The sequence below is a fragment of the Pholis gunnellus genome (genome assembly GCF_910591455.1).
Source record: "Pholis gunnellus genome assembly, chromosome: 16".
NCBI lineage: Eukaryota > Metazoa > Chordata > Actinopteri > Perciformes > Pholidae > Pholis > Pholis gunnellus.
Genome location: NC_136543.1, coordinates 10995590 through 11067678, shown reverse-complemented (window position 1 = coordinate 11067678; position 72089 = coordinate 10995590). Strand labels below are relative to the sequence as shown.

Genomic DNA, 72089 nt, shown 5'->3' with positions numbered 1-72089 from the left:
ACCATTTGTCATTCTTTCGTGCAAAAACCTTACACCATATAACACTGCAGACAGATCTGAACAGAAGACAGGGGGACGCACACAGGAGAGTTACGTGAGTACTTTAACAGAGTCGGTGGAACAATAGCGTGGTGTCCAGGATGCTGTTCTCTGCCCTCTGCACCTTCACCGGCAGAAAAGGGAGTGAGGGGCAGTAAGTTGTTTAAGATGTGTGTGGTGGGATGTGAGAGGAGCGCGCATCTGTGCGTGGGCGGGAGAGAAAACTAGGTGGGTTTTGTGAATGATAGCGTCCGTGTACTTCTTTGTATTCGTGGGAGAAGTTCTGCATATTTGCAAGTGTGTTTGTGTCTTGTCTGACTATACCAGAATATATGTTTGTGTGTGTACGTGTGTGGGGTATAAGCAAGTCAGCGGCCTACACTGTGTAGGCTCTGCACCAGCTGTGTGAGCCATGTGGAGGAGGATGTATCAAGGGGTCAGGAGCTGGCAGCTGGCAGTGAGGGAGGGAGGGAGTCCAGCGCTGTGTCTAGAGGCCCCAGACATTAGGAGCTGCTCAGGAGTTGTGTGTCTGTGTGTGTTTATGAAAAGGGAGTTTTGGTGAGAAAAAGAGAAAGCAAGAGAGAACGCAGGCGTGTTTTGCAAGCATCCATGTCTATTAAATCAGATAAGCACATTAACACTTGGACAACAATGGAAACACTCCCACCTCATGTTGATAGTTGTACCCCCAGCGGCAGCTCACACACTCAACATCCACACTCCGTGTGGAGTTTGCGGCTGAGCAGTCATTAGCACCTTCAGCGGGCATCTGGTTTTCCTCTGACATCACTGATGGTTTTGACCTCTGGAGTGGAGGGGTCACACACAAGTCACACATGTTGCTTCAAGGAGCCACACAACATCCCCACAACTTGTCTCACACCAGGATCTGGTAAAAGCTGCTGGGTTTACTTGAATTCACTGGTTACATACTTTATTGGATCATTCAGGTTTATTACAACTGGGTGTTTTATTTGTGTCTATTCTATCCGTCATGATAACCATTTACTCACCAAAGTAACAGCTGAGATCTGGGAACATTGCTGTAACATCTGATGTGAGCAGACAGACGGGTTTTACACGAGCCAATAGATAGCAGTCAGATAATCAAAACCATTGAATTTGGAGGTAAAACCTCACAAAAACGCACACAAAACGGCTATAGTAATATTCCACAGGAAATCTGTACTGTATGCATAACTAGGAGGTAGGAACCATGAAGTAGGTTCTTAAACGCTGATGAAGGGTTTTGAGTTAAGTAATAATTTGGGGTCAAATGAAATTAGACTATAATAATACGTTTTTCTTTCTTTTCTCTTTCAAATACGTTTGGCTGCTGTTGCAAAAAAAGAAACTTGTGTTTTTTGTCCCATCATCGTTAAGTACCACGTTATTTATTACCAACTAAAGGCAAAGCTACAAGAGCAAAGTTTTATAAACTGGAATTATCCTTAAATAATGACTTTGGCGTTGTCATGTTTTCCTCACAAGGGAGTTGCGCTCACAGGATAGCCTGTTTCATTTACAAAACTTGATTACACCAATAGAAGAGGTGTTCCTACCGTCCCTCTTGAAGTTACGAAATCTGTAATTAGCCGACAGTGATTGCCAAAATACTGTTATGAGACATCATTATCCACATTAACTGTAACCCCTAAATGTTATCCAATAGTCTGTGTTTTTCTAAACCTCCCAAACCAAAGGCCATTCCAATCAAACCACCTCTAATCATTACTGTCAGTGACTCCTCCCTGAGGTGGATGTAATGTGTCTTGCTCCCTGATAGAGCTTCTGTGTGTTGGCAGGTCTAGAAATATGCTGCAACATCTGTGAAGCTACTTGTGGTCCTAACGTTTCAATCCGCTCCCAGCTAAAGCAAACAAGGGGAAACATATTGGGAAGGAATTAAGGGCAGATTTGAGACAGGCTGTATTGTTAAGCCTTCACCACTGACATGTCTGTTTCAGACAGCCTGACCTGGCAACCGCTTCATGGACCTGGCAACCCCAGCCAAGATGTGTACTGATTTGCAAGGTCGGGAGGTTTAAAATATACAACTATTAGGAAGTGCACTTTTTATGGACTTTTACATTTGCATATGTGTTTGAGGGTTTCGTTAAAGGAGAAATCAAAATAATGGAGAGAGAAAAGTTTGAAAAACAGAGACGAAATGTAAAAATTAGGGTCCGTTGAGACTTAACCTGCACTTTGCACTAATCTTTGCATCCATCATGTGAACCTCACTCCATCCTTCCCATCCAATCAGATACATCCGGCACAATCTCTTCCAGCCCTCTCACAGATGCACACACATGCAAAAGCCCACAGACCAGCAGACACACGGACACCCGCTCATTTGTTCACTTGCTAGCTGAAAAACTGAACAGATGACGGCTTCTCCTTTCGGCGTGCTGCCGCTCGTGGTGGCAGTAGCCGTGGTTGGCGGCAGCGTGCTCATCATTCCACAAAACCCCAGCCAGATGTCCCCGAGCCTGGGAGGCAGGTGGGCCGGGGCCCCCCTCTGCCGCAGCGCAACGGTGCTGGCAGCTCTTCAAACCTGCTGGGTATAACCTTTAATTCACATGCTTTTCCTGGCACGGCGGGCCGAGGGGCTGCCATCTGCCCGGCCTGTTGTGGTATACAGAGAGAGACGAGGAGAGAGAGAGAGAGAGGAAATGAGAGAGATAGAGAGAGTCGGTGTGCATATGTGTGTGTGTGTTTGTGTCAGATTGAGTGGTCGGGTGGCACAGCGAACCAACGAGTTGCCCAGAGGCCACCTCACAGAATATTGTTCTGGTGGTCCATCAGTTTGGTATAAGGCCCTATTGGCCCATGCATGCACGCACACGCCCACACACACACACACACACACACACACACACTTACAGTATATTCATAAAATCATCTTTACTTAATGCTTGCCTACTATTAAGTTAATGAATCCTCAAGGTAACACAACTCACCAGTATCCAAACTAAAAAAATAGGAATTTTAAATATGCCATTTCAATGATTTAATAGATTATTGCATTAAACATCAACACCTTGTGGAGCAAACAAATTACTGGTCTCTCCATGCAGATGCTTACCAGATGCAGGGATTTCCACTTGAGTCAAACACACCGTAGTTTATTTCACAGTATCCCTTTCATCTGTCAGCTATCAGAAGCTTTGTTGCCTTTCAGTAATCTCCATCATCGAGGGCTACGCTGTTTGGTTCAGAACAGATGTCATTAATAATCCCCAACATAATGAAACGCTGCAGATCCCTAAGTCATGATACAGTCAACAAACATGGCAACACTCACCCTGGAGGTGAGGAGGAAAACGGGGCTGCTGGAGTCGTAAACACGGGGAAAATATGATATTACAATGTTGGGAAGTATTGCCAGACTGAATTAACTGATAAGATCAAGGGAGGAGTGGAAAAACAAATTGAAAGTGCCTTATCGCTTGATGTGGAGTAAATCTCAAGGACTTGTTTTTGCACCATGTTGCCATTTTCATTTTTCTACATCCGACTGGGGCAATGTTTTAAAATTAGATGAAGAGGTTCGTAAAGCAGATGGAACATTTTACAGTTCAAGCTTGGAAATTGCTTTCGAAGAAACCGTGTTAATAAAGGCGTCTATCAAGTGTTTTACAGCACAACAACACAAAAGCATCGACATAATTCTAATTGATATGAGGTAACAAAATATACAGCCAATATACTGTACAGCACCTGTAGCTGTAGAGTACAATTAAACAGTCCTGAAGGTCAATCACTATTGTCTTAACACAGTACAATCAAATATCATTGATCTGAAATTATACAGCAACATCTGAGCACATATTGTCTAACTCGTTAATAATAGAAACATTAACACTAAAAAATATTGCTCCTAGAATATACTATAATTCATTTTCTAATGATGATTTACATGTTATTGTACGCATCATCACACATTTCTAATTCAGCACAGTGGAATATTTGCGTTTGAGTGTGCAAGTCTGGGTCTGATCTTTTACCAGACAGTTTTAAGTCAATCTTGTCCCATCCCTACTTTTTCCACCTTCAGAGGAAATGGAAGATAAAAAAGAAGAGTGTGCGAGAAGAGCAGAGAGCGAGGGAAAACAGAGGGAGTCAGATCCAAGGAATTAAATAAAGAGAGAGAGAGAGTGATAAAGGCAGAGAGAAAGAGAGGGAGCCAGACTGCGAGAGGAGAAGAGAAGATAGATGGTGAGCAATACGCAGCACATGCGTGAGATAAAACGCCAGAAATAGAAAAAAAGGAAGAAGTAGAGAAAATAGAGAGAGAGAGAGAGAGAGAGAGAGAGAGAGAGAGAGAGAGAGAGAGAGAGAGAGAGAGAGAGAGAGAGAGAGAGAGAGAGAGAAAGACAGGGTGCTGCAGAGAGGCAGTCACAGGCCTGCTGTGCTGTGCATGGCGGAGGCTCATCATTCAGCTAATTATGATCAGGCTTTTCCCTGCAGGCACAGCAGCGTTGGAGATGGAAAGTCTTTGTTCTCACACACCCGAATGGAAGCGATGGGGCATGGCGCCATGCAGATGAGATGTGTGTACACACCCGTACACTCATATACAGCCACACACACACATACACACACACAAGCCAATCGTTCGGCCTCATTAACACTACATGCACACACTGTGCTTACTCCCACACGTACATTCTTGTATACAGAACACACACACAATCACCATTCACACCACACTTCTCTCTTAATGCATGTTGCCAGCCGTTTATACAGTCCCCCTCACACAAACACACACACACCTCTACTTCTCGCCCTCACTCCTAATCATGCAGCGACACACACACATGCACATACAAATGAATGCGGACTCGAGAGATTGTACACAAACATGAGATTCAGCTTTTCACCAAGCATGCATCGGAACATTATGAATGTACTATCAATTAAAGTTTGCACCTACTGAGCAAAGTTATCCATCTCTATTACAGAATGCAGACCTCGTTTAGAAAGACCAGTGGGGGTATTTAATTAGAAAAGTGAAGAAAACAAAGAGATTTATATCCAACAAAGACTAAAGTGGTTCTGAAAAGGGTCAATTCTAGCTTCAATGAACGGCCTTTTTGTGCCAAGTTTGAGCAATTAGGACAAATACACAAACACAATATCCCTCAGAAGACTTGTGGGGTCAAATATCAAACCAATAGAATAATATCCATAATGGCCACAATTGCCTGTCAGGACCACGCTGTGTAGTTCATGGCCACTGAGCAGCACTCATTAATTGAAATTTATGGGTATTTCAAACACTTAATTACAAAAAAAAAGGACAAATAATTGCTTAATTAATAAATAAAGCAAAAGAGAAAGCCTGCCAAGAAATTGGCACTGGACTGAATGCATAAGTACTTTCCTTAATTCAAATATTTGACAATAGTTTGAGAGGGCCTAATTAAATCTCAGGAAAAATCTATTCAAACAATATCTGAGAACAGATAATTGGTACGCTACAAAAAATAAATCATATTTAAACCATGTAAACGTGGCACACATGAGATCAGAAAGTTAATGTTGTCATCAATACTTATTATGTGACATAAAAGAAAAAAATCTTTGAGAAAGTAATAAAACACTTATATACAGAAAGAGCAGCCGGTGAAAACAAAACATGTCAGATTTTAAGTGGAAAGATTGTGAACTTGCTTTAAAGTCATTACCATGTAATCTCCTTGATGTATTAAAACTGATGGTAGATTATTAGATTATAACAGTTTCAACTGATCCCGTTTCAACAAGAAGACACAGGCAGAAAGAAATAGCTATAAAACATGAGTGAAAATGTGCTTGGATCTTATAAAATAGTTGATAATTTGAGTCTCCATCACCTGGTGAGCAGCTATCCAGGCCTCCAGAGCTGGCCAGCATGTCCCTTATCTCAAAACAACAGTCCAGAGAACGCACTCATATAGAATAATCTAATATTTCCAATGACAAGTAAATTGTTACAGCTTGGGGGGGAAAAAAGGATGTAATATTATACATTGCCACAAGTTGAGTGGGCTGTGTATCTTGTGCCTGTTGCAAGTCTGCAGTGATGGACTGAGTCAGCGCAGCCACTTTGCCTCCATGCTGCTGATGAAGCAATGTGCATCACAAATCATCCGAAGGACAAGGGGGTTGGAATAATATAGGCCAAGAGAGACGGAAATCGCTTGAGGAGGGATGTGATGAACTACATTTTGAACTATGGAGAGCAATAACTAGGTCTACTCTATTCAAAGGTTCTGATAAACAGCACATCACTGAAATTAGCTTACGGGGAGAAGGACACAGCCCTTTACAGAGTGAAATCTCATTGTACTGCAGCTTACAAGAGCAGTATGTCAATTAACCATATCGGCACACGGATGCTGTGGAATGATTTATGATTGGCATAATTTGTTTTGTGGGGAGTGAATGAATGCCACGAAAGGACACAGTTGCAGGCGAGTGCCTCGGAAAGCTGATAAAAGGAAAAGATTCCTCCAACATCACTACAGATTTTCAACAATTTGCCACCTAAAATTAAATTATATATAAATGTGCTGCTTTCGAATCATTGAAAAAGTACGGACATGATCAGATGCTGATGTGGGAGCATGCTTTACACAGAGAGGTATACAGTTGATTGGCTACAGTCGTCCATGTCTCTTGGCGCATACGGTACACGTGTTTGCAACTGGCAAAGAATTACATCAGCGTGTATTGTTGTGCTTTCAGGCAAAGCATTGCTCTTGTCCGTATTCTTTCATGAAGTCTATCACTGCAGCCCCCTGGCAGACACAGAGGATCTCTTGGCATGGCTCTGCACCACTCTCCGTCTCCCCTCTCTTGTTTACAGTACAAACACATCTGCCTTTCACGCATAAGTGGCTCCTCAGAGTTGTGCAACGGTAAACGACATCCCCCTGCTCCCAGATAGAGGGGTGTGTATCGCAGAATAATGTCCCCAAAGCTGAGAGGACTTGGCAAAAACACACAAAGTTGTTTTAATGAGCTGCGTGTCATTGGGCGGGTGCCTATTGTGTGTGTATCCAATAGATACACACACTGTCCCAAAAAGGCTACCAAGAGTCTTAGCTTCCATGACTTCTTGTTTTCTTTTAGCAAGTTTGTACAATTGTACAATATTTTTTTAATAAGCTGTTGTCAGTGTCAACAATAAAATTTCATTTTGATGTTTGTCATCGCTGCAGTATCCGGTCTGATTCAGTACATTATGAAAGTTCTGAAATACAGTGATGGAAACAGAGAAAATTCATCAGTTGGTGATAGAAATGGACTTTTGTTGTCAACAGTAACAGTCACATGAAAGTGAGTGTAAATCATCTGAATGTGTGATATATCGTGTCGCTGTCTGATGAAAGAAATGTGTTTTTTCCAGATGCACTGAAGGATTAAGTGTTTCTTACAGACGGACAGATGTATAGATGCATGTACATACATGGACAGACACATAAATACATACATGGATAGTTGTTCGCAAGAACTTTTACCTCATTCCATAAAAAAAGCAGACATTTATTTTCTGAATCATTACTGATGCACCGTACGCACACAACACTGCTTGTAACCTTTGTGAAACTTCTTGCTTCCCAGACTCTCATTAGAGCTGAATCAATATGCCACAGAATGGGTCACCTCTGAGAGGAATCTGGATGTGGGAAATTATGTGCTATTACCAGGCAAATGCCTTTTGAGTAATTATTACGTGCTGGATGTGGTTACAAGCCATTATATAAATGCCCCATTCATACTGTGCATGCATATTGATGCAGCTATACAGGCTAATTAATTCACTGCATCCCAGGTTGTTGATGGGCAGGTGGTGATGCTTTAGGTTGTGTCCTGCAGGGAAGTGATGCTGTACAAATGCAGTGTTTACGTGCACAGTATATAAGAATATACTGTCTATAATGGATCATGTAGAACTGTAGACTTAGTTAAAGTAATGTCATTAATTAACAGTCACCAACAAACTGTGACCCCAAGCTACGTCCTCACTTTGCGTGTGGGATCAGAGCATTTCTCAAAAGTTTATCATCTATGCTGATGGTAATTGTAGCCAATTGTTCTCATCATACTTGTCCACACATCAGTTGAGCTTCTTACTCAGCTCCACGGGCTTACCAAGCATTGTCCACCAAGTTGTGCACACAAACAAATGTATACATTTAAATGCATTAAAGTATCCTCCCACTGTATCTATCAACTACAACTTCATAAGCACATGAACTCCTTTAGCCCATTGAGGCTTTAACAATGTTGTAAAAAATCAACACTTCCTTTCATCAAGAAACCAAACCGGGGCAATAACATTTCCATGATGCTAACAGTCACAGGTGTAAAGTGAATCGACCATTGTCATTGTGCAGCAGCTGTACTATATGCCACTCAGTCTGTACAGAACAACAGTGAAATCAAAAAGCATCAGTCTGAAATGACATGGCTCCTTCGTTTGCCTGAACACTGGCATGCTGGGAAATTGGGTTTGAGGTTTAGACGGTCAGATCAGTGAAAGTCGTCTCTCCTCCTCCTTCTTAAACTCCCTCCTTCTCCGATAAGAGCCTCAGCGCGTGGCCGAGCTGGCCGGAGGCATGTAGAGAACTGTGGTCAGCCAAACTGTAAGGCGACAACACAACTAACCAGATAGTCAGTGAAGTAGCCGACCTCGGAGCCAAGTAGCCAGTCAGCCAGCCAAATGCAGCCGAGTGCCTCCCCCATGCTGCCAGCTCTGTTTCCTCCCAGTAGCTACAATGTGGGATTGTTTACAGCTCTTTTTATAGTCCAGTGAATAAGCCCTTATTTTCTCCCAATCTACCCCTGCTGGGAGAGCCAGCCCAGACAGTGGGAAGTCGTAATTATATTTGGCAATGTGTGCAGAGCTACACACACGTGTCTGTGTGTGCGCGCACACACACAAACACAGAGAGAGAGCAGTGTTTAAATACCATCACTTGCACATATGCAAAGACACCTGAGAAAGAAGGAGTACTTACAGGTAGCCACACACTGCTGACAGCTTGTCTGTACTTAATGCACATCATACAATCACATACAATTTGACTCTCTTAAAAACAGCGCGCATTAAAATGCACAACACCAGAGGCACACACCCTCACAGGAGAGCCCTACAGCATCGTATGAACTCGCCTCCCATCTCTGCCTGAAACGTATGTTTAACAGGCACTCTGGCCCATTTGGCTGACTCCTTTTTAAGGCAGGAGGGGACAGTGCGAGATCACTGGCTGCATGACGGCTGTATATGTATCGTCTGATTTGTACCGTTGCCTCAACCAAACTTCTTCACATCAAGAAATATCACCAATTACAGTCACCCAGCACCCTGTGCATGTTCCAGTCAAATACACCTATCTTGTACTGCTTTCACGCAGAGATAACAAGCGAAATATTCAGGACAATATATATATAGTGTAGGAAAGTGTTATTAGCTCGGAGTCATTTTTCAAAGCTGTCATTTTTCACGTGATGCCTGAAAAAGGACAAAAGTTGATCTACCCATTGCTTGACGAGACGCAATGTGAAAGTGTCTACAACAGTTAAGTGGCGATGGCGGCATCTGCACATATGCTCCCACAGAATCTGTTACTGTGACTGCAAATTTAACTGATTTGTAAGAAGTAATCTGGGTGTCAAACTCTCAAGCGAGGGTCACAGGGAAATAATGGGAACAGTGGGTGTAATCGTTTTGCCTTTTCCTCCAGCAGCAGTTCCAGGGGTCCTCTTACAGTAAGTGCTCTTTGTGCCGGCGCAACATGTGTGAATACGTTGCAATTCATTCCTTTTTCGCAAATGAAATTCAGCTATTCAGTGTAACAACATTAAATGAGATGAATGGGACAACAATTGCGCCACGGAAAATGTGCAGCGGAGGACAGCATGGCTCCGTTGGGAAAATGTACTGAACTGTAACTGGGTATAAAGGGTTGCATTCATTCTCCTTCTGCATCTCAACTTCCCTCGTTTGCACTTGTATTTTTTTATTTTTTAACAAAGAGGCTTAATGTTAAGCCGTGGTAAATAAAACGTTGGAAGCGACAAAATCCAAAAATATTTTCATATTCAGCTGATGCTTTGACAATACAACAGCTATGGTCGGAGGATGAGTTGGATTATCGCTCTGCAAAGAAACCATTGAAGCGCTCCAGGAATCCCATTTATCTGTGTGGGGTATTCAGATTGTGTTATCATGGAAATGGCTTGCTCTACAAATCGGACTTAACATGACCAAACAAGCATGATTTATTTGTCTTTTACACTCTTAAAATAACGCTTCAAGAAACGGGCACAGAGAAGAAGAAAAAACATTTGTGGCTACTTTTCCAAACACAGTATGCTTTCTGGTTGTAATGCGCGACATACACCAGTACATCAACAGGTCATGGTATGACAAAATAGTACTTGAGGTGGATTATATAGAGCATCTGTGCAGACTGAAAAGCTTAGGTTTCTATGTGGGGAATGTTTACCTCGTTATAAGTCATATATCCTTCATAATTATTAACATAAATGATACTGAGACTCTCACATTTGAAGGCAGATAAACTGGCTAAATCCAGAAACACATCAATGAAAGTCAAGCATGAAAAACACCTACTGTCTGCTCTTTGTTTTCACCACCACTATTGTTGCCAAGATTGCCAGTCAATCAAACAACAAAAGGGTCAAGCTTATTGGTATCCTCTGTGCGTCAAATGATTACTGTCTGACTTCAGTGTGATGTGGATAGATTGAACCCGACATGGTCAGCTTGGGAGCTTTTTATATACTGTATCTCTATCAGGCTGATGCTTATGTGAAGCAATGCACTAAAGACGTACTGTAGAGTAATATCTAGTCTCTGAGTTCAAGACCAAATTCAAGACCGTGTAACATTGTGGTTATTTTCCAAAACAGCATTGAGAGCTCACTTACATGATGCTATACTGTGGTTTTATTTGATTCCAGGGAGCAAAGCAGGGGCCACTTCAGGAGACAACCGCTCTCCGTAAAGATCACACACAGTGCAAGACGATGAGGCACAATCCTCTGACTCCACGACACTGTGACCTTAAGCATTACAATTTGTAATGACTTTATGAATTAGGTTAGAGCAGCATATTTTGTCATTTAAAAAGCAATGTAATTTATAAAAACTGTACTTCAGGTTAAATTATGACAGTGTGTGCTATTCATTTTGCAAAGGCGGTGACACTTCAAAGATGGCAACGATAAAAAAAAGCGTTAAAGCTGCTAATTAGCAGTGCATGCTGATTAAGACGTTCCTCCATATGCACTGATATCAAGATTTGTTTGCAGTTGTGCATATCATTATCATTTATGACAAAAAGACATTAAAGGGAAAGAAAGTCAAGAAGTCAAAAGTAGAAACTAAAACATGACAAAATTTAAAAATGAAAGTCACAATCAATAAAACTGTCGCACGATGAGTTGTGTCGTGTTGTGATAACAGGGAATACCAAGAAGTTTAAAGAAAAAACAAAGAGCACGGAGATTCTCAAAGGTGAGACAGACGAGCAAGCGAGGAGGGACAGGGTGCGTGGGAGACGGGGGGGGGGGGGGGGGGGCGGGGGGGGGCTGGATGATCTCACCCCAGGCTAGTGGGTGAGTCAGGGGGCAAGTATGTAGAAGGATGCTCCCTGAATTACCCTGGTACTGGCTTGTGTTGAGGCCTGGTATCCGTCTGGCTCACCCCCCATTTTACACTATCTATGGTTGAGGGAGGAGAGGTTGGGTCAGGGCTAGGTGTGTGTGTGTGTGTGTGTGTGTGTGTGTGCGTTAGGGGCAGTAAGTGTTATGACTGAGGGGTGTGGGGGTGGGGTCAGCCTGGGAAGGAGAGGGAATATGATGGTAAACAGTGTGTACGTGTAGCAGGGTTAGAGGGACAGAACAGAGGAAGGGAAGATGACCTGAGAAACTCTGACTGAAGCAGCAACAGACCATATACCACAAGCTTCCGATGTAAGTCACAGGATGCGCCGAGTCAGCACCTGGAAATGATTTGAGGGGGCCTCTTCATTCTTTATTTCTCTCTGGTCAAGGTGATGACGAGGACAAGGTATGAGGAAGGCCGTTCTTCATCTACAGCTTATGCGTCGTTAAGGTGATGGGAGTTTGCTGAGGTACACACATCTGTAAACACCGGTCAGTGTTCGCTTGGACAATGATTTAAGACAATGAAAACAAGCTGTAAGCTGGTGCCTGCTAAGCTGCAATGAGCACTTTTGACGTGATGTCATAGGGACAGTAGTTAATATTTGGATAATGTACCAAATGAAGTATTGCTGTATGAGCTTGCCATGATCTCCTTTGTTATTAAGTGTTTTCTGACAATATATTCAATGGGTATTATGTATCTTTACAGAACTAGCTAGAGCTTAAAAGACAATAAACTAAAGATAATATTCCCTTTGTAAATGTCTATATTCTTGTTTTTGTTTGTGCAGTACAGCATGTTGCATTTGTAAATGAAATCTGTATTGAAAATATTTGGATTTGGATTCACCCGAAACCTTTTGTTGTTTTGTTCCGTTTGTTTTTGTCATTGAAATCCTACTGTTTAGATAGTGATGCATTAAAGCCACTGTGCAATAAAAAAAATATCACAAAAGTATGACAACAATAACAACTGTCAAAAAATAATTAAATTCAAGGAGCTGTCAAACCCACACTTTCCTTTTTAATGACATTCGTGTTTGCTCATTGTCATCTGAAATTGTTTTTTATTCTTTGTATTTCGTGGTTTGACAACATCAATAAAAAGAGATATATTCACTGCTTTGCTCAAGGAAGTTTCCTTTCTCATGCCATATTTAAATAATGGAAACCACTGGCTGCTGCAAAAATATGCTTCCAATCTGAAAATTAAGGCAGATGTGATTTGCAGCGGACTGTAACTTTCCACAGATGCTGTCAGATACAAACAATTATTACCACTTTTGGGAAGAACTAATATTTATGTAAAGTACATTATTTGTCCTTAACAGAAACTCACATTGAGATTCAGGAACATTCTTGGTCTTTTTTTATGGGTTTGTTAGGGAAGCTAGCTGCGTTATTCTTGATAGAAAGAAAATTAAAATGAGTGAAGTTTTCGGAAGCTAACCAAACTGAGAGTGAGGGAGTCATGATGTAGTTTGCATATTGTAGTTTTAACAACCATAAAAAGAAACATCCAAACATACAGAATGTGAACGTGATCAGTAATTCTGTGGTGACGTCATGTGGGTCTTCTGCAGCAGAAGATGGACAGTGTGAAGGCAAACACAGGATCTGCACAGCGGACAGCAGAAAGTGTGTCTGTGTAAATAATGAAAAATAAACAGATGTGTATTATCTAATCTCGTCATTAAAAACAGGTCTGGTACAGACATACGCAACCGTGCATATACACAAAACACACTCACATAGTGCCTTCTGATGTGTATTCCATTGAAAGACACAAACCCACTGTGGCGTTAGAGTCGTCCTTCAGAAAGGTAGGAGGTCTATTTAGAAGCCAAATGCAAATATCACAGGAAGTTTGTGTTCTGCTTTGGAGAGTGAACACCTGTGTAAACTGCCATGTCACTCGACACGCCACTGTGTGTGCAGGCAGCCCGGACAGCCGCCTGTCAGGTGACGCAATAATTCAGTATTTACAATCTCTGAAGGATGAAAATGAACTCTTCATGCCATAATCATTGTTGTTGCTCTGCTGAAGCTGGTGTGATGTTTCTCTTTTGCCGTTTAAAGCATCACTACAATGCTTAAAAAAAATCACAAATCAACATAACAAGTTCTTACAATGTGCTAAACACAGAACGATGCTTTCAATGGCTGTTTTCTGTCCCACAGAAAATTCAATTGGACCTAAGTAGAGTAGTGTTTTGAATAATAGTGAGCGTTATTTTGAGATGAAAAGAAGTCAGGAAAATGTGTTACAGGAAAGCATTTCAAAATCAGTTTATCGAGACCAAATGTGTGTTAACACAAAGCCAAAGTTTTGCCTTGTGTCATTTATGCAAATTTGCCCACTAAACCATTTGTGTTTATTAAACTCCAAATAGCCAATGTACAGGCTGTATAACCCAAACCCCAACCAAAGTGATGGACTGACCGATAGTGGTTACAAGTACAACAATGTGTAACTTGTTCCTTTCTCCAACATCTACACAACAAAGATACTGGGGTTAAAACAAAAGATCCATTCACAAACCATAATGATAGTACACAAAAAAAACATAAAATGTATAAACAAGTGTCACGGAAGGACAAAACAGCCACAACACATCCAGCGTATGGTTCCCATGAAAACATCTTTGGAAACTAACCATTGCTCGTTGTCTCACTACCATATCTAGAATGACAGGGGTGCAGAGATGAAGAAAATGAAAGAAGAGGACAGAATGGCCCTCTTTCTTCCTTTAATGCCCCTCTGACTGAATGATATCTGCCCTGACCCCTCGTGACCTCTGGCTTAAGGGGACAAGGAAGAGAGAGAGTGGCCGGTGGTGTGCAAATAGAGAGGACAGTGTGTGCAATTGTGGGACACAGACAGGAAAAGGGAGAAAGACAAGAGCATGTGTGTGTGTGTGTGTGGGTGCCTGTTCTCCTTTTGCCTCCGGGGGGGGGAACGAGACCTGTGGCTCTGACTCTTCTAAATCAAAGAGCAAAGTGTGACACGTGATCTCTGAATGACCCCTCACAACATCCCCGAAAAAGGAAAACCGCAGAGAGTGCTCGCTCAGGTGAAGAATAGAAACATAATAAATGAGCAGGTAGACCTTGACACAATCACAAACCCAAATGAAAGACACAGACACACGACTTGCTACAGTACAGCTCGTGAGCACATGTTCGCCCGAAAACACAGAGACTGCGTTCTGGCTCGTTACCCCTGTGTCATGTGATATCTGCTTCGGGTTTGTTCCACCCACAGAGAGGGAAACAAGTGAACAAGATAGAGAGGTGAACAGAAAGATTGATAGCCACCATCTTCTTGGAACCATGTATCATCTGCCATTGTCACTGTTGCCAAAACACAGTGACTGCTGCTTCAGCCCGTTAAAATGTCACCGCTAATGATGTGGGTTACGCTGCTAATGTAACTAATGTGTTGTTCCTATGGGGCTTGGTATCCTGCCCAGGTCAACTCCGTGCCTGTAAAACGTGAGGATAGGAGAATGGCTAATTGTTCATCAAATGCACTAATCAGATGACTATGTGTAATGCGAAAAATAATCACTTCTAGTCATTTTGACCGAACTCTACAGCTTCCATTGAGCTCTATAGAGTCCTATTGCGTCCCTCAGCTCGTTGTTTTGGTTTTGTGGCCCACGACTTCATTGATTTGGTTCCGTCTCACCACTCTAAACATCCGCGTTTCCAGCAGCAGTTGTCAGTGAATAAGCTCCGATACAGCTTCAGTGCGATATCTGCTCAGCACTAAAGGACAGACAGACACAGTTCGTGACTAGATGGTGACACAGTAGATCACTTAGCAGCTGCATAGCCAGATATTACACTCAGGAGTTGGTGGAGACCAAAACAGAGGCTAACACATTAGCCATAGCAACTTTATAAAAGGTGACGATAAATTAATATCGTGACCACAGCTTGCTCTGATAACTATGTGATTGAACGATGACATTGCTGAACTTTCTATGTTCAAACGAGGTAGTGATTGGAGAGCCTGATGGTTGACAAACAAGCAAGTGAGCCGCTAAGCTACTGGAATGCACCCATCGGTGCTCGCTTACTCTCTGGAACAGTGACTCACAGCGAGAGGAGGGGGAGCTGAGATCGCCTTATTTCAGGGAAAAACCAACAACAAACCAACAGAACTGGAGACAACCTGTTTGTGTTATTCCCTCAGGTAATCCCACGCTCACTAGTGCATGGCCACGCAGACCATTGAGAGAAACACAGCAACTCTGCTCGCCTCTCTTTGTCTTTGTCTCCTACACACTAAAGGGTGGGGGGGGGGTATTGATTAAAACCCGGTGTCAAATATTGTACAAATTTTGCGTGTAATTCTTTCATCATCTGAGACAATTTAAAGACACTCAAACACAATAGATTTAGTAAACCATTGGGTTGCCCATGTTCTTTGCTCATTTAAAATATAGGAGTCTCTCTTGCCTGGAAAGGTACGCTGATCTAAACAGACAAGCCATGGCCGAGTTTGACAACTGCCACCAAAGCCTATTCACTGGAATTTAGCTTAGACATCTGAGATGCATACTGCAGCTTCTGTTGACATGATAAACCACACTTGAAAGGCAAAACAAATGGATGCCCAAAGCAATCACAGAACCCAACAGAAGTACCAGATACTAGCTTAATGCACTAAATGAGTCCTCCATGCGCTCCTTTTCCCATTTAACTGTTGTGTACAAGAGGCCCAATTTTCAGGTGAGCCAGTCTCAAGTGGGTCCAACTTGGATGGTTTACTCAGTGGGTTGAGTCTCCTGGGAACTGAAGGATAGGATGTCAGCTGCTGCTTCCTGCTTTAGCCTGTAACAGGAACTGGCTGTGTTCCAGTGTGTTCCTCTGTGTGTGTGTAGGTGTGTGTGTGTGTGTGTGTGTGGTTAGACAGATGACTGGGCAACAAGCCCAGGTACAGCAGAGCCCAGGTGTTCCTCTATGAAGAACACAATGAGTGTGTGCAAACATGGAGGGACAGACAGGCAAATGGAGAGGGACTGGTATCAGAGAGCACACCTGTTGAGCACCTGCCCTATCCGCTCATGGCACACAATTATGGATGCAGCAGTTGTAAACACACACACACACACACACACACACACACACACACACTCAAAGCCAAAGCCTTGCACTTGCACATTTCCTTCAAATCCCAAATATTGTAACACCATAGAGAAAGATCAGCAATGACTTTGGTGTCAGTCAGCGTTAAGTCCTACTTTTCTATCCGACCTCAAACTACTTTTGAGTCTTCGCAAACTTTCCTGTCACTTTCCCCTCTGCCTTCCTCTCTGCTCTCCCGCTGAGTTTTACGTTCTCTGTGTCATTAGGCAGCGCATCAGGGATTAAGAAGGCGATGGGAGGATGTGATTCGCAGCGGAATCCGCTAAGTCTGGCATTACCACACACCTCACAAAGCACTGGGGAGTTTCTAATCCACCGCACAGCGCAATCCTGATAATGCATTCATATCAGACACACAGGCAACAGAGGTCGGCAGAGAATTAAACACCAAAGTGTGACTTGTCCAGTCCAGAGTTGACATCGTCATGTTTGTTTTTCACATGGAAGTCGGCAGATACCTGCATTTTGGTAATGCGGTAGGGAGATCATTTGCAGACTGACAGCCACATTGTTATACTACACAACAATATTCTACATCACTCTCTGCATTGAGAATAATAAAGTGATTAGATGAGTTACAGATTTTCAAACACGCAACACGTCACAGAGTCAAAAGAGAAATTTAAGCTTATACGTCTTCTGTGATCATGGCTGTGTGACGCTGGATGTACGCACCAAAGTTACTTACGTGATATGAATCTACATGTTTCAGTTTCTAAGTAGAACTGCAGAAGCTGTGAAAGAAAGGCAGCAAGTCAACAAGATGGAGAAGGAAAAAAAAAAAAAGAGGGAAGGTGGGGAGAGAGACAGAGGGAGGAGACATGATGTGTGAGACTAGCAGTAGTACTGTGTGACACGCATCATCAGTCCTGTCTTCTCACTATATCTCCCTAATGGGAGCGCAGCAGTGTGTGTTTCTGTGCACGTGCGCGCGCGTGTGAGTGAGAGAGAACGAGAGAGAAAGCGAGAGAGAGAACGAGAGAGAACGAGAGAGAAAGCGAGAGAGAGAACGAGAGCGGGAGCGATGAGTCTGCCTGTCAGAGTGACTAGTAGAGTTGTGTGTGTGTGTGTGTGTGTGTGCGTGTGTGTGTGTGTGTGATAGAGATAGGGACTAAATGAGCTCCTGGCGGGACTGACCCTCCTCACTCCTCACCGGTCCGTCAGAGACTGAGCGCTCCATTGGAGCATGGCCAAAGGCGCTGTGCTGAATACTGAAAATACACACACACACATAGATGAACAAGAGAAAGGCAGCTGCACAAGCCCCTCTGTATGCTCTCTCTCTCTCTCTCTCTCTCTCTCTCTCTCTCTATCTCTCTCCCACGCACACACACACACACACACAAATGGCACAAAAACAGAAGTAAACGGCATCCTAGAAACTAAACAGAAGATAAGCTGAGGTCACCGTGCATTTGTGTTCACATGACGTCATGGTGCGAACAGGAAATGTGACAAAATGCACAAGTTTGTTTATGCCTAAAGCAAATACCATGAGAGCCAAACCTTGCATGCTCCAAATGTGCAGTGTGGAGTTCACCAGCAGTCATAATTATGATTCATGTCTCGGTAAACATCCATACATGTATGAGAACGTTCCCCCACTGGCTTAAGTGTGGGAAAGTGCAGCGACATTACGTATTGCGTGTGTGTGTGTGGTGTTGCATATGCAAGTTTGGGGCGAAGTGTAATTACTCTTGGTGACACACCTCACATGACTAATGAGTGGGAGTCGGGCGCGTGGCGTCTAGCTCATTTGTCTCAGGACGGCGGGTAAAGCTTCAGCGCGTTCAACTCCTCTGGAACGCGGCTAAGGTCATGCCGAACGCTCACGCGACGCTGCTGCCTGATTAACTTCCCGCGTTTGACTTGCTGTGAGCAGAAGTCAGTGAAACGCCGTCAATTAGTAGAGGTATGTCACATGATGAGTGCCAACGTCACACCCGTGTTCCTTTTGTCATTGGTGTGGATTCGCTCTGCGGTGCAGAGCTCCAATCTACTGCCGGCGTCTCTGTGAGGGAATCCTGCGTCAACATCGTCGCGGTCACACTTGTTGACACACACAAGCAGCCTTGCGCTTATTGCGGAAAGGCCGCGACATGTAGGCCGATGAAGACATTACTACAGTCAATACAATTTAATAACCCATTACTGATAGAGCACTGTTGTTTATAGCTTAGAATTGATGAGATCTAAGAGAAATAATGGCAAGTTCATACCCCATAAACGTAAATCGACGATTGGATTTTTTTTTATTCATTAACTTTTAAGACTCAAAGTAACGACTACACCTTCTTTTAACAGCTAAATATAAACCTTCATGGTTAGAGAAGTATAAAACATTACAGGTAGTTAAGATAATGTCAAGGTGTTGTATAAAGTACGCACTGCCTGTTCGGCTAAGATTGTGTTTAAATGCAACACTTACTTTATACAATTTAATATTTGCAATTACGGTAATAACTTTGCAAAATAAATGGGCCTTAAAAAAAAAAATGTGATATTGCTGTCCGTTCACGCTCATGACACCGTTCCTGTCTGCATTGATTCATTTAATAAAAGTCATACAAACAATCATAGAAACTGAAACTGTCCTTCAATTCTCTTTTATTTCCTTACAAAGAGATACATGATTTAGATTTTTAGAGCAATTTAACAAAAAGATAAATTATAATATATCACACAATATCCTGTAACTGAATCATGTTTTATATACCATACAAACCAATTCAATAACAATACTTTGGTGATCTCATCTTCCAAAGCGCGGGTCTGAATAAATAGATCCTCTCCTTTGTGCGGATGTCCGGGCTCTTGTAGCTGGTGATGGTGACCTTTTAGATAACCGGTGTCACATATGAAGGTCTCTCAGGTCTGCCTATCTATTGTTACACATGTGAGTGACCCACAGCGGTGGAGGAGGGGGGTCTTGCAGTACCAAAGCCAGATAAAAGTCATTGGTTGAGGGTACGAGTGCATGCTTATCATAATGGTTTCTCGTAAAAGTAGTCTTTTACTAGAGGTCGGGAGGTCATGGGAGAAAAGAGACGAAACTGAAAGCTCAAAATCAGTCTCACATTTCATCTAAGCCACAGAACACAGCCAGGCTCTGACACAAGACTTGTTTTTAAAAAGAGAAAAAAAAAAAAGAAAAACATGAAATGAAAGAAGTCACAAGGTCTCTTGTGTATTTGGTATTGGCCTTCTATGCGCTACACTAATATTAAAAGCAGCAGTTGCCTTTTGGAGGACAGTATTAGAAAGGAATGGAAAGTGATAACATAAAAAAAAAAAAGAAATGTACGAAACAAAAGCCACCGACTCTTTCTGAACAAAGAATCCCTCAAATAGCGGAAGAACTTCGACTGAAATTGTAAATGGAAGGTCAGTCCTTGAACCGTGCAGTAGTAGTGCAAGAAGAGTCGGGATAAAGAGGCTTTGACAAACCTTCATATTCATACAGAGACATCACATCCTACATTTGACGAGACGGAAAAATAATCAAGGTGTTCCTTAAGAGAAACACACCGGCGCTCTTCAGTCGTCACTCGTCTCTGCAATTTCCATTCAAATTAAAGAACAGGATGATATTTGCACTGCTAATCCTGTGGATGTGTGTCTCCGTGCCGCAGGTAGAATGTGTTGTTCTGTATTCTGCACACACATTCAATCAGGGCGAGGGCTTTGTGGATTCTAATCTCACACTTTGTGATCTCCAGATATCCAAGAGGAGAGGTTTGTGCACTGGAATGTGAGGCAAGTGTTTGTCTGGATGCGTCGAGAAGTTCAGCGGGAGATTTACATTTTTCTATTAGTGGAGAAAACAGAGGGACGTGACTCCGCAGAATGTGATTAACGGAGGCTCAGTCTCGACTGTAGAGAGGAATTCTTCTTTCTTTCTTTTGGTTTTTTTTTAAAGCGGCTCATTTTTTCTGCTGTATGTAGATTTTGCAGCAGAATGTTATACAACTGCCACAAAGCACGAGGTCACTGACTTTTTCAGGGAAAGAGAATCAAAGCTACTCCCTCAGATCTGGGGTCAGGGAACGAATAGAAGGAACTCACATGTAAAACCGTAGCACAATGATATAGTTTATGCAGAAAATAAAAAGGGAAAGTAGATCTTCAATAGAAACTTTGAGTTATTTGATGGACTGTCCCATTTATCCCGAAGAGGCAGTTCATCGTCACCGAGGCACCAAAAGTGTGTAAAAAAAAAGATGACAGACTGCGTTCCGTCCTCGTGTACGATGTGAGGAGACGAGACGTCGTTTGGCATACGGTCCGCCTCTCCTTAATCCACGTCCACGTCCAGGTCAATCTCGGTACTCAGGTTGAGGTAGAAGAAGGCGTAGACACAGAGGACAAAGAGCAGGATTGCAGCGATGACCAGGAATGCATCCTGAGAAGGAACGAGAGAAGGTTTTAAGATGCGGCGTTCTTCTGTAGAACTATTTATACATCTTTCTGGCTGATCCCTCGTCTGTCTTTATGCACAGGAGCAGCTCTACTTTGTTTGAACGAGTTGGCAGGGTTCTGTAATTATTGTGCTTATCTTTCGGCGTCGTTACGTCTATACTTGCCAAGTCCCCATTGTCTTTCTTTTCATTTAAATAATCTCATCTGAATTTGTCTGACTTTGTGTGTAAGAATACATCGTTGGCTAGCGTTTTTTTGGAAAAAGTTCAAACTAAATGTTTGAACTGTAACTTGTAAATGTGCTTTTGAAGACAAATGTAATTATAGGACTGTTAATCATCACACTTTTATTTTAGCCATTAAAGTGAAAATCGGAAGATGTAAAAATGCTCAAATTCATTTTTAACGCTGCTCCACTTTATTACAGGTAAAATAGGAAAACACTGTATGAACCGGATCATCTGTCTGTTTCAGTGATAAGACGACTGCTAACAAATCCTGACTATTCTGTCATTTGAATTGCTGCATTGAGACCTCAATCTATTATATCAAACATTATATATGACAATATGGGGATTTTAAAGCTATTTCACACTGAAGAGCTTTTTCTTTTGCAAGCTTTGTTTACAGCGGTGGAGCTTATTGCTGACGGAGGGCCAAAACAGACAAACAAACGTTTTCAAATTGACCTGCATTTGTGTGGAAATGGTTTCAGACTCTTTAAAAAGGAAACCAGGTCTCCGCAGGAGGTGTTCTAACACCAACGACACAAACGCTCTCAGCTGCTTTAAGAGATTGCAGAATGTATAATGGCATGAATGTTGTATTATATATTTTCATAAAGACAGAAAGAACACAACATGTTGTTAGTTATGGTGCATTAGAAAGCTACAGTAGCTTTACACACACTACATGTTGGGTTTAGCAGACAGTTTTCCAAAAATCCATCCACAATTAGAGAGACAACTTATTTGGAGATTGTGTAGTTTATTTTAAGGAACGTGTGCTAGCACATCACATGCCTTCAAAAGACCGAATCATTGATTAGTTTCAGGTTTTCTCTTGACGTAAAGAGATCAAGTGGAAACATGTTTTGGAGTAAAACTGGAGCCACATCCAAGATTTTAGAAAAATGCACAGTATCACATTTCAGAAACCAAGTATTGAGTGACTGACCGCAGTATTTTAATCTATTCAATATGCAATCAACCTCCACTGCTCTCCTGCAAGTTAAACTTTCCAAACAAAATGGCCTATTTTTTCCTTTTCTTTTTTAATTTCTATTGGTTAATTGTCAAACAAATTGAAGCCTTCCAGAGGAGTGGCATTCAACTTGAAAATGGGAATTTGGAGCGCTTGTTCATTATGTGGCGCTCGCACGATTACAATCTTCATCAGCTGGAGTTTCATTAGGGCCACTCAGAGTATTGAACAATGCCAGTTATTCTTTATCAAGAGAACTCATTAGCAGCAAACTTTCTAATCAACACTGGAGAGCTTGGAGAGCTTTAAAAAGGTTGAGGAGTACAGTCTGATTGGGGGTTATTCAAAAAGAAATATTTGATTTGAACATGAAAATTAGTATTTACACGCAAACTGGGCCACAACAACAAAGGATGTGTGTTCAAAACACATGATTTTAACCCGACACAAATAATTTGCACAGCTATAATCTTGTTCTTCTATTTCTAGATTATTTAAGAAGCCACCTATCTAAAAAAAAAAACCTTCCTGAACCCCGATAAGCTAAATCAGCCCGTATGCCGTATAGATTAATGAGTGACGGGCTGAGGTGAAACAAGGTTACACTGAAGAAAAACGACAAACACGGAAAGCAGCAAACGAGACGGATGTAAAAGAAAAACAGAAGCAAACAGAAATAATATGAAAGAAAAATTTGAGAAAACATCACTTCAGTTATTACCATACGTAGCACGCGCACACAGAGATGACTGCAGATTCAACCCACTGGCCAAACTGCATGGAGGAATGACAGAATGAAAAACAAGAGCGAGGAGGGGAGAGAAAACAAGTGAGCGATAAGGCTCGGCACAAACGAGCGGTGGTGGGGGGCTAATAATAATTCCTATCCGGCGAGGGGGGGGGGGGGGGGGGGGGGGGGGGGTTGACAATTAAAAGGCGTCACGGCATCCACAGCTATCTGTGTACATGTTGTAGCGCCTAGTCATCAGCGGCATTGGTCTTCATTAGCCTCAGCCCACATTTATCTACATCCCGGCAGCCTCCAAACAGCTTTAAGTCCTCGCTTAATTGGAAAACTTTTAAATTTCATGCACTTTAGTTTCATATATTAACCGCCAGGCTCCCACTGCTTGATTTACTTTTGTATTTCGCCGAGGCCTCGGAGAAAAGAGAACTGTTATCAAATCACCGAGGCTTGATTGTTTTCCGCTTTCTCTTGTGTTCTCTCGCGCAGCTTTGAAAAAAACATAACAAAAGGAGAAGCGTTTGTAATTCCGCCGACAAGTATCGCAAAGAAAACGTCGCGCTTCTGACGCAGGTAAGCATTTCGCTGAATTTGCGGCTGAAACAAAAGGACACACGAAATCACAACCCGGGGTTTTGTTGTTGTTGGTTCCCCCCCCCCCCCACTTTCTCTCTGCTTCAGAATTCAGAGCGAAAGAGAACAGCTGGTTACAGTGACTCGTCTGCGAACACAAGCTGGAGGGGTTTTGGTCAAAACACTTGGGTTGTAGGAAGCACCTGCACTTGATTGAGATCATTGTTTTGGAGGAGAGCGGCCCACTGTGTTGACTCTAGCCTTGTCTCACAAACACATTTATGTGCGCCCACTCGCACAGCCACACATGCTCCGACACAAACACACAGCCTCTCTGCCCACATTCTGATGGAGACCTCTGGATGGGGCATAAGCATCGTTCTTCATCATGTGGCTCTCTCAGCACCGGCGGCAGCTGCAGCGCACTTGGCATGCTGGGAGCTGGGTCCCTGTCACCCTGGCGACAAGCCCCAGCTCAGCAGACATCCCCTCATCTGGTCTGATTTTTATTCTCCTGTTTGTGGGTGGGTGTGTGTGTGTGTGTGTGTGTGTGTGTGTGTGTGTGTGTGTGTGTGTGTGTGTGTGTGTGTGTGTGTCAGTATGTGCCTACGTGCGAAGAGAGAATCAGTGTGTGTGTGTGTGTGTGTGGCTGAATGTTGGTGCATTTGGGCTATGGTTGGTTCGCACGTGTCATCTGTACAGAAGTCATCACTACAAATAACCATCCACTAGGTCATATTTCATGATTTCTATTTGTTGACTTGATGGCTTTAAAAGGTGATTTAAATAGTGAAACAAATAACTATCAGCACAGTCAGAGGTAAAACATGTCTTGTTTTGTGTGACTAACGCTCAAAATATTATAATTACTTGACAAATGTATTTCATTCATCCAATCACATAATTGGCGAATCGTTTCTGCATTCATCTTTTGTAAAAATAAATTAAAAAGCTGTTATCCCACCCGACAATAAAAAGGGACAACAATGCGAAAACATGAGCATAAAATAAAATTTGCCTGCTGATTATCTTAAATTAGACATTTTCTTACACAACCCTTTCTGCGACACAGAAACAGATCCACGGACAAAAGGAGTCTCATCACCGCTATCACAACCCACTGAGTCTTTCCATACATCTTTTCCATAAATGAAATGGCATGGAAGGCCATAAAACCTACAAATTCCGATGTGCTATCTGTCTACGCTCCTAACCAGCTAGAAAAGTGAGAATGAGCCTCATAAACCTAATGGCCAGCACAGATAATACATCCAGTTTGCTTCAGCGAGAGGCTGAAGCAGATGCTACAGTTTGTCAGTTTTCAGCACAGCGTCCCTCACAGTTCGTACTCGTACGTTTCACTCTAGATGCTGCCCAATACTTGATAAGAGTTGCTTCTTCGCGACGACACTAACGGCTTCAGGACTCAAGTTATATTTAGATTTATAGGAATCACAAAAAGACTAAAAGTACACAACAAGAAAAAAGAAAAATAATCCGTATAGTCTTGCATACATTCATAAATGACAGCTGGAAGTCATTATCTGTATCCTCCATCCTCCGCCAATTCCATAAGCAATTTTTTTTCCCAACTTTCTTGGCTCAGCGGCTAAATAAGAGGGAAAATAGTGCAGGAATGAACAGAAGGCTAGTGTGCCAATTAGACGAGGCAGCGGGCTTGTTTCCTGTGCTGCAAGCCATCGTACTGGAGCTACTTCGAAGGCACGCGTACTCTTCCACTGGCAAACTGAGAAGAGACTGCTGACTTGCCAGTTTCTTCATCTCTGCTGTGACGACCCCACACCATCTAGGTTTTGAAGAAGCAGGGCAGGAAACATGTCCCATGCTTGCATTCAGACAGTAACAAGCTACGTAAACACACCTTGACTCAGCGTGTGAACAAGAACACACTCGGCCACAACGAGCGGCTGATTTCCGTGACTTCTGAGGTTGTTTTGCGCAGCCCGTCATCTAATCGCTGTTGTGGGAACAGACGTTCTTCCTCTCTCTCTCGCGCGCTCTCTTAGTCTCTCCATCCGTTTTTGCTGCCAACTTACCCAGACTGCCCTGCTACTAGGACAGCCCCGAGACAGCCTGCCCTGGCAGCTGCCAGATTCTCTGTGCCCACATGTCTGCTGGTCCTTCTGAGATGCCAGCTGCATCCGAGGACCTGCATCTCAACCAGGGACATGGTAAAAGAGGGAGAAGGAGGAAGAGGAGGAAGTAGAGAAGAGAAGAGAAGAGAAACCTAATGCACACAGCAACAAGCCTACACAAATTGCAGCCAAATCCTTGCTGTCAACCAAAGGACAGAGAGAGGGGGGCTGTCATCACAGAGCTGTGTAAAAATCACAACTTTATGTAACGCTAAAAGGACTCGATGGGAAAGCAAGCGTGACCAAATATCCATTACATTTGGGTTGAATTTCAATCGAACTCGGGGCCAAAGGGTCCAAGTCAGTTTAATATCCTCGTCCCAGAGGTATTTTTAATCCGACCTCTGAAAATTCCCCTCGTCTTGAGCATGGAAAACCTGAATTATTCATAAGCAATATCAATATTTCAAGATATGGACTAATCTAATTGGATTAAAGACGTGCTTAATGAGGCCTAGCATGTCTAAGAGATGCATATTTTAAAACCTGACCATTTCACCCAGTGTTTAATCCTCACTGTGATTTGTTCATCTCTGTGTACTACGTGCCAACTGAGGCTTAATGAGGAAGTGAAGCCTTTTGGCTTTTGATGTAAAGTGAAGAGAACCAATTCTCGACGCCACGACGCAAAATAAACATAAAAGAAAAAAAAAAGATAACGTGTCTGAATTATGTTTTCCTGCAACTGATTTTAATTTCGTAACAGCGTTAAATAAATACGTTTAATTCACCGACGACCTGATATCTTGTGATGGTATCTGCAATTTCAAAGATGATTTAAACGCCTGTAAGGTCAGATTCACGAGCTATTCCGCTGGCATGGACTCGCTCTACATGGAGAGACCTTGAAATATTAAAAATGATTATCGGTAAGGCAACTGAACGAGAAAAAGCATAAACGTTTGCCAGAGTGATAAATGTGGAGTCATCCATCTTTGCCTGCACAACAGCTCCTAAGCGCTGCAGCGTGACCAAACAACGGAGGGATGCACTGTTCTATCCGAGCAACACCCTCACCTCACATTACCCACCTCCATCTATCTTATCGCCTTCTCTTTTTCTTCTCTGCTCGTCACCGTTTCTCCTCCTCCACCTTCTTCACCATTAAAAGAATAACGAAACTCTTTGAATTTCAATCCTTCCAGGAATTCATTATGTCTGTTTTTTTTCGAGACAGGATCGAGTATTTTAGACTTTATTCTATGGAGGATGATGGATTCCAACACTTGCACAGATCTTCAAAGGATAAGCAGGGGGGCTCATCACATCATTTCAGGTTGTTGTTGTTGTTACATTCCCTAAAGACCTAACGCAGGTTGTAAGAGAGCTATGAGCCGTGGTTATGAAGTGATCTAGTGAGACAGACTCAGACACACAACAAAGAAGATGGTTGGCAGACAGAAAGATAGGCAGAATCATAGATGGGCCAGGACAGACAAGCAAGCAACAACATTGGAAGACATGTAGTCCTGAGGAGACAGTAAGTCCAGGCCAGTCTCACCTTGAATCCAGAGGAATTCTTCTTCGCTTCAGCTTTCAGCCGTGTGGCCTTTAAGGATGACTTTGTCTTGTTGTAGTCCTGCTTACCTGAAAGACAGAAAACAAGTGTGGCACACAAATCAAATAGCTTTATTGTTTAATTCATTGTGAACAGGCAAGCCCCTTCAGACAGAGCCCCGGCCTGCCGTTTCCCCCTGGTTCCAGTCGTTATGTTGTTGTGTGTTCAGCTAAGCTAACCATCTCCTGCCTGTAGCGGCATATTTAACGGATGAGAGAGCAGTTTTGAGCTCCTCGTCTAACTCAAGAATGTGAATAAGAGCTATTTCCAAAATGCGGACCTGTACTTTGTTTGATACGCTGCAATATAATAAAGCCCAACTAAACTAACTGCAAGTAAAAATAAAAAAATAAGACAAGTGAAGATAAATAAGGCTAAATGTAGCAATTCAATTTACTCACACATTTTGCGATCGGCATGTGCATCCAAAATACAAAGAATCCTTTCTGGCCTCAGCGTTCACCTGCGCTTGCTTGACCTCCCATGGGCTCAACTCTCAAGGGTGAGACTTGTGGGCAAACGGGCCACCTGGCAAAGCATGTGTAATATGTAAGTGTGTGTGTGTGTGTGTGTGTGTGTGTGTGTGTGTGTGTGTGTGTGTGTGTGTGTGTGTGTGTGTGTGTGTGTGTGTGTGTGTGTGTGTGTGTGTGTGTGTGTGTGTGTGTGTGTGTGTGTGTGTGTGTGCTTCACATGATGCAGAGCCGGCTGTCTTGGTCTAATTAGAAACAACACACTGCAGGAAAAGGAACTTTGCTAACAATAGTGGAAAGGCAACAGCATGCTGAACAGTGTGTGTGTGTGTGTGTGGACATCTTTGCGACTAATTAAAGATGTTATTCTAGAAAATGAAAGTCAGGGATAAAATTAGACTTGGGTTAAGGTTAGGTTGAGAGTTAAGGTTAGGCATACGTTATTAGCTGGGGATTAAAAGTGACAATTAGTACAGTAGAGGAATATGTGTGTGTTTGAGACCCGAGCCTCCGGTTCAGCTTCGACGGTTTCTTAGTTGGTGACGTGACATGCAGGAGGCCACTTGGAGTTTTTACTCCCGGCCAATTAAGCCTAATTTACATCGAAAGAGGGAACAAGAGAAGGAGGAAGGAGAGGAAAGAAAGCGTCCATGTCCATCTGGAAAGGTTGTGGGAGAGAGAAAGGAGTGAAAATGAGCTAGTGAGGAAGGAGGGGTACGGAGGCGTGTCATGATTCTGCAAACAAACTGCATACAGAGAGGCTCCTCTTCTAGGGACAGCCATGGAGGAGAGAGATGACTGTTAGCATCAGGGCTGTGCAAAAATATCGATATAGCTAACTATCACGATCATTTTTTAATTGATAGTGTATCGATATGTCCGCGACTACTAATCAAGACTTTACATTTTATTTTATTTTTTAAATCGCTGCCTATTGTAGGGCCAGTGACCTCCCGGCCTGTCACATGATCCGGCCAAAATCAAAACATGGCGTCTCACAAGCAAGCGACCGTATACTGTTGTGGCAAGAACAGTTTAGTAAAAAAAAAAAAAGTGTTCAGTGACACAGTGAGAATACAATATGCACTTTATTTTCATATAATATAGAAGTAGTTTTGATTCTATTTGTCCGCCGAGTTATTAATATGTGATGCACGTATAAGACTCTAGGTGGTACACAGAAAGTTGCATTTTTGACTCTATGTTTAAATTTTTATTTAAAAAAGAAATTCTCTCTCTCTCTGTCTCTCACACAAAGTTATTGCACTTAATTCATATTCCTTTCTCTCGTTCTCCATCCCTCCCGGTCACAGACCCCTGCTCCACCTGCCTGACTCAGTGGAGGGCTAATAGAAATGGGGAGCATGGTGCCAGACGCAGACAGTGAGCTTGTGGGAATTCATTTGGAGGACCACTGGATGTCTCCTCCACTTGTCAGAAACTGGAGAGGGGGAAATTTGATTGGAGGCCACCCTTTGCTCACCATTCACAGAAGTTGAGCAGGGGTTTTAAGACTACAAATGACTGGTTTTTACAATGTAAGGCTACAGGACGCTGCATCAAATCCCAGATCAAGAGGAAAAACAATACAGAAAGTCAGAGGGATCGTAAAATGTGTGTAGAGAAGAAAATGCAACATGCAGGGAATCGCTGAAGTTTAATCGGATTCACTCCTTCAGTATAATTCAACTCTGTGTCGAGAGGTGAAAACAAGTTTCATCCCGATAAATTATATTGACTCTTAACAATACAAGCACAACACAATATTGATTCAATTCAATCCAGGGGCCTGCAATCGATACGGGATGATATCATATACACATTTAATACAATCAGTGATATTGATATCAAATCACTAACCACCAGGCTAGCCAGAAGGAAACTAGCACTAGCTAGCACTAGTCAGTCACAACAGCTCTCCAAGTGTCTTCTATTGTCTCTGTACTGGTGGGTTTACTCCTATTTTGTTCTCAGGATTGTAAAAATGTGCAAATTCCACCAAAGTTTGTGCAAAAGAAATTGCAGATTTACTTCACCCCTCTGACCAAATCAAGTTATAATGTGACTTACCAAACCATTACAAACGTAGACAGAATAAAGCACTGGTCACACCATTTTATATGGCAGTGTGCCTGACTGGGCCTTTATGATTTTGAATATAAACAGCATTTATTTGGTAAACACTATAACATTGCCTCATATCTAGGATGTCTGGGAAATGGTCTTCTTCACAAACAGCAACAGATAATTGATTGTGTCGACCAAGTTACCCGGGGACAATTCCATGATGTCGTGTTGTGCAACCTCTCCTGTATCCAGTTATGAAAAAAAAAAAAAAAAAAAAGTTGTTGCACTTTGATTTAAAACTTTCCTCAGGATGTCTTTTCTGCAGCAAAGTGCCCAAGGATACTCAAACACAGACGAGCTGGGGTTTAAATTTCAAAGGCAGAATTCTTTTCAGCATTTAAACCATTTCCCACAAATGCCTTCTAACACACGCACCTGTGCTGTTTTTTGTTTTCATCCCTGGGTCTTAAATTGTACCACATAGAGAAATGACGTCGATATGCAAAAATTCATCACAGCCCAATACACCCATAAACATCTGGTAAGAATCAATACTTAATTGGAGCAACACCAGAACAGATATAGGAGTGAGTTAATATGGAGACGATATGCCAGAGAATTACAACAGGCTGTGTAGGGTATTGTAATGTTGTTGAATTTAACATGGTGCAAAGCCTTTGTGGTTTGTTTGCATGGGTCTGGAAAACACACACACACACACACACACACACACACACACACACACCTAATGATACTACATTGGGCGAATGAGCGCTCCTATTCGTCGATGCCATTCACCTTGCTGCACCGTCTCTGTAGCCACTTTCTGTCACAAATGATCTACCTCCGCTGTGCTACACGCCGGCCTCCCATCCCTCCCTACTTCTGCCTGTCACACTGAAAAGGCATCACCGTCCGTGTCTCAGAAGAACATTAGCCCTTGTAAGGCGGCCGAGAGTCCCTGCTGAGGGGCTTCACTGAGTGTGCCTTTCATGAAAGTCATCACTGACTTCATGTCAAGAGGACAAGAGAAAAATGACACTGACACGCACACACAGACACACACAGACACACACACACACACACACACATATATACACACACCACTTGGTGTACATCCCCGTTGATGTGTGTTTCATGGTTTTCCCTTGCATGTTTGTCGTTGCATTTACCTGTAAGTGATGTTTGATTATATTCTTATCTGGAGCTATTGTACTGCTTAGCATAACGAGACAGGGAGGGGGTATTAGCTAAAATTAACCACACGAGGGATTGAGCACTCAAAAAAGGTAGGAGGGAGGGAGGGAGGGAGGGGGGAGGGGGGGGGATTTGTGTGTCGCACAAATTGGCCATTTAAGCGAAGCTAGAAGAGGGGTAGACATCTATGTGTGTCACAGTTTGTGTGAATGAAAAGAAACATCAGTAATAAAAGAGGATAAAGTTAGAAACTCTGACCATATCAGTAATAATAACCGATGTAAAGATGTTGCATTAAATGAAATAAAAGACTCCAACAGTATACTGCTCCAAAGTGGCAGACAATGTATATGATGGATTACTTATTGTTGTCGTTCTTCTTTCGAATCTTGATTGTGTGGAATTGTGTCATATTAGGAAATATCTTAAGAAATATTTAGGACATTTAGGTCAGATTTTTGTATATAAAGATCCAAGTATGCACATGCGATTTGAGATTGCATCTTTGTTCAGAGGTAAAATGGTAGCTCTTTACGATACCATTCCTGAAAGTACGAGTAAGTACTATGTAACGAGCTGATCATTAATTCAGTTTTAATCAGTAGTTCCTGAATTGTTACCAATAAAATAATTCTACTCGTCAACAACCAAATCACTAAAAATGTTGGATACATAAACAATATTCAATTGTTTTTGTGAATTGTTTTCATTGATCCACTATATGAAAATGTATCTACGTTAATGGCTGCGGTACTGTGCCACCTGAAAACTCCTGCATCGATGGGTTGTACTCAAGTCAGTCAGATTTCATGTCGCCTTGTTATACAAACTTTATAAAGCAGTTTACTGCATTTAAATTTAAGTCAGACATCAAGTAGTAAAAGATTGCTGCAGCATCATTTGAAATAGAAATATGTGTTACTTTCACCATTAAATAAAGAGCTGACTGACCACAATAACAGTTCTGAGACACTCACTTTAGAATTAACTTTCCCAAGTTGCTGCCTTCTTTTTTTGTATAATCCCAAATAAAATGCAAAAATGAGTTGCTCTTCAAAGTTACATTTAAAGTGTCACGTTATTGAATTACATTCAAAACAGTTTCAAACAATATGTGACAACAGCGTTTATTGGTCTTTGTACAGTCCAGACAGTACTGAGAATGCACTGTTTTTAAAAGCTACTGTGCACAATTGCCACAAACAAGTACGTGAGTGTGTCAACAGAAACGCAAACATACCTGAGTGCGTTTGTTTGTTTCTGTGGGGGACTCGCCATCCTGCATATGCACCACATGCAGAGCGACGGGGTGATTTGGACAGACAGACACTGTCCAGTAGTCCCTGGAAGCCCTGGGTCGATGCCGGCAACATACTGACAGCGTGTCTGACAGTTCCTCGCGCTTTGCTTTTGCGTTTAGGTGGCATGGCGGCCAAATAGTCAGTGACCACATGGTGCGGATCGCTGGCATCTGCCAGGATGCATGCTCATGGAACTGGAGGGCTGATGCCAGACACATGGGAGATATTCATGCCTTGTCCTTCGCATCATGTGCAGCGAGGAGAGCCGAGGCAAAATCTTGCAAGATGCAAGGGCTCAACAATAAGGGTTGCTAGGTTGCCATTAGCGGCCATTATGACAAAGCTTATATTCTTTTGTATAATTAAATGCATATCTTATTTACTCAAAATATATATTTTCAGTTTTAGCAACCGAATGCTGATACCAGGCTGCAAAAGTAGGTGTTGAGCCGTGTGATGTATTGAAGCCTACCTACAAATGTGAGTGAAATATCTCGACTACCTTCCAAGTTTTTACATCAAACCGCAAGAAGTACATGTTCGTAGGTTTGCCCTTCTTTAATTAAAATGTGAAATGACGCCTTCTTAAGTTAATAATTTCCAATTTGCCATGTTTGAAATCTGAGGACAATCTTTCCTACTTTGTTCAGCGGGCAGCAGCGATCATTACTCGAACAGAGTGACCACTTCCATGTAAGAACGCCATAGCTGTACGTCTCCTGAGGGCATCTTGGCACAGTCAATTATTACAGGCTTAATAATGGTATTTAAAAAGAGAGTGTCAACAGTGGCCCCTTGATTGACCATCATGACAAAAGCACTCCAGCAGAGATGATGGTATAGCTCAACGACCAGCCCGGACTACTGCTGGTGTTCGATGAATAAGCCTTTTGTTCCAAAACGAAGGAAAAACGGTAGAAATTGAAAGGCCGGCAGGTAGAGAGAGGACCACAGTGTCCTTGACAACTGGGTTACATATTTTTGAATTGATGAGTCGAGGTAAAAAACAAGATCTTCCGTGCCTGTGGTCGGGGATTTGACGGTGGGAGATGAGCTTATGTTGTCCGTCTCTCATTTGTTGACCCAGCCCCGGTTTTACACAGTAACAGGCGGCTAAAAGATATATATGGGATGAATGATCTTATTCTATTCTTCTGTCCCACTATGGAAACATGTACAACCATCACTTTGCTTTATGAGACCCAAGCCATTATAGAGTAAACCAGACAGAGACATTTCTCAACAAACTATCACATGACTGAGAAAGACAAATATTGCTATTTTTGTCAGAATGACACAAAATAAAGACGTTTTTTTTTAAAAAAAGATACCGATCCGTTACAAAAAGGTACAAGTGACAATACGGTGCAAAGACTAAAACATACACCAACAGATTTCATTTAGCATAAAAAAAAAAAAAAACACCAGGAAACATAAAAGCTGGAATAATCAGAGGATGTGAATCACAAGGGGCCAACAAACGATCATCCACTGGGAGGAAGGGGACAAGAACAATGCCACAGTCGACACAATCTTCAGGAGAGGGGATGTGGATTACACAACATCTTAATTGAATAATTACAGGGAAAAAAAATAAGTAACATTCACGTGGAGGAATGCTTGTGTGATGAAAATCCATCTCCATTCAACCTGTAGGCGTCCGTCCACATCACGGCGAGAAATTGCTCAAAAGCAATAAAAAGACAGCAAATACCACACTACTGATTTACCAGTAACATCACCAATGAAATCCACGCATTGCTGTAAAGTTTTGCATGCAACTCAAGAATAGTAGAGGATTAAGGTGTCTTTATTTCCACTAGTCAAGAAAAACAACTTCAAGGCTCCCGAAACCTTCTGAAGATGCTCATTTGTGTGCAGCATCACAGCAGGGTGTCAGAATCCTCCCGATCAATGTCGACGTTGGAACGAGTGATCAAAGAAAATCGCCAGCGTCTTCAAAATAACATGTCAAATTGGACGCAACAGGCCGCTAGATGTGGCTGTGGAGTGTCTCTTGGGTCAGGACTTTAGTGGACAAGTGAAATATTAAGTCATCTGGGTTCTTCCCCTGTATGTTCACAGCCTCATCCCTGAACCCCCTGTGCCCCTAATCCCCCTGTATGTCCTTTCCTGGTGTTGTTGTGAGGATGACTGTCTTCTGACTGGTGGGACAAATTGTTGTTGTGCTGGTCTAAGTCAAAATATGAATCGCAAGAGGACCACAATTGGAAAGAACCTGCTTCTCAGACTTCCCATAGCCAGAGGTCTCCTGCGTAGAGACACCATTTATGAACTTGGAAATAGTTTTACAATCTTCTGGATCGTGTCACTCTGCTCAGCTTCCTGTATAGTTGTTGATTGTTGCTATCTCTCTCTAGAGGAATATATTCTCCCCTTTGTCTCAGCCATTTTCAGCCCTTCTATAGGTTCCTATGAGATCGATATCAGGGCTCTAGTAAGTCTCACTCCTTGTTCATCTAATAAGACTACTTAGTCCCATTTCATGCCAACAATATACACCACTCCTGGGATTCACTGTGTGTCAGTACTGTGACCGTAGATGCTGCATGCTCGACTCAAAGTGTAATTACTTCCACAGCTTGTATTCTGGTTCTACTCCAGTGAGGCTGGTTAAAGTTTATTTTCCATACAATACAAATTGGAACAGTTTCCAGGACTGTGCAAAGATATTAAGCAGATTTTTTGCATAGCCAACGCTGATAAAGCAGTTTGGGATCGATGTGAAACTACCACACAGTCAACACATCACTGCAACACAGTATCATGTGTGCTGTATTGAGTGTGACGTTAGCTTGTCTCTATGAGAGAACGCGGAGTTGATTGCTGTGTTGTGGTAAAATTGTCCACATCAAGCACTGATTTATGATGTTTGTTGAAACGGAGATACAAAACAAATCTCAACTGTCAAAAAGCATCATGAACTGATTTACAGACCTTATTGTTGTAATTGTCAGTTCATATAATGATTAAACTATTACTCATTTAGTATAAAAAATCCCCAAAAAAAATCAATACGAGCATTTCTTTCAATCCGTTACTAACTAGTGTCAAAATATAGAATCAACGGATGTTTGATTACAGTTGATACATTTGCTGATGATCAACCAACCAATGGACCAGCACCACGATGGATGAAGACTCACCAATCTGTTTTCGGTACTGATCAACTGGTAACCTGGTCCCACTGGCATCCTTCCTCCCCATTCTCCTTCCTCAGCCTGATAGGAAACGAGAAGAATAAAACACCTTCTGAGTGAGACAATCTCACCGCTGGGTCTCACTGTAGCACCTGATCATTTAGCTTAATCAAAAATGGATATAGCTCCGGTCCTGCTACTGTAGCCCAAGATAACTTGTGAAATCTGCAGGAAGGATTCAAGTTAATACAACATCATATACAGAGAAGAGGAGTCAGTTTCGATCAGGCAGATGGTTTATCTTTCACATGCATCTGCTACACATAATTCAATTAATTTCCACCACCTTCCATGTGCGTTACGTTCACAGTACGCGCACTTCCTATCCATCTCATTTAGTCCAACACCATTTCCCTTCACACCATGAGCTCTCTTTGATTACTCTGACAGCTCACAGGGAAGATATAAAGAAAAAAAGTGCTAGGAGTAATACAAATACTATATTTAGCCTCCGCATGTAACCACCGGATTGCAAGAGCGTGACGGAATAAATGTCAAGCAGTATAGATGTACATTTACCGGAAATAACTACGCTTGTACAATACTTTTCTGTGCAAAAGTGCTAAAAACTCAATGTGCGTGTGTTTCATGAATCCATCCCAACACGCTTGTTTCTCAGTGAGCACGGCGCTCTAAATTCCAGACGGGCTCCCTCACAACACACTGCATCAATCAATAGTGTAGCCTTTTGTTTAAAATAGTGGGGGGGAAAAAGCAAGTATGAGTGGAGGGGCAGGCCCGTGCTGTTTTTGATGATACTCAAGTCCCTCTGACCTGCTCTGTGGCTGAAATATTTGAGCATGATTTGAAAGTAAAACTCAATATCTTTCAAGCCCTGCTAGGCTAATGATTATCTTTTTTTTTTTTTAAAGGCATGTTTTAAGAGTGATAGGGAGGGAAATGTGTAAGCAGGTGTGCACAGGGGAGAAAAGAGAGGCAGATACGAAAGGGGGGAGAAAAAAAAAAGTATCTATGTGCATCCATGAGGAACAGGAGTGGCGAAGAGTCTCGAGGTGCAGCAGGGGAATAGAGGGAAAGAGACTGAATTAGCATGTTCAAGGAGCGTGGCTGTGCTGCTTGTGCTGACTGATGCCTTCTCATGGGAGGCTGCTGCCTTGAGAGACCCGAATGTTACCTTACGCTAAAAACGCCGTCTTCAGCTACATTTCAAACACTGGTTACTGCCGGCAGAGAGGGAGTATGTATGCTATTGTTCTCCAGCAAGCGGGAACCAGAGTCAGCAAATTAGGAGGACGTGAGAGGAGGAGGACAAAAGGGAAGAGAGGAAATTATCCGCATGTAGTGTTTACAGTCGGCTCGTGGTTTTCCAAGCTATGTTGTACTGTGCAGCGACATCATAGTAGTGTGTCTGAATTGCCAAAAGCAACACATTTGAAGCCTCCGTCGTCCCCCTGTGGTCGTTCCACTCGGGCATTTCTCCACATGTGTGACTTACTGTATATCTAGCATTTGCAACAGTGACGGGATAAAGAAATGCAAAGAAGGTAGACGGCTGATTATTAGAAAAAACACATATCTAAGCAGAGTGACAGCAGCAGCATTGTTGGCTGATGATAAAATAATACTTTCTCGTTCATATTAGCACCTTGTATGCAGAGAGGAAATGGCTGATAGTACGTTCTAGTCATTAACAGTGGTTATCAGGACCTGAATTTACTGGACACCTAAACTATGTCCAGCACGTAACACTAGTATTTTCTTTAAGACTGTCCTTTAGTGCTAAGTTGTTTCGCTGGTCAGAAAGCCTCTAGGTTTCATATTAGAATGTTTAGGTTTGCTTTCTTTATATTCAGGGTACGCTCATCGATATTAATGGAGGTTAGCAAAACATTTGCAACACATCTGTGTATATTATCTCTAACACCTTTCTAAAACTAACTTGAAGTAGTATTTATCAGCCTATAGGTCAGATGTATTAGTGCATGGACCTGATAAAAGGGGAAACGGAGTCCATGGTCCACAGTCCATGGTGTTTTGGGGCATTGTGGTCTCTGCATCTTTCTATCCGTCAGCATTGTAGAGAATGATCTATTACACCCTGATACAGACTTTAAGGAGAAGAAAGAACAACTGCGCTTCTTTCTTCTCTCTGCGGTCCCGACCATGAAGGAGACATTCTTAAGAGAGGAGGACTCTTTGCAGGACCTTCATACAGTCTGTCAACTTTTGAGCAAAAATTATCGAATTACCGTTCAACTGCACAACACGTAAAGCATTAAAGTGGAAATGTAATTGACACCCCGGCAGCTTTAATTCATTGCACTCACGAAGATACTTACACTGCTGCTGTTTACCGAGAGAACGTGTCGCTTTTGTCGAGGTTTGTCTGCATGACAACACGCCTGGTTGATGTGTGCAGACCCGCGAGACGACGGAATTGACTGTTTTTATTGCACTTTGATCGAAATTTCTCCCGAATGCCACAACACCACGTCTCCCAGTCCGACTTCCTGGTTTACACGTTGACAGCGATGACAGACAACCGGTTCGTCCAATCGGACACGTGCATTCGTCGAGTTGACCAATAGCACGAGGGTGGGGCGGAACGTTTAGACAAAAACACTGGATGAGCACGTGACGCGTTGAAAGTCGGGAGACTCCCTCTCATTCAACGATGCAAAAGATCTTATATTGACATGTTTCCTCTATGGTTAGAGTCCACAACATTATAGCTCTTGACGTTGCAAAACAAAACAGTTTTCATTAGAAATAGCATGTGAATTATGAAACAGTTATACAAATAATTAGAAAACCATGGTAAAGCATAAAAGATCAGTGGTGAAAAGTAAATCTACTGTACAATATTACACACTGTCCAGGACTACTTTACCTACCAAAGAGTACTTCTACATGCATGGGTATTACGTGCAAAGATGCCTGCACCAACATGTTATTATTGTTGATACACAAAGACATACGCTGTATTAATTAAAAAGTCATATTAATTCGACATGTTGGCCACAAGTCATTCTTGCCTTGTCAGTTCACAACAAATGTCATGCTTATTGTTGAAAACAGTAGCATTATGCTGTGACAATTAAAGGAAGCTACAGACGACCTCGTCAAAAACGAGGCACTCTCACTCCACGATGATCATTTCTCTTTCATCAGTCTTTTTACATTGTTCATTTGTTTACTGTGCAGAATTTGATCCCTCCCTATGCTTCCAGCCTCGTTGCTGCCTGGGGCATTTATGTGTTGACTTGCCGCCGCATGTAACTTATTGAAGTTTGAAATGATTTTCTGCTCTCCCATGGGCATGCCTTTTGCATGCAGCACAGCAGTAACTAATAGATGTAATCTGCCTATAATGTGCCTCCATTATGCTGTGCTTTATATTACAGCTAGGGTTGGTAATCTTCTTCAAAAGATTTGTACTTATATCTGTTGAAATTCTCTTTACATCCCAACAGGGTTTTTAGTTGGATCCTTTTTCTAAATTTAGCATACTATTGCCAGCTTCTCAACATAACCAACCCTTTAAGATGTCATTGATAATGAGCACTTTGTCAATGACGATCATTTTATCCGCGTAAATATTGCTCAGGAAACTGTGCTGCGTATTCACATTAAAGGCTTTCATAATGTGACACTGAAATCACACTTAAGGCCTACAACATTTGCATACTATGTACACTATATAAACAAATACATTTTACACATGTGCAAGTCCAAGCTGCTAAGACTGTTAAGTTAGAACTGTTAACAAATAGAAGCCTGGAAATGTAATTTTAACATGGCCATCAAAACCAGCACAAGTGTAGTTAATGCAGAGCTCAAATATTCTCTTGTTATACTAAATGTGTGTGATTAATTTCTCCCGTTGAGTGAAACAAACCATCGTGCTGTGCCTGTCACAATGATAGATATGGAAAGCATTAGCATCAACTGCTAATGTGAATGAAAAATAGGCAGGATGGATTTGCCCGAGGAACAGTTGTAGTGTGTGGACTGTGAACATCACTGTAATGTACAGATAAGACTTGAGAGGAGATGAGAGGGTTCCCCTCAGGGCCTGTTAGTGTGAAAGTTTTCACCAGTGACTAAGTACCCCTTGTTAGATTACAGAGAATTTCAGCTGTACAAATGGCTGCTGTTTTAAGTGACCACACCACAGAGACAGCATTAAATAGAGTTAAGCACTGGCAGGTTCCCTAACATGATCATCTAGTTTTGGGAGATCTTTTTTGGGTGTGTGCCTATCTTTATGCGTTTTTCTCATTTCTTTCTGCCTCTCTCTTTAAACATCACTCAGTCACACTCCCTCCATTCCTCTCCCTCTCTCTCTCTCCATCACTCCTTCTCTCAGGCAGTTAGACGGCCTTTAATTGCCAGACATTAAAAAGAATGCTAGAGGAGAAGAATCCCCTGGGGCTATTGGCAGGCTAAATGGCAGCTCTGCCGCCATCGCCTCCTCCTACATGCAGCAATGAAGACGTGTCAACATAATCTTGGGCAATTTGCAGTCATCATCAGGGGGACTGATTAATTTTCTAACTGAGTGTCAGTCGTAAACAGCAAGATTGTCTTTCTACATTTTCACGTCTTTTCATGTCTTTTGACTAAAAATGCTTCAAAGTAAAGTAGTGATAAACAATCAAAACAATGCATCCACATGGATTCAGACCTTAATCTGTGTGAGTAAAGTAAAGACATGTTGTTAAATGCAGATAATAGATTTGTTTTAAAAAGTGGCTTAAAGTTCCGGGTTTATTTGATGTCACACTGTGTGGGACAGGTCTAACAAAACCTTAGTCACAATCTCTGTCTGACAGTATCAATTCTGAGAAGTGCGATTAGGAAATAAATTGCTTGTGAATTGTAGTTTTATGATTTAAATTGGGGGGTGAATATGTTTGCAGAGACCCTTCAGCAACTGAAAACGCAGCCAGTGTATTCTGCAACATTTCATGCCGTGTTCAGATCAGTTTGTTTATTGATGTGGGTTGTAGCAGCAGTCATATTGGGAGAATTCGGTCATACATTTCTGACTCTAAAACAGCCAATGGTGGACGTGCCTCACAGAACCACAGGTTTTGGTTGATGACTCAAATTTTGACCACATTTCTCGAATGAGACTCTTTCACCTGGGACAGCCAAAAATCAAAACTGTTGGGACCTTTAGCCCGACATGAATCTCGACGTCTGTTGTAATAGAAACTTCATATTCCATAATCAAACTGCAATGTTTTACAATTCACTGTCCTACAACACACACTCTCATACATACTGTCGAAATATACAGAAACACACTATACCCTCTAAATTTTGTTATATGAATTCTCAGAGACGGAATTTGAGAGATTTCTTTTCATTTCCATCCTCATTTCCACATTATTGGTTTGGAGGAGACGACACAATTCTTCCTCCTGTTAAATATTCTTATCTCGGTTTTTCCGCTATGCCTGCAGTGTGCGGTGAATTCTCTCCCCCGCTCTATCTCCCAGCCCCAGAGTTCCCTCTCATTGACGGGCAAACTGTATCAGCACAGATTAAATGAATTCAGTCTTCGTACAAGAAGAAAAAAGTCCCACAGACCTAGAGAGATAAGTTATCGTACAATGAATTTAGTCCTGTTTCGCTCCAGTCATTATCCTGTATCGAAGCATAGCGACTCTGATGGCTGGGAGTTATCCTCCAGTGTGAGGAGGGTTTGGATGTGTCAGGACTATCGCGACAGACGTCCCTTTGTGATCTGCAGCAGTTGAAAAAGACTTTAGAAAAAGGGGATGCAGTCCCAGGTGGGAAACAAAGTTGAGCATAAAACACAAAACCAATAAATACATAAAATTCATACTTTACCCAGCTTATTTGATCTGTTTTGGCAAATGTCTTTGTGAAGAATCAAGACAAATAGGATAGTACGTAGGTGAGAACATTAGCCTTTAGCCTTTTAGTATAATATTACATATGCCATAAAGTGCATATTTACGTCCCTTTTCACAGTTCATTTGAATCATAAAGAAGTCCACCAGTAACGGTATCAACAAACTCATGGAGCAAAGATTTGCTTAATTAAAAAAATTGCCATCAAGCGCATAACATCAATGGAAAAATGTTACCTCGACTTGCCAGAGAGCAGATTTTTTTCCATTGACTCCGCCTAATATGACTTCAACAATGGCGTTTACATGCAGCTTTATTTTCTTAATTCTTTACTCGGATCCCCATTAGCCTCCACAAAGTGTCGGCTAGTCCTCCAGGGCTCCACGTGTGCTGCGATGAATATGCTGCATTGTTATTCCTGTCGCACTCATCTACTGTTAGTTAAATGACAATGCCGTCCCTTTTGGATGCGAAAGGAGTTCAAATCAGAGAGCAGTGTCTACTTCATTCTCCCAAACACAGTGCTTGCCTGTCCCCCCAGCTGTGTGTGGTGACTGCCCACACTGAGTTTTGGTGTTTATGCAGGTGCTGCAGCTGGATCTCTGCTATAGGTCCCCCCCCCCCCCCCATGGACACACGGCAGACCGGCTGGCTGGACTAGAGTATTTCTTTTCTCTGTTTACTCTGCCAATTCAAATCTGGGCCCTGCTGAGAGCTATTCTTGAGGCGCTTCATTTTTATCACTTTGACTCATGTGGTGATCCACACCAGGACAGACACATAAGCACTCATTCTTTCTCTATTTATCTCAAACACATTCACAGACACACGACAACTTACTGACTCACTCTGTAAAATACCCGTAATAATCCACATGACATTCACACACACACACACACACACACACACACACACACAACCATCCACATAAACCTCAGCTACCCTGCCAACTAAATTTGGTACACCCCACCATTACCTCGCCTGGTTGTCACGAGACAGCTGCAGAGTTCTGACATGTTAATTTCAGCCCTGAGTTGACCCCCAGCTAATTATCCTTCAACTCTGTAAACACTAGTAGCACCAGTTAACACCAATTAATGGCCACTAATCATTGCCAGATGCTGCATCTCGAGTAATTTGCCCCACTTCCTACACTTGCACTAACAATTTCACACATTCCCTTGATTCTGGATTCCTATGGTTTGTTGATCCCTTGCAAAGAAAAGGGCATTTGTGCACCGCTGAGTTCCTGCACTTGTACACTTTCACATATCGTTAAATAGACAAGTAAATGGCAAATTTCTCTGTTATTCAATAATCAAACCTGAAGGTCGTCCTTAAGTAGTCCAAATTTGGCAGTACCATACCTATTACAATATGGGATTAATGCATGTGAATTTAACTAAATAATCAACATAAACATGCCTAATATATTAGTTTATAGTATAATAGTTTTGCCGCAAAGACAAACAAGGGAATCCATTTCCTCACGCCAACAATCTACAGACAAGAGACACGCGTGTCATTTGCATTCATTGTTAATAGTCCCTTAAACACACACAGAGAGCATAGTTAAGCATTATGAAAACACATTTAACTAGATCCCAAAACAAAATCATTTCTGAGCCGCAAATAATCAAAAGCTTTATTCTGTCTGCGCTAACATTATTCTTGATTTGCTGCTTCATTGTTTGTATTGATTAGTCGAGTGCGTTGTGCTTGCTCTCTTGTCTGCCAACTGTACTGTTGCCAAGGGAAAGCGTGAACAAACCTCTGCCAGCACCAGAGCCTCCTCCGGCAACAGCTGTGCCACATATGCTGCCGATCAATATAAACAAACATGGTCTCCCTGCACCAGGGATGAGAATTGACAGGTATGATTCATCTTCTGTACCACTGGTGGGAGGTGCACGTAATAATAAGCAGAGACAGATCTTTTCCCGTTGCGGAACGACCACTGGGGTTAGTAGGGGTAGGTCGGAGAGATCATTCGCCCCCCAAGGTAACTGGCAGGGTTCCCCACACAACCCCTCACAGTTTTTCTAAGGATTAGAGCAGCATGAATCCACCAGGGCTGTAATTTGCGGCGTTGCGTACACAGAGCGAGCAGCGAAGATAAATGGGGAACGGGCATGGATCATTGGTGCCGTGCCAGTCGCACTGCAACTGAGCATATTCAACACAGACAGTAGGGAAGATCATAGTATCCAAGTGATTCATGACACTCTGCCTTCTAATAAGCACTTTGTAAGCTGTGCCACTTCAGCATATGAACAGCTCATCAAGCGAATGGTGTTTGATGCATTTGACTCCCACAATAATGATGACATTTCTATGCAAGAACCATTTAAGGATTTTGATCATTGCGCTGTGGTCCTTTGTGGGTGCGTGACAGGAGTTCAGCAGCTTGTACATCACGTTTGCCATTGTCTCCCGGGCACAGCCGAAGACACGGGCCATGGAGGACAATAGCTGCATAGAGTGGGTATGACGTCCCCCCTGATGAAGAGTAATGGCTCGAAACAATATTTCCCCAAGGAGTAGGATTGAAATCTGAACACTGTGATCGCCGTGTCATTTTGAGATGTCAGATCCGTTTTGCTGGGGCCACCACTGTATGAAAGAGCAGAGCACAACCAACGGAGGAATTGATAATATACAGATAGCAATGTTGTGTTCATCATCCGTTCCAAACATGGGATATCTCACGGTGAACGGGTGAATAAATAGCGTTTTTGAGAGTAAACAAGAAATAAAGTCACAAGTCACTGGTTTTGATGTGTTAATTTTCCTCATGCTTAATTAAAGAACGCATACAGAATTTTTGTATGATCCCAAATTCGTCAAAATAGTGGTCGCTTACTCTAGACTCTGCTTTCTTTCTTACTATTTCTTAAACAGAAATACAAGTCACTGAAGTTTACAACAGCTCATCAACCTGTCCATACTTTAATGTAAAATCTTAACTTCATGATTCAATTATTAAAAAGCTCAAACAAACCCTACAATCTGAGAAATAAAGGTGCTAATTAGAACCATATTGGGTTCTTCAGCTTGTCCTCACAGGAGAACCCTCAAAGTCATCAGACTCCGTTGACAGGAACAGCTTAGAAAGGTTTCCCTTTCAGTTCAGGTCCATGTCGGAAAATATTCTGTATATAAAGTACACCTACACTGATATTAATTATTTATAAGTGGGTCTTTCTTTTAGTTGGCCAAAATATGTTTTGCTGCTGCCCTCAGTCCACAGCAGTACATTACTTTGCTCCCGTGTTGGTACTCATGTCTGATTCTCCAAAAAACACAAACTATCCTTTTAAATTTAAAAACTCAAACTAGCCGTTCATTTGAGGACTTGTGCCGGAGGTATTATTCCTTTTTTAGCTCTACTGCCAAAATGGTAATTAACCAAACTTTAATTAAATTCCGTGCAATAATTTCATACTCTTAAGACCAGATATTTTCAAACCTAATGTCTCCGTGAGCTACGATTATTGGAATAATTAATAATAAAATGTCTTCAATCAGTGCTACTAATATGGAGCTACTTAATAATCAGGGTTGATATTTAGATAAGGGTTGATTGGTGCATTTAATCAGGCCCATTGTGCGATGCAGTCATTAACAAGACCACGACTCTGTTGGAAACCTCCATCACGCAGGCTGTCAAAAGTCACTGCTGACAGTTTCCTCTGGCAGCCTCACAATGACATCCCAAAAAGTTACAGCTGCAAAGGATGAAGTTAAGCAAAGTTTAAGGCACAAGACAGTTATATTATTTAGGTGATGGCTTCGACTGAAACTTAATGGACAAACAAATTTAAACAGAAAGTCAAAAGAAGTAGCAATTATTGCAATGTTTACAAGAAACGCTCAGAGGAAAAGGAAACGTACACGGCTGAATGTAAAACAAGCATCAAAATTAAATACTAATGCATCGCAAGTCAAGGCCAGGGCAACAGTCTTTTTCTTGCCGATTCTTCGACTTGAGCTGCACAGCTGTGGAGATAATTTATTTGTTTACTGTATTTACCAGTCAATTACATTTTAATGCGACTCGCCTAATGTCCGCATTCTGTCTTCAGATGTGGCCCATGTAATGACTGTGATAGCTAGAAGACAGTTTAATTACACAAGACCCTAATTGTCTGCATGCAAAGCCCTCCATTACGGCCGCCTCGAATCTATACCATCATCGGGAAGTCTTTGTCTGATGGCTGATATTACAGCTTCCAAAGATATGTGATGTAAACGTTGCCTGTGGGGGCCACAGACAATGACAAAAGATTTCAAGGTAGCTACTGAAGCTGGAAATTGGAAGGAGAGAGGGAATGTTCGAGCGAGCCCCTGCACCTCCAGACAAAACAGCTAAGATAAAAGATGATGAAGATGTAATGGACGTTTTATGGCAACAACAGCTGCAATCCTTTCTTTTTCCCACTGACATACACAGCAACCCGCCCACATGGTTATCATTCTGTGCCTGCGACAAGTTGTTAAGAGGAAATAGAATATTCTGGTCATTCCTTGCAGTTTGCCGGGTGTATTTCAGTCCCAGTGTGGTGCCATTCATTACTGCTCTGTCAGAGCTCTCACGACTCGGGGCTTAACAACTAATTGAGATGACATTTCCAAATACACACATACTGCCCACGTTGCTATGAGCTACGAGCGGTTACAGCCACACAAGCACACAGAGCCCTATATGCTCAAACAATGACATACAACTTCCATTAGAGGTCATGTCAACAGAGTGGACTCCTCTGTGCCTCCATTATTTTCCACTATTTTTCTCTGCCATAAAAGCAGGAATGCTCTTCTTATTTTTTTTAACTTGGCAGAATATAATACAGCATTAATTAGCACTGAAAATAAATTCTCCCGCTGCATCACACATTTCTATATTGTCATTTACTCTATGATCACTTTGTAATGTAATTCTTTAAATTAATTATCAAATGTGTCAATTGACTGTAAATCTATTGATGAGAACCTAACCAGTGGTATCAAAACTGTGTGTGTGTCGGCATTGTGCTGGTAAGACTGCATGGTGACACATTTTACAGATCCGCATTAATAAATTCTCAAAAATGTTATTTGTACGTTTCCTGACATTATGTATGGATGTATAATTTGTAATTTGTCAAATGTTAATTATAGGTAACAGAGACAATGTTAAACTGGTACACTTCCAGTTCTTTCATTCCTATTTATTGCTAGTGTAAAAAATGTCTCAACAGCTAAGCACAAAATATATGACGAACAACGTTTTACGCTTTAAATAAATATATATGCTGCAGTTCTTTCCAGGAAATTCTTATTTTACCCATATTTAACCTCCTAATAAATAATAGGAGTAAGACATTTTATGTCCCTTGTCTTCCTGCTACCGTGCACACTTTCATGATGAGGTATCCACTGCCTTCCTCCAGCCCACTTTGAAGTGAGCAGGACTCAAAGGAGTCGTAATGTGTGGGCGCTCAAATGTGCTTCACAGAGACAGCGCTGCAGGTTGGCCCTGTGCTCACACCGCAGAGTTTTTGGTTTGTGCTGCCAGAGAAAAGAGACAACAAGCAGGATAGTTTTAACCTTTTTAACCGAAAACTGGCAATTGAAAAGCATTAAACTGAATGTCATTTTTTTTTTGTAAAATCATAATTTCCTTAGACAATAGTCCCATTAAACCCTATTTGAGTTTGACTTACATGGGGGAGACATGGTCAAAGGCTTGTTTAACATCATTTCAGTGTGCAGGGACATAAATAAAGAAGTGTGAGGAGGGGAACATGAACTATAAAAACTACAAATAAAATATAAGAACTATTTAATGAAATAATGTATTCTTTTCATCTTGTAATTATTGTCAATATGCAATGATTGCTTGGTATGTATTTGTATTTATGTTGATGTTGTCCAATGTTTAGTCTCTATCTGATGATGTGATCAGGCGATTTGATAGGATGCGTTTGTGTTCGCTTCATAACTGGTAACTAGCATGCATAGGGCCCATCATAGTAGTGTGCACTGTGGCCCATCGTAACACTACGCCACTGACAGTATGGTTTGAAAATCTTGATGGTCAAGATGGATTCTCTCATCAGACATTTTGGCCTTTAGTTTCTTGCGGCTGTTAAGTTGGCAGCAGCACGAACACAGTCAGTGTCAGTTCCCTGAACCCTCAACCTGTCTTTGAACGTGGTGGACTATCAATAGGAGAGACTGTGTATACTGGTTCTTCATTGGTTACAAGGAGAAGCCAGTACGATGTTAAACAAATAGTATTGCAATCAGTTGTCAATTCAGTTGATGTATTTTCTTTATTCTTTACATGTTGCTGCATTATAACACACAAAACTTACAATTTGTTGTTTCAACTTATTGCCCAGAAGGCAATAATGTTTTCCAGGACTGCAAATTACCAATTTATACTAATATATAAGATGATAAATAACTAGATTTTTGTGATTAGAGGACCATTAGGATTGTCCGTATCCATAACTGCCAAACTTGTTTGGACAATAAAGTTGTCTTTATTTAAATGATCCAAAATGATCAAAATCATTGTTTTTGTTAAAGGATATTTGATTTGCTATAAAAGCTGGGCAGCATTCATTCAACCAAAACATATTTATTTTCAGATAACTTATTAGGAGCGAGCTGGGGTCAGATCTTTTAGTTTGTTGTTGATTTTGTAGTCAGCTAAGCGCAGTGGGGAAACATTTGTTATTAACTAAGGGTGCTGAATAATGACTTGATTAAAACACAGACATGTACACACACACAGTCATGCACACACACTGTGTCCTCAAAACCTGGGAGACATCGCACATGAAAGGTGCTCGACATCAGAGGGAGTCAAATTGGCCTTGGCTGGGAGGATTGGTCCAATCAACCTCCAACCGTATAATTAGTAATTAGATTGGGATTAGAGTCAACTCTGAGTGGAGGAGCGTGGCCAATTCAAATCAGCATATGAAATGTGATTAAATTAATAAGAGAAAAATTGAAATATTAATGTCCTTTTTTTCCCCACTGGGTCTCAGTTTGATTTGTTTGAACTTTGGTTAATTATAGACGCACAGAGTAAAAGATCGGTGGCTATTTGTTATCTATTGAAGCCATTTTATCCAAAATAGCAACCCGTCAAACATCTCACATTGAACCTTTCACGCTCGCACTTAAATAGGCAGAAGTCTTTCTTTCTCCTCTCGTCCCTCTTGTCTGCCGGCTTGCGTTGGTTTATGTAACCAGTTTGGTCAGGAAAAGAGATTTTGATATCAAGAGAATATCCTTTGTACACAAAAGTCAAATAAACAAAAACTATATATATTTATATATATATATACACCAAACTAAATTATCTTTCCAGCTGATTATTTGGAGGAGTAACGCTGCTGCCTCCAGCCCCCGAGGGTTATGCCCGGCCCTGAGGTTCTCTAAACTTCTCTGGCATGATAAAGAAAGAACTCCCGTTCACCTTCAATGTTCACACTTTGGTTTCCTGGAGTCTTGCAGGTCGGAGAGGACTTCTTGGACTAATGGCCATAGAAACAGGAGCTTGCCGCACAATTAGACACGGTGATTGAGCTCCCTTTCAGTTCTCCGGTAACCATTTGTGTCAAAAGTTTCCTGCATGATTATTGCTTAGGCATTAAAAGGATTAATTCTTAACAATGTGCCTGTCATTATGATCTGGACTTTTAAAAAAAGATTTAATAACCATAGTGATCAAAGGGGTTTTTATGTGAAGCTGACAACCACTCATTTAGAAGGGGCAGGTATTTCTCCTTACCTATTAAGACCTAATTTATAATTTGTCTAAATTCCGTGATTCAAACTTACACTGTTCACTTTCGTCTTGCACTGGAAACCACTTGTCTTTTGAAGGTGCGTCTTCCTTTCTCTGGTATTAAAAGGTTTTCATTATTTTTCACATGACTTATATTATATTATGATTATATTTTAACTTAAACCTGTGCGAGACACTGCTGTAGTTTTTAAGCACGTATGAAAAATGCAGGTCTAACAAGACGTGTCTGAAGGGAGGAAGTTAAATATTAAAGATGTGTGTTGTGTTTCAACAACAGGGAATAGTGGATTTTTACCAGCAGCCAGGTGTGTTTTACAGAAAACAATAACATCCTGTGATGGTGGGATGGACAGAAGACAACGAGAGAGGGGGTTGTTGGAAAGGAGGGAAATAAAAGGGAGACAACTCAAGCATGTGCAAACGTGCAAATAAGTATCTGCCGTTGTTTGAGTCCCCAGGCTTTGCCCAAAGCCAACTGCCTGAGCCTCAGGTAACTTCTGGTCCAGCCAATAACTTGATATTGTATCTTTTCAAAAACACATGTGTAGAGTTCCAGATTCAAAACAAAAGTTAAGGTGGAAACAGAAGCAATTATTTTCCAAAAACATAGGTAAGCTATTACAATTGTTTTAATTAGAATGTAATTCTGTTCTTGATTGTGGTTTAATGTAACTATTATAACCAATGTTTTGTGTTAACAGTGGTTTAAAGGTCTACATGCTCATAATAATCAACCCAGAGAGAGTTATCACCCGACTTAAGTGGTTTCTCCTTCAGCGTCGTTCAGCTGATTGTTACGTTTTTTTCGGTCTACTTTCACAGTTCCCATCAGTGACACTTTGAGACGCAGCAGCGTGCAGATGTTTCCAGATAAAAATAGCAATAGCCCACTGTACGCCACCTGCCCAGCAGCCAGCTAGTAGCTAACAGACAAAGTTAGCGACCAGCTGGTGAACACAGTGGAGCATTTAGCTGTTAAAAGGCATGATGTTTCCTGCAGGAGTTGGTACAGAAGGCGAGCTTCAAACTTTGAATGAATGCTGACATTGCTCTGTGTCTGCTGGATGTCTATTAACAGGCTGTTTACGAACAAGTTTGCAACGTAAAGGGTGACAGTATGTCAAATATTGTGTTTACAGATTGATTCCACTGCCCCCAAGTGGCCTGAAAATCTGTTACTTTAGCTGAAGTTACAAATGAATATTTGAATAGAACATTAGATTATTAAATATGATTGCTGCTTTATAAAGTACTTAGAGCATCACCTAACACCAAAATGCTAATTTACTCATTAATACATCTAATATATATTGTTTTCTATTACGTAAATTTAGCAATTAATAATGTATTACAACTTTTCATTGGAAGAAGTATTTTCAAAATGTGGTAAAATATTTTAAGTATTTTAATCTAATTCAGTGGGCAACTTCATTACATTTCAGGAACCAAAGCAAGAACAAATAAATAAATACGGTGTACCTGGTAATCTTTTTAATAACATTTTCAGAATAAATTTAAATGTTTTTGATGGTTGGATAACAACACCTGAAGATGTATGTGATTTTCATTTGAATGGATAAGTGCTTTCATGCCAGCCTACTGTACACCATATTTATTGAAAGGGAGCGATTCTTGGCAGAGGCCTCCATTATGTTTTATTAATGAAGATGCTTGTACTACAGAGGGAGGGGTAGAAAAACTCGCACACACCGCTTGCGGGACGTGATCACTCAGAGCATTAAAATGTATGATACAAGGGAGTTAGAGAGACGGTTATCTACGTGGAGAAAAAAAAGATGAATAAATATTGAAACGTGCCTTATGAAATATTTACACCAACACAAACAATGAAAGTAACTAAGGGATTTAGGAGTGGCCAAAAAGCCCGCAGGGGATACATTTTCAAAGGCAGCAAAGCTGTATACAGTCTTTGCTGCCTTAGACGTTTTTCACTAAGAGGGAATCGGAGCAATTTTCTGAAGCATCTCAGATGAACTGCTTCACAGCATGAGAAAATAAATATTTCTCTGAGATCACAGGTTTCCCCCTCAGAGAATCCTGTGTGTTTAATGCATCACCGGGAGACAGAGGGGCAGAAAAAAGAGCCGTGTATTAAATATGATGACTCCTGAGATGTTTGATTTATGCTGGTGGGTGTATCTTTTGATGCAATATTTGCCTAAAAGAGCACCTCTGAGAAGAGAGAACCTTTTTTTGATGAGCAGGTTTGTCGTGCCGCGCTGTTATCAAAGTGTTCATTGTCGAACTGGTAATGTTTCCATCTGTTCCTTTGATGTGCTTGTCATCCTATCAATCCCTGCTGTGTATGCAGTGTCTTAAACATCATCCTGACCTCTTATGTCAATACAATAAATATTAAGGAAGATTTTACATTCAAACCTGCATTGGTTCATATTCAACAGGTTTGTGCTGATTATGTTTGTGGGATGAGTTTAAGAAAAATTGTAAGAGAATTGTGTCTAAACTTACGTCTAGTTTTTGTTGCCCCCAAAAAAAGTTTTAGCTTTTTCTTTATTTCCTTTTGTCTGAACAGGGCCTGCACTGCAGATATTGACTTGCATACTATCTGGTACCGTTGCATAGATCAAACCTGTGGAAACATACAGACTACTGGGATCCTCGAGGGATTAGAAAGGGCAAGACAAGTACAACCTCTCAGACACCCTCTCGCTGCAGGAGCAAGACAAGGAGACAATGCCAGAATGCTGATTGATACACTTTTGATCTCTGCACAATGTTCTGGGAGCAGAGCTATCAACTGTGGTGAGATTGGGGAGAGAGAGGGGCTTTCTCTTTTGGGAGAAAGACATTCGAAAGATACAACAAGCTGTCCATTCAAAACGAAACCAATGTGATGCACTGCACACGTCTGAAAGTTTGGAAGTCAAGAAAGAATGGAAAGCAAAAAGCAGAGCGAATGCAAACGGAATCAAGAACAATAATGCAGAAGTGAATTCAGCACTGGTTGAAAAGGTTTCAACTCGGGCAAAGATTGGTGCTTATCGCAGGGCTGAATGAATTGAAAACATACGTGTACATAGACAAAACAAGACTGTAGGAAACCAACAGAAAGAACTGAAGTTCTGCAATCATTAAGAGTCAGCCAGTTCTGTCTGAAATACATCGATTATAAAGCTGCTTGTGCCTTTGGGATGGATGTCAATTCTTTTATATAAGTACTTTTTGTTTTCAGCCAGAGTTAAAATTGCTGTTAGATGTACTTCTACAGTACCTGTTAGCTCATCACGAGGACGATTTTAAGCATTCTCACTCCAGCTCTCTGGGTTTGTTTGTTCTTTTTGAAGGCTCGTTCACACACACACACCTCTCACTCGTCCGCATTACCACCGTCACATTGGTGCTCAAGACAGGTGTCATTTCACTGTATGCGGTACAAAAGACAAATAATATGCACCATTCTTAAACTTGACTGGACAAACACACCACAAATAGTGGTAGTCAACACACAAACCAGTTTATTCCAGCATTCCTACAATCAAACTTACTGTTGTTTCTCTCTCTCTACGCCTTCTCTGCCCTTTGTGTCTTTATCGACACTTTTCAATACACACAATGTTTTCTATTTTTTGCTGCAGGATAAGGTCTTATAGTAATTGTCCGCTGGCTACCCACTGATCCCTTCATTGCCCACGCTAACCAAGCAAACACAAAGGACAGTGACAGGATTCCTGCTGTGTGGCAGAGCAGCAAGAGCACAAGGTATATCTCCATGTTCTCCACTCAGTGTTGTATCAAGCATGACGTGGGGCCGGAGTGGGAATTCATAGTTGGAGATCCAGTACAGGATCAAAGCAATATTCAAGTCAAATCTCACACACAAAGCGCTTTGTCACGACCGCAAACAGTTAAAACAAGTCGCTTGGAAAGCCTGATGTGCTGACAAATGACGCAAAGGTAAAGGATTGTATCTTTCCTCCACACAGTGCAGGCCTTCTGAAGTTTAATTGAGGTTTCCGACAGCATCCATCATTTTAATTGGACCAAGAGTAAGGTAAATAAGACCTCGGTGTCTTATTAAGGACCAGAATGCTGGTTTGCTGGGCAGGATCTACCTTCCTCACGTTCCTTCACACAAACATACATTTAGAATAATCAATGCACGGCATTATGGACACAATGCAGACAGAATATAGAACAGGCTCTAAAAAAAAGACAAAAGAACGCACGACGACAACACATTATCTCCCAGGTCACACCGCCTCCTCCTTTCCTCTTCCTTCCTGCCACCACCGTAGGATATCACAGTCTCTACCAATCCATCCCACCCACCTCCACCCCTCTGTCATTTAAGTACCAGGCCTTCAGGTGGGAGCCTGAGGGAGGAGAAGAAACGTGTGTGTGTGTGTGTATATCTTATGCGTAGGAGTCCACAGCTGCATGGCGCGTCTGCTTCCCCTGCCTGTAGACATGCTGCCATTCATCGCCTCATTACCATGAAGGAGAGGAGCAGAGGATGGGTGAAGGTAGGCTGCACAGACTGCAATCAGCTCCCTGTTGCTGGGTTTTTTTATGCACTGCATATCACATTTCAGTTTCTACATGCTCCATAGCCGCCAGTGCCAAAAGTTACCTCAAGTAAAATACGCTTCGTAACTCTTTTTGACAACGTCGGCAGTTTAACGCAGTGGTGTGAATCATAAACATGAATCGGCAAGTACAATAAGTGGCTTACTATTGATTTTAATTCGATGCCTTGATACTCTTTATGATTTTTCTCCTGACCTGGATTAACTGCCGGCTGTATGGCGATAATTGATTTTGTGGTGTAGCCTGTACGACCTTTTAAATAAAGAAATTAATGTGCACAGAATACAGAAAATTAGCAGGCTCTGTACTGGATGTTATAATATTTAACGAGGCAAGTCATTTCGGATAGCGTGTGTGCATGCGCTGGCGAACAGGAAATGGTGTATGAGAACAAAACTACATGCAGCACTTTTTGAGAGTTGTCAAAGCAAAGATGCACACAACATGTGAAATGATTCTGTTTATCATTGTCAGGATATTGTTCAATTACTCGAACATAGATTGTGAGTTTCAAAGCATACTGGCGAGGCAAATAATGTAACAAGATGGATTTTCACATTGTGGCGTCTCCTGTGTTTCAGCGCTATTTAAAGTTTGGCCATAAATTAAGCGGTAATGCATTATTCATGACGCCACTTCTACACTCTCCCGGAGGGGGTTATGCAAAGTGGGGATCTCTCTCTCTCTCTCTCTCTCTCTCTCTCTCTCTCTCTCTCTCTCTCTCTCTCTCTCTGCAACTGTTTACATTATCTCGCTAATGGTCTGAGTCAATGAGTCACTCTTACATGTGTCAAAGCCACAGGATTGTACAGGTTGTTGTTACAAAGTTAACAGCAAATTAATTGTCTCTTCAAAAACACAGTACAATAATTCAAACAAACTGAATATCATTGTGGTCAAAACACTGACTTGATTCGATTTAGATGCGAGACATCTTTCAAGATTTGTTTTCCTTCATTATATCAATGTTGGTTACAGCTGCCTGGAGTAAAGTAGCACTTTTCATTCAGCGGCAGTACTGACAGTTACAGAGAAATCATGTTCTATATTCACAGGACACTATTGTCTAATTCGCCTGCAAAGTAAAGCGAGCTGTCAAAAAAAACAATTAGCTTGCGGACTCCTGGTTTTGTGCAGCAGAACACAGACAGCAAGGTATAGCGAGAATATACGATATAAAGAAAACAATCATTTTCTCCCAAATGCGCGTTGGTGAGCCGAAGGTAGCAAATGTGGAGTTGTGGATGTAGCATGGTGTTCCTCCCAGTGGGGGAGGTGTGGATAGTGGACAGAGCAAGCCTGCTTACCAGAGCCTACCAACGCTGAAAGGAGGGGAAATGTGTTGACAGCAATTTCACCGCAGGGTAGGAGCACACACAGAGCGCTCCAGGTGCCCCGGCACATACACAGTGTCTGATTGCAGTAAATTGGGGTGCTGTTTTTAGTACACAAACAAACCTTACAGTGTGTCTGGCTGCTCCGTTCACTGAGCAGGGTTTATTGAGGACAGAGGAGAGGCAGCAGGGTCTCTTGGTGAAGATTTTTACGTTTTCTAGTGTGTTCTGTCCTTTGGCGAGGCAATGAACAGTTTCAGTAACGTGTGATATTGTTTTATACGTTATGTCATTTGGTATTGAGGACTCTTGTTTGTGAATCAAAATTAGGGTCGGACATTTTTTTTGCTAAATTAATTATTTATAGATATGTAATTACTTCAAGTGCTGCATATTGCTCTGGTTTGTTCACAGACAATCAATTATGAAACAAAATGCACTCTCCTAACTTCAATTTTACAGTCACACTTTTTGCCATTTTATCAGTCAGAGCTTTATATATTTGATCCAAAGCTCCCAAAACTTAAAAAGTTATTACAGCAAAAACGTTGTATGAAAAAAATGATGACGCATGGCCATACTAATAGGCTGCGACGTCTCATCTGAGATTCCCACATCGTCTAACAGTGCACTTATTTTCCAGAGTGAAAAGTGTTTTCCTCCTATCTCATCCATCTCGCTTATGCAAATGAGCGTCTTAATTTGGTTTGGGGCAGAGTCATGTGGGAGATAGCAGAAAGTACAATCTTGTTTACCTTAATGGGGAATGTTTTCAGCCCAGTTAACCAACACGGAGGCTCATTTAGTCAAGCTAGAAGCCTGAATGAGGAGGCTAATAGGACATGAATTTGACCATATAGCTTAAGAAACCATCTCGCGTTTGAAAAAGAAAACAGTGAAGCACTGGCTGCGTACTGTACACCAATTATATCATATTATTATATTTATTATCTTGAATATATATACGTTTATAACGTATTCAAAACAAAACAAAAAAATAAAAATTATCGGAGCTGCACAATTAATAAAAACACAGCTGCAATAACACAGTGCATAGCATAGTCCATAAACATCACTGTCCCTGCAGCTCATTAAATCTTTGTTTTTTTATGTGTCACGATACTCACATGCAACATAATATGTAATGTAACGCAACCCTGTGGCGCAGATAACCATGGAGATGTGAACAGCTCCTCCACAGGAAGTAACAATAATGATCTGAAATGGTAAAGAGAACAAAGGGCTGAAGTATAATAATTACAGCTGCCACTGACCCTTCTGTGATGGCCACGCAGAGCGAGAAGGCACGGGAAAATAATTATAGTCAGCTGAATCCAAAGCATTTCGCTTCTCGTTCTTTCTTTCAAAGACGAATGTTGGTTTCTTTCTGTGGCCCCGACACCTTCTCTGGTCGAGGACAGTTTTCTGTTAGTTAATGTCACGATAACAAGGAAAGAAACCATTTTTTTCTAGCCTTGAGTAAATCTAAACAACATTGTATCCGAATTGAAATGGGGCATTAAAACGTATCCAATGGTTCAATGTACTTTAAATAGTAAAATGCATAAAATACAGAGTACAGAAAATTGGCAGGCTGGATTTCAAAATCTTAAATAAAGGTATGTCTGACTAAACACAAATGCCAATGGGCAATTATTATCCTGCCGATGCTTATGCATGTGCAACCCCTAACCTTTAACACCATCACCACCCACTACTCCTTTCTCTCTCTGCAGCTTTTTCCTCCGTCAGTAGAGCCTGAGAGGAGAGTCACACCAGCACGCTCCGCTGCGCACTGTAAAAGGACACGAGGTTAGTGTGAAAGGCAGCCCGAAGGACTCTGTCTGTGTGTGTGTGTGTGTGTGTGTGTGTGTGTGTGTGTCAGTGTGCGTGCGTGTGTGTCAGTGTGTGTGTGTGAGTGTGGGCAGGTAAATGGACATCCAGGTTAGCCCCTTGTAGCGATGCCAGCTACAGTGCATCATTACCTGTGCACTTTGATGGGTGTGACATTCACCTCACACTCCACGTGGTCATCCACCCACTCAACGCACACGCAAACACATACACACATACTGGCTTTCGGAATACTTTAGGGACGCATTTAAAGACTAACCCTCTTTGAGGACACTACTTTCTTGGTGGTTTAGAAGGAGGATACCACCATGAACAGATTACATGAAAATCACTTCATATTTACAATACAAGAGTCTTTTCCAATATGTCAAATTATACCTTCAGTTTAGTAGAGTATAGGTAGTTTTACTGTTAGTAAATATTACTGAAAGCAACAAAAAGTTGGATCGGTGCATCCTTATTACAAACATATCAATATTCACACAAACAACAAGTCAAAAGTGTTGTAATCTAATGGGCTGAAGCCAATGTTCCTTATGACTTCAAATTGTTTTACGATTTATATACCGTATGTATATATATATATATATACAGTCTTATCGTTAAGAACAAATGATTGTTGTCTAACATGAATTGGCGTTTTGGGGTACTCTGGATGCAGTGTAATCATTCTGTCTGACACACACACACACACACACACACACCATTTCATCCCGCTGAACCACTCAGTAAGTCACATTCTGGTGTCGTGCTGTGTGTCATTTCAGCGGCCTGAAGGCAAAGCTGAACTGTTCTTCTTTGATATGCAAAGAAAACACTTTAGGCATCACTTGGCAGAATGAGCTGCAGTTTGGGACCAAGGTGTCATTGAGTCATATTCCCCACACTTTTACCCTCACACCACTTGCTGCTTTAGTGACTGTCCGAAGACTATATGAGCCATTCCTTGAAGTTTTTATTTTGCAGATTTCCTGCAGGTTTTCTTGCACATCTGATCACTTTTAACCAGCTGGATTTTGCTGCATTAAAAAGGGAATAAAATAAAGTTGTAGAGGAAATATACTAATGCGATAATAAGATGGTGCAGGATTTGCTCTTAAGCACGACAAAGCCCTTCGACCAAGTTATCTCAACGCGTTACAGTCTATTGAGATCCCATTCGTCAATTCTACATTACTTCACACTTGTTGGTTCGGGTTTTTCTGCACACATCTTTGTGTTGTATCATCCCACGCAGTTCTTCACAGCCTCACAGTGCCTGTGTATGAGCATTGGAGCCATCTGTTGGGATAAACGCGTCGTAGGAAACAGCGAAAGTGAGATGGCAGCAAAGAGACGCTCGCCCCGAGGCCCTTCCTCTGTCATCACTCCTAGAATCCCGTTGTGCAGACCATGAACATTAACTTCCAAAAGCACTCTGGGTAATCACTTGCAGCCTCACACTAGCCAAAACAAAGATTGCAGGGGATTTTCTGATGCACACAGTTGGCACACGGCGCAGGAATTGACAGTGAATGAACACTTCATTCAAGAATGTTTTATACAAACAGCGAGTGTTGAAAATCAGGGAGACGTGAAATAGAAAAAGTGACTTAATTTGTAGAGAGATCAGCATGGCAGATCTTTTGTTGATGTTCATGCTAATGAATACTTATCTTGAAACAGTTGTTTAGTCTTTATGTCCCCCAGGGCAGTGTTTGGCATCAAAACACAATCTGTGGTACAATGCTAAGGTGACTATACGGACGCTCTCATCCACCTGACCAGTTTTTCTCCCTCTGCTGCCTTTTCTGATATAAAGACCTGCAGCATCGAAACATCTGCCACAATACAAAAAACAGACAGATATAGAACAGAGCTGATATATGAGGAAGCACACAGGCAGCTAGAAAGACACAAGTGCATCCAGTCCATGCAGCATCACAGGCCAATCTATTTTCTTTGAACTCCATCTGGTCATGAGACAAATAGAGTCATCTGTCGGCCATCGAGGTGACTATAATTTGTTTGCCTGCGTGGCTGTAATATTCAGTTTCTCTCCAGGTTAAAACACAATTACTTCCTAGCAAACACGACTGGACTAAATCGGCCACAGTGCCCAGTCCTTCCATCTGTTGCTTGCTTGCAGCAGGATGTGAGCATGGCTGGAAAAATGGCTCCTGATTAGATGTTCCATAGAGACGATGCTGTGCCCTCATCGGACACATGTATGTACATTTAGACGTCGACAAACATCTTTAAGCATACAATACTCACAAACACGCTGACACACTGTATATATTTATATATATATATATATATATATATGTGTATATATGGTAGGGAAAGAAATGCATGCAAGCAAACACACATGCACGGAGATGCAAAGTTGAGCCTCATGGGGGTTTGGTGTCTGAAGTCAGTAGTCTGGCAGAAAAAGGAGCAGCTAAGAGTTGTTCTCCATTATAATGCTCAATACATACGGAATGTGTTTTCACCCAAACTCAGCTGGATGCCCAATCACACGAAAGTGTCTTGTCTTGATTCTGCGAAACTGTCAACTTCAGCCGGTGAGACAACTTTTAAGGAGCGATTTTCCAAGAAAATGTTCCATCTTCTGACGCAGTGCCTACCGCTGTTTTGAATTTGTGCGCCTCCAAAGGCTCCTGCTGAATCTTTTCACAAAAAGAAACTATTGAGATTAACCTTAAAATGAGACTTTGTTGAGATAAATTCAGAAAACATTAAGAACCATAAACATAATCTGTTTATTAGATTAGCATGTCTTCATGCCACGAAGCAAGCGCTAAACACTGAAGGGATGTTGTCAGGTTTTGTTTTACATTTGGCGCAGAAAGAAAGAGTCCTCATGGTAACAGCAATCAGCCGGAGCCCTTCCAGCCCTTTGTGTGTGTAAATCATAGCAAGAAATGCCCCCTTTCTCATTCTAAATTACACCTTGGTGCAGCCCATGAAGTAATTAAATTAATACAATAAGCAAAACCATGCCTAAGCTAATTAGCAGCAGGCTGCCTCACAATGAATGAAGAATATAATTATTCAGTGTGTGTGTGTGTGTGTGTGTGTGTGTTTAGGGGGTTGCCTACGAACACATATGATCCTTTTTTATTGATGCTCCCTTTGTTTTGCTCCTGCTAATCTTCCGCCTTGTGTTTTTATTCGACAACATTGTTCTATGAAATCAGTTATTTGCATGCTTACAGTTTCACATATGCATAAACGGAGGCAGTGTTGGTGTATTTCTTACAATAGATAATACATTAGCAAAAGTCTGTTCTTTCTAATCACATAGGTAACCTACCACTAGTGTATGAGATTAGTCCGTTTGCTTTTTGCTTTCAGCTCAGCTCAGTAGGAGTGCGTCCAGAGTTGGATCCTTTCCAGATGCAAATCATAATGTAATGATGTGGCCCTATTAATAGATTACATACAGTCTCGCCTGCTGCGATTTATGAAACATGATTTAAGATCTTGGCAGCAGTTCCAGCTCTGCTAACCAACCCTGGAATGAAACACACTAACTTCTCAGAGTTAGAATCAATTAAGTCATCACTTTGATTGTGTTTTTTGTTTACTATAGTTCTTTAATTAAAAGTCTTTGTTCATTTATATTAAGTACCAGAAAAGCTTGGGCTCTCATCACTGTGTCATCACCAGCACGTGAGGCAGTCACAACTTTCCTCATTAAATAGTTTCACTTCGCAGAATTGCTTCAATATTACTCAAGTATATTTCTGAGGGATGATTATTATAGTAGGCAAAATAAAAGCAATAAGATGTTTGAATCCTTATATCTATATTAAACATGGCTCTCTATATTCTATCCTTTTTAGTAAGTAACAATTCAGAATTTTGGAGCATGAAGAAGCCAAAACTAGCACTGTCTGATGTCGTCTGTGGAGACTGTGTGACAGTCTTCTTCAGTGGTAAAGTGCCCCCCCCCCCCCCCCCCCCCCGCAACAAAGAGAGCCTTATGGCCGGGCCCCACGGTCTAATGTGTACTACAACAACCCCCCACGCCCCCGACCCCCGTCAACCCTCAGCACATCAGAGCAGAGACAGACAGAGCGGAGGAAAGGCTGGACCTCATCTCACCTCTCAAAGAGCTTCGTGACCTTGTTGCTCCCAGCTGCATTCACGCCGCCTGACACCAAGTTCAAAGTAATTTCTTCTCAGTGTGTGTTTGTGTGTGTGTGTGTGTGGAGTGAGGAGAAAGAGTAAATTAGGGGTTTGCTCAGGGTGCAGTGTGTGTGTTTTTGCGTGCATGTGGTTGTGTTCTTGTGCGCACATGCACATGAAACACGTGTGCGTAAATGTCGATACACTATGTGTGTATTTGTAAGTGTGTGTTACTAAACCCCCTGTTTAGCTGAGCTGAACATCTCTCACATCAGCCTGCTCTCCGGTCAATCCGTCTCTGGAGGAGAGAAAATACAAAAATATTCTCTTTTCGGCTGCTCTGTAACAGTGGAATGATAGTTTACAGTGCACACGTGCAGAAACTCTGTGTCGTGAATATGCCTTCGGTAGTTTTAAGGGAAAGAAAGTGGCCATGGCAACTGTGCCTTACAAAAGATTTGTTTTGTATTGTCTTATATATATATTAAAAAATCACATTCAGTACACCCTGTTTTTTAAGAGAAGATAGAGAGAAGTGAGAAAAAGCAGAAAATACAGATGAACAGATGTAGGTTGATGCACCTCAAAGGAGTCGTCTTAACCCCATTCTCTCCCCTCCATTTATTTCAGCACAAAGGCATTCTCTTCTGTCTACAAGACCCATTTAACACATGAGTGGCAGGGAGCTCGAGCGGGGGGTGAAGGTTCATAAAATTGATGTACTTCGACATCAGCCGACCTCTGTCAGACGGTTCTGTCTGCTGAGGCTCTCTCCGACACATACAGCAAGCCTACTGCGCCGGCTGAACTCAGGTATTACCTTCTTTTTTTTCAAAGCATAAACGCTCATGCAAGTCCTCCCAAAAAATGGATTGCGCTGGGAGCCCATTTTATGTACTCAAGACCTGAGAATATCTAACCGTATTTTTTGAGGTAATATTTGAGGGGAGCGAAGTATTAATTTCATTGCAGGGAAATTTGTATGGCGGTGTCTTTAAAGTGGTGTTTCACAATGAATAAAAGAAACCAAAGAGGCAGGCTCACAGAAACGCCACCATAAAAGCTTTGAGAAGTGTTCCCAACAGAATGGTGGGGTTAAATAATACTTCAGTATTCAGCAAGAGAAACTGAAGACGTATCATCAAGTCGATCCTTACAAGGAGGAACCACATGGACTAAGATACTATTTCAAGTAAACTGCTGAGCTCCGTGGTGCTTAGTCAGAGTCGACTGCCAAAGACACAATTTCGATGACGTGCATGTGAATTGGCAGAACTGAAGCCAACGCAGGTGCTACAATTCATCTTGTAAAGAGTGCCATTGTGTAACGCATTTGATCACGTTCTCTGGCTGTGTTCCGCTACAGATTCTCTTTTTTTAAAATATATGAAGGCCTTTATTTACCTTTGAAGGCATTATCTTTTATTGTCGCAGATTACTAGTTTTCTTTAGACGTAATCATAAACAAGATTAATTGTGTTGACAGACACCTTGAGTCATACTATTTCATTTTGGCTGTGATTCCTTGAAGATGTGTTGCAACTAAAGAGTGAGCTCATACAAAAACCTTGAGGAGAACTCAATGGAGGTTTTAATGCATTGGAACTAAATTGAGCCAGTGAAGCAAGGACGAGCGATCAAGAGTTGACTTCCCTGGCATTCTTTCAAAGCCCATAATAAAGCTTGAGACTTTCCATGTCATTGCCATGAAACTAAAGCTTTAATTTGTGATTGTGTGCAGTGCCAGCAAAACATGCCAGTAGAGGAAATAAAAAAAAGACACAAAATGAGTCCCTCTAAAAAGCCAAGGCGTATAGAAGTGAGCAGAAGTAATTGACAAAACGTTCCTAATAGGCTTTTCATCGGGGCTGGCTGAAATGGCGGCTGAATTTCTGCTTCCATCTCAATTAGCAAAACTTTTCTTTCTCTCGCCCTCTTTCAGCTCCGAAAAGACTTTATGAAATTGCCACCGCCCGGCACAAAAAGAAAAGCCTTTTATTACGCTTGCCTTTCAAACAGGCTGTCGACAGAACAAGTTTTCTGCCTGCCGTAGCGAGCTATTTAGGACCTGAGAGGGAGGAAGACGCAGCAGTCACAGCATCTTTCCAAAAAGGCTTGAATTGGGTGTGACAGCATTTTGCATCACGGCCTCTTTTTCCTGTATGGTGCTCTGAAGATAACACATGAACCTTCTTTTCTCCACAGACGTTTGCAAAATCGGCTAAATAATTGGTTTGTTGCACTCCTATTAATGAGCTCAGGTGAACAAGAAAAGATACTTTCATTCAGAATTGAAACCAAGTCATAAGGACGGGAGCCATGAACAGTAAGAGTATCACCGCAGCACAGCAAAGAATACATATTTTTAGCCGAACCAAGGTTAGACTTGACTGAAGTGGAATTTAGCCTTTTAACATCAAAGAATGCTGAAGAGAAATACAAATAAAAATGATTGCACAAAATAAATGTACCCATCTGCTCTGTCTTTCTTTGACTGTCCTTGGCACATGAGGCTGCAGCATCAGGATCACCTCTGGTTAATACGTAAAACAGGTGCCACCGTGTGCATGCGTGTTTGTACGGGCCCACATGTGTCAAACAGGCAGCTCAAAGTGGGCGGAAAGTGCTGATGGCAATAAGCTGCACGGGGGCCAGAGAACCAGCTGGCCACCAGCTCCCAGCAGCCCTCACAGCCCCAGGATAGGCATGAAAGGGCCCCTCAGACCTCTGGGGAGTGCTTAGTGTCTTGTCGGCCATTGTGGCCCTAATGGTCCCCCGCAGTCACACTCAGCATTCATAGCCGGCCATTATCCTGGACCGAAACCAATCGCTTTGCCACGCCTGTTGGAGTCAAGAGGGGACGTAGCCTCCTGTTGGAGCTATGACAGCGGCATAGAGCTCGCTCAGACTTGGACAGGACTTTCTGGTTTAGGTCCAGCTCTGACACTTCTCCAGTTTCTTTCTATTTTCTGATCTCCTTTGTCTCCCCTCCACTCCTCCCGCCCTCTCTCTCTCTCTCGCTCTCTTTCTCTTTCCGTCTGGTCAGCTGCTGGACTGTATGGGGTTGACAGGGCCCTCCAGGCCCACCAGTAGCCGCCACCTGTCCACCTTCCAGAGGATGAAGGGTCACACAAAGACACAGCGGACGTCCATAAGTCTGGAGGGCAAAATACGATTCTAAGTGGCTGCTCTGAGCTCTGAGCTAAATTGATTTTTCACACTTTTTTTTACAAGCTAGGGGTCAATTTCTTTGATTTAGGTCTGTTTACAAATTACATTTTTGTAAAACATATTTACAAGAAATCATTCATTTAGAACCGACACAAAGGACCAGGACACAAGGCAGGGGAATTAGCAGAATACAACTATGCAGACAGTAATTTATCCGAGCATTTCTGTCCTTATTGAGGCCGATTAAAGGCTCCCAACAGGGTGCTCGGTAATAGCATTTGTTACATTACTAGCGAGTGCAGAGAAAATAGAACGGCAAAGTTCACACAAACAGTGAGGCACAGCTCAGTTTTTTTGTGTTAAAAACCACACATGTACAGTCTCAAAGTCACCCCATCAAAGCTCTTATCAACTGGGTGGCGAAGCACTTTGATGGCCCGACTGTCTCTCAGGTGCACGCGGGCCAATTAGTGCGAGTTCTCTTTGTGCGGAGGCTGTATACAAGTGACCTGATGCTTGATGTCACAGTGAGTTCAAAGGGCTGACAGTGTCAAAGAAAGTCCCACTGGGGGCTACATGAGTGAAAGTACAGCCTCTGCTATGCAAACACAAACCCCCCCCCCCCCCCCCCCCCCCCCCCCCGAAGCCCCAGAGCTCCAGGCAGGGGAACAATATCATGTTGAGCTGGTGAATCTGTAATGTGGAAAGGAGGAGACGTGTGCGCACACACACACACACACACACACACACAGAGAGAGAGAGAGATGAGGGGAAGACTTTGGAGATTAATTCAGGTTTGTGTGCAGGGAGGCAGGTAAAGTGTGGATTGAAAGCCAGCGAGGAGAGAGAGATTTTGTCTATAGGGAGGAATGATGGGAGAGTCAGAAATACAGTTTGAAAAGTTTGGTAAGTCATATCGATTGAACACATGGCTTCAATTCGGCAGTGCAGAAAGGGAAAACTTTTTATTATCTTTCACTGTAGTGTGCCTTGTAGAATTGTGCGGCAGTAAACGTCATTTAAAGCGGGAAACGTCCTAAATATCCTGATAGGACTTAATAAAACTGGGGAGCTTATATTTTAACGACTGGGGACTTAAGCTTTAAGAAACAAAATTGATCTATGGCCCAGACTAATGAAAACAATTTGTCTTGTGAAATAACAGTCCTGCTACATGGGGAGCCATAAACAAAGTCCCATTTTGGTTTAGGACCCTTATCTCCAAGAAACACTGCAATTGTGCGAAATCTGCAAGACCTTTTTGTTGCTATTCTTGATATCATTTTTCGAAGATGCCTCACAAAGAACTGTTTTGTTGAGAATGTTGTCGTGTGGGAATGCAGGCGATAAAACTTCAGAAGTGTGTTTAGATTTCTTTGAACAACTGCAGTCTTGGGTGGCATTCAAAACTACGGGATTGATGAAAGTCTTACAGTGATTGTTTGCTGCATCTGCACCCACGGGGGCATACAGAAAGCAGGCTCCAATATCAGTAGAGCAGAATGATCAGAGGATTTAAGGATACAGTGTGTCTGGACTGGAACTTAAATTAGGGATAGCACAACATCCGTTGTATTTATTTTGAACATTCTTCTTTTATCTGTCTTGTGAGTCCCACAACTTTAGCTGTAGTGGCCCTTTAATAAATGTATTGTGGATTCTCTGTCATTTTGGTATAGGGGGCACATAAAATGTAAGTAATGATAAGGTAATCATGAATTATTAAAGCATTCCCACCACCGTCTCAGTATGATGTACCATACAAAATAGTAAAATGTTAATCATGAAGGATTTCATTACGGTATTGGTCATTTTTTGGCTGCAGCAGACTCATTACTGAAAATACTGGGTCTTGAAAGCAGACAACACACCTGGACAGAACACACTATAGTTCAAGCTTGACGTGCAGTGATACAAAAACAAACACACACACACACACACTTCATTTTCCTTCTCGGCAGTGCGGTAGGGTGTTGGTCCCCTGCAGCATTACCTGCAGCCAAGTCAGAGGGCACCATTAAATTTCAACATGCTTTCGCCGGCCCCCCTCCATGACCCAGGAAGTGTTTTGCATTCTGCTCACACACCAAACACCAACAACTCCACACAATCCACCCCATCCTCAAACCTACTCTCTGTGCAGGAAGATATTGTCAATTCTAGCCTATGTGCATTTGATTAGTACATGTTGCTGTTAGCTGAAGGCATTTGTATTATGCAAAAACTATCCGTCGGTTTACGTCTGTCTCTTTCTCTCTCTCTCTCCTCTTTTGTTTTGAGGTTCAAGGACGCTGCACTCTGTGACAGCATGGAGGGAAACTGTCCCTCTACATTGTTTCTCCCATTATTAAGTGTCCTAGTCTATAAAACCTTCCTCTACCTTCTGCAATGAAGTGAAGAAAATAAATAACAAGGCGAGAAAAAGACTGCGAGGGACGTGACACAAGGGTTCATGCCGGTTCTCGTCGTTCCCCCGGAGACCGAAGGAAGCAGAAGAAAGAACTGAAGGTGGAGGAGAAGTGGGGGAGCTGAGGAGAGAGGGGTTAGTGGAGGGAGACGGGGTACAGAGAGTGGATGAGGTGGATGGGTTTGTTTGTTTTAAGGTCGGACAGCTCTCTCAGGTAAAATACATTGTACTCACACAAGTAATTTCTAAGATCTATGAACATAGTAATGTCGACGTAGCAAAGTCCAACCACGTCAGCCAAACCGCCAGGTTGTAAACAAGCTAACAGTATAGGCAGGTTATCTAAACCCCTTTATTTGTAAATGGATGCACGTGAGTAAGTGCAGCAGTACGGTAGGTCAGACTTGCATCAGGAAGTTGGCCAGCAACAATTGAGGTCATCATTTCCTGTTAACCATTGTTTTCACATTTACTTATGTTTGTCAAACCTGCAGGTATACTTTTAAAACCTGTGGGATCCTTTAACCGCTCCAACAGAATTTCACAGAATCTCGTTTTGTCTCTGCAGTTAACTTGGTTTGCGTCTTGTCTTATCCTTAAAAATATGAGCACAGAAGCATATTCAATTATCTATTAAATGATTTATAAATGTATTTCTTTGTCTGTGCATCATCCTGAATTTTTGCTGTTTTTCACCATATTTTCTGTTGCAACAGTTGTTCTTGATATTATCATACATGCTGTTTTATTAAGGGCTAAATGTCTGCACAGTACAGCAGTGTGAAATGTGATAATGTGCGATATTTATTGAGTATGCAGGTATGGCTTTCAGTGTATTTCATTCTGTTCATAACTGGAATTACATTTGAATCTTTGGAAGCCCGCTCTCATATTCCTGTGCAGTTATTTACCGAGGGTTGCAGAGCTGAAGCAGCCTTGCAAAGAATTCATTCTGTCTAGCTGGGAGGAAAGGAGGCTCTCATGAAGATTTCAGTAGACCTCAGTACCTTTGAAATAGTTCTTTTCAAAAGCACCATGGCATGTATCCATACATATTTCAGTGTGCATGCTCAGAGAGGCAATGGGAATTATTTATGTGGTCCAAGAAGAGAGGGAGATAAAGGAAAAGAGAGAGACAGACTCAGAGAGAGAGAGAGACTCAGAGAGAGAGACAGACTCAAAGAGAGAGAGAGAGAGAGAGAAGTGTGACGCCATTCACACCAACTTCATCACAGATTACGCGGGGCAGAAGCCAGAGAGATACGTGCTCAACTAATTAAACGTCTAAATTAAGTCATTAAGTCTGTGGCCTTTTTTTATCCCACCGCCTCTGGTTCAAAATAATTAAATCTCTTCTAAGTTTCGCTCTCAACGCTTCGTCCTTCTTTCCTCTCCACACCTTTCTGCTGCTTTGTTTCGTAGTACGACTAAATAGATTTTGGGGTCCTGAAACACTGCAGCGTGCCACTCGTCTCTCACTGAAGGCGATTTGTGTGCACCGCTGGCACTCGCACAAACAATCATGTGTGGTTTGATGCTGCGTTGTCTTTGCTCAGCTCGAGCAGGGTGAACGGGGCCTCCGTCACAACATGTCATTAAAACAGCGACTGCCAAAAACGAGCTCTAGGAAAGGTCAAATAGGTGCATAATGTATGTGTGTGTTTGGTGAGTGTGTGCATGCGGGTGGTGAATGTGCGAACGCATGTGTGTGTGGGAGGGGGGATTTGTGAGCACGAGAGTTTGAGCATCTGCTGACATCTAGACAACTTGTCAAACCTGTGACTCTGCATGCGTGTGTGTGTGTGTATATGTGGGGGTGGGGACGGGACGCAGGGACACAGTATGTGTGTGTGTGTGTGTGTGTGTGTGCGCGTGTGAGAGTAGAAGAGAACGTTGTGATGTAGACATCTGCTCGGGTTGGTGCAGTTCTGCCTGGTGTCAAGTCTCGGGGGTGGCTTGTTTTGCCAACTTGACACGTTCCCAGCATGTACTTTACTTCCATCTCTTAGCTCAGCACAAAAGAGCAATGAAATAGACTCTTTCTTTCTCTTCCTCTCTGTCTCACACTCTCTGTTTGCATGTCTCCGTCTCTACTTCCCCTTCACTCACAAGCTTTGATAGCTATTCTCTTGCTTTAGAATCGTCTACAATTTTGATATGTGCTCCTCAGAGGGCCATCTGAAGGCTCATAACTAATTCTATTCTCCTCATATATATAAATATATATATATATGTTTTGTTTGCATCAAAAATACTTTGAAGCAAGAATAAACTAAATGTGTCAGTGCTGTTACACTGAAGAGCCAAATCATTGTGCTCCATGTTAATTCATTGAGTGGTAGGGAAGGAGACAAAAGGATAAGGATGCGTGTGTGTGAAGGGGAGGGGGGGGGGGGGGGGATATTTGTCAATTAGCATGCAAATTCATGCGGGTGCCTCCTTCAAATATCCAATCAGACTGTCACCTCAGCAGGGGGTGTGATTATGAAGTCCCTATGAAATGTGGCTCTTACGCTGCTATGCAAAATAAGGGAGGGGGCAAGCTAGGGACAGGACGACATACTGTTTGGATGACCGTGTATTGTTTGATGTTTCAGATCAGAGAGGAACATGTGCGTGTAATCTCCATATGACGACTGATGCCACCTATTCAGGGTTTGAACTTAACCAGTTTAAGGATTTGTCAGGACTTTGATGTCTCTTAAAAGGCATTATTGTTTGCCCCATGTGCTCTAGCTTGAACACTTTTTTGTCATTTCTTGCCTTTACCACTTCCTTAAGTGCCCCATATTACTGTAACATATGTTGAGACAGAAAATGTATCGAATTATGTGATCTTACAAAAGTAGCCATGTTGTCTGCAGTGAAGCGCCTCTCTTTGCTGCCACCTTCTCTTCATCACTTCCTCCTCTCCATTTCTGTTTTTCTCACTATGTGTCACTTTTCCTCGAGGCAGTGGGCATACCTGCATTAGATGTACACACCTCTCATGTGTGTGTGTGTGTGTGTGTGTGTGTCATGGCCGCCACCGCTAACTCTGCCTGTCACAAGGGGAAATGGCTCGTGAGAGATTAAAGCTTTGTCTTGTCATAATGAAAGGTTAGAGCGATGGAGAGATCTGAGTCCAATGAAACGAGAGGGACAAGACAGACAGAGAGACAGAGAGGGAGGGAGAGAGGGAGAGGGAGGGAGAGAGAGAGAGGGAGAGAGAGAGAGAGAGAGAGAGGGAGGGATAAAAGGAAAAAAATAACAGGAGCGGTGGAAAATGAAGATCAGAGGCACTCAAGCATCGCCCCGATGGAGTCTCGCCGTTTTTCTCCTTGAATTCAATCAGGCGAACGACAGACTGCCACTGAGAAAGGTTGCCTCTGAGTTCTCTTTCTCTATCTTTTCCCTCTCCTATTGTTAAGCCCATGGATCAAGGGGTAAACACTGGTCTATCTCCTCTGGATTGCTGTGCAAAAATAAATTAAAAAAAAATTGCAATTACAGAAAACAAAACAAAGCCCATTTCCATGCAGAAACGCAGCAAGACCTCACATGCATTGCATTTTGTCCTTCAAAAACAGCCTCCTTACTTTAGAGGACAAATATAGAATATGTTGTCTTCATGTTCTCTTGAGGTAAATCTCTCATACTTGCAATGTACAGTAAATGTTATGCTATGTCTCTGGCATTTCTTTGGCATTCATCACTCTGCCATAAAAGCATGTGAGCCCCTCTAATAGTATACCACAGCTCCCCCTAGTGGAAGAGAGAAATCTAATCAAGCGTGAGGACATTGGCTCTTTGCCTCAGTTCATCCATAACTTACCATAATGTTGCTGACAGTTTGCTCTTGAGGTATTGAGATGGATTTTTATTGTGAATCAGCAGTGCGCTCACTTGTCAATGTGAAGTTTTTACTCCAAAGTTAAATGTCTGCAAAACGTGCGGCTGCTATTGTTGGTGTAGCAGTAAAACTTAATATGGATCATGAGAGTCTTCGATTTCAAAACAGTACATTTTATCAGAGTAATAATTTATGCTTTGGAAATATGAAGCAATACATCAGCCCTTTTATGTGGTTGCCATTTTATCCTTCTCCCAATACTGGGTTTTTTTTTATGATTAACAGACGGACCCTATGAACAGATATTGGCTGTGGCTGTAACAAAAGCTGCCACAAAGATTACCAGACTTTACTTTTCACTCACAAAGTGTCACGCAGGCTTTTAGGGGCAGGGTTGAAAATGCAAAAAAGGGGGCGCCGCACCTCTTCGATGCGCAGCAATCATTTTAGCCCTAAGGGGTGAAACAAGAGTGGCTCTTGAGCTAAACACGGGGACATTCGGGACAACCAGGAGAGCACTTGGGCTGATCAGAGGGACACTTGGACTGACAAGGAGGGCACTTGGACCAAGTTTCAGAGGGACACTTAGTGTCTCTAGTGCCCCTCAACTGTGACACTGGGACAAATATTAACATCGGAAAAAAATCCCAATAGGGCAGGTACATATCCAGGTTAAATAAAGGTTTAAAAAATAGAACACTTCACAGACACAGTGCTTTCCATACGCACATCCCTGCTCTTTACTCCCACATCGTATCCGTCTTCAAAGCCCGTTCGGTGTGCTGGACCTGTTCTCACAAACAAAAACACTGATAGTGAGCGAGCACAGCTACACAGCTGTTAAGATCATTGACTTTTGCATCTTGTATTTCAGAGTCACCAACAGAAGAGTCAAATGTAGAATTTATGCTAAGGTTAATGCTATACATCAAACATCTTCAGCGTTGGCTAAAGGCTAAAGGGATTAGGAGGATATGATGTGATAGCAGCTGCCTGGAAGGTCTATCAGTGTGTGTTATTTTAAAAATGACTTAGCTGTCACCAATAGACATGTATATGTGAGGGACTTTAAGGTCACTGTTTAAGCCTTTTGCATGTGTTATACTGAATGAGGACTTCTCGCTCCATCACAAGCTGATAGACGGGATGTTTACTATTCAAGAACAGTTGAAGGGCAGAGCATCGTTCATCATCTTTCCTCAGCACTCTGAGGATGATGTTCCCTGCTGTGTCTGAGACTAAAACATATTCACACATGCATATGCAAGCATGCACTAGTTCATGTACGCATTACGCAAAGACATACCACCACGGCTCCTTAGGAGATTAGGAGGAGGAGGAGGAGGAGG

At 42.0% G+C, this 72089-nt stretch overlaps 1 protein-coding gene across 1 annotated transcript; it reads right to left on the bottom strand.

The window, feature by feature from the left end:
• Window positions 1-19477: 19477 nt before the first annotated feature.
• triqk (triple QxxK/R motif containing) lies at window positions 19478-38259 on the bottom strand. Its single transcript, XM_079176190.1, has 4 exons — window positions 38098-38259; window positions 35744-35818; window positions 27485-27570; window positions 19478-21289 (listed from the first exon to the last, which is right to left on the bottom strand). Exons 2-4 carry the CDS (start codon window positions 35802-35804, stop codon window positions 21182-21184), a joined length of 255 nt encoding a protein of 84 aa, XP_079032316.1. The 5' UTR covers window positions 35805-35818; window positions 38098-38259; the 3' UTR covers window positions 19478-21181.
• Between the last annotated feature and the right edge of the window lie 33830 nt (window positions 38260-72089).

Excerpts from the sequence above, each read along its gene's own strand:
- triqk (XM_079176190.1), bottom strand. The coding sequence starts at position 35,804 with ATGGGGAGGAAGGATGCCAGTGGGACCAGGTTACCAGTTGATCAGTAC. Across the intron at positions 27,571-35,743 it reads TCAGTACCGAAAACAGATTG|GTAAGCAGGACTACAACAAG; the intron begins GTGAGTCTTCAT and ends TCTGTCTTTCAG. Across the intron at positions 21,290-27,484 it reads AGAATTCCTCTGGATTCAAG|GATGCATTCCTGGTCATCGC; the intron begins GTGAGACTGGCC and ends GTTCCTTCTCAG.